The sequence below is a fragment of the Pezoporus flaviventris genome, unplaced genomic scaffold (assembly GCF_033815535.1).
Source record: "Pezoporus flaviventris isolate CSIRO_AGI_PZ_B2104156 unplaced genomic scaffold, CSIRO_AGI_Pfla_v1 ptg000116l, whole genome shotgun sequence".
In the NCBI taxonomy this organism is placed as follows: domain Eukaryota; kingdom Metazoa; phylum Chordata; class Aves; order Psittaciformes; family Psittacidae; genus Pezoporus; species Pezoporus flaviventris.
Window position 1 is genome coordinate 2879242 of NW_026892664.1, and position 71778 is coordinate 2951019.

Genomic DNA, 71778 nt, shown 5'->3' on the forward strand with positions numbered 1-71778 from the left:
GTTTGGGAATGGCCAAAACGGCTTAAAAAGAGTCAGTATTGCGCAAAAAAAGGGTTAGATATAGCTCAAGCCAGTTTAGAAATAGCTAAGAAAAGCTTAAACAAGGCTAGAAACTTCCATAAATAGTTCAGAAATTGCCATAAAATGGCTTAAAACTGGCAAGAAATGGGCAAAACTAAGATAAGAATGACCAGCAATTGTTTAGAAATAGCCAAAAAAGACTTAAAATGAGTTAGAAAGGGCTAAAAATGGTTTAAACCAAGTCAGGAAAGGGCAAAAGCTGTGTTAGGAACAGAAAAAAAAAATGGTAAGAACTGGACTTAAAGGGTTTGGGAATGGCCAAAATGACTTAAAAAGAGTCAGTATTGCGCAAAAAAGGGTTAGAAATAGCTCAAGCCAGTTTAGAAATAGCTAATAAAAGATTAAACCAGGCTAGAAACTTCCACAAATAGTTCAGAAATTGCCAAAAATGGCTTCAAATGGGCAGGAAATGGGCAAAAATAAGGTAAGAACGACCAGCAATTGTTTAGAAATAGCCAAAAAAACATAAAAGGGTCAGAAAGAGACAAAAATGGTTTAAACCAACTGAGGAAAGGGCAAAAATGGTTTAGAAACAGAAAGAAATTGGTAAGAACAGTTGAAAAATGGTTTGAAAATGGCCAAAATGGCTTAAAAAGAGTCAGTATTGCGCAAAAAAGTGTTAGAAATAGATCAAGCCAGTTTAGAAATAGCTAAGAAAAGCTTAAACCAGGCTAGAACCTTTCATAAATAGTTCAGAAATTGCCATAAAATGGCTTAAAACTGGCAAGAAATTGGCAAAAATAAGGTAAGAATGACCAGCAATTGTTTAGGAATAGCCAAAAAAAAACACTGAAAAGGGTCAGAAAGAGCCAAAAATGGTTTAAACCGAGTTAGGAAAGGGCAAAAATGGTTTCGAAACAGAAAGAAATTGGTAAGAACAGGACATACGTGGTTTGGAAATGGCCAAAATGACTAAAATAGAGATAGAACTGGGGAAAGAAAAGCTTAAACCAGGCTAGAAACTTCCATAAGTAGTTCAGAAATTGCCAAAAATGGAATAAAACCTGCAAGAAATTGGCAAAAATAAGACAAGAATGACCAGCAATTGTTTAGAAATAGCCAAAAAAGACTTAAAGCAGGCTAGAAACTTCCATAAATAGTTCAGATTTAGCCAAAAATGGAATGAAACCTGCAAGAAATGGCCAAAAATAAGGTAAGAACGACCAGCAGTTGCTTAGAAATAGCCAAAAAAAAATTTAAAATGGTTTAGAAAAAGCCAAAAATTCTTTAAACCAAGTCAGGAAAGGGCAAAAATTGGTTAGAAATGACAGGAAATTAGTAGGAAATGGACAAAAATGGTTTGGAAAAGGCCAAAACGACTTAAGAAGAGATAGAAGTGGGAAAAAAAGGGTTAGAACTAGTCTAAACCAGTTTAGAAATAGCTAGGAAAAGCTTAAACCAAACTAGAAATGGCAAGAAACTGTTCAGACTTAGTCAAAAATGGCATAAAACTGGTAAGAAATTGGCAAAAATAGCTAAGAATGACCAGCAATTGTTTAGAAATAGCCAAAAAAGACATAAAATGAGTTAGACAGGGCCAAAAATGGTTTAAACCATTTGAGGAAAGGGTAAAACCAGGTTAGAAATAGAAAGAAATTGGTAAGAACTGGACAGAAAGGGTTTGGGAATGGCCAAAATGGCTTAAAAAGAGTCAGTTTTGCGCAAAAAAAAAAGGGTTAGATGTAGCTCAAGCCAGTTTAGAAATAGCTAAGAAAAGCTTAAACCAGGCTAGAAACTTCCATAAATAGTTCACATTTAGCCAAAAATGAAATAAAACCTGCAAGAAATGAGCAAAAATAAGAATGACCAGCAATTGCTTAGAAATAGCCAAAAAAAAGATTTAAAATAGGTTATAAAGAAGGAAAAATGGTTTAAACCAAGTCAGGAAAGGGCCAAAACGGGTTAGAAATAGAAAGAAATTTATAAGAAGAAATGGAGAAAATTGGTATGAAAATGGCCAAAATGGCTTAAAAAGAGTCAGTATTGCGCAAAAAAGGGTTAGAAATAGCTCAAGCCAGTTTAGAAATAGGTAAGAAAAGCTTAAAGCAGACTAGAAACTTCCACAAATAGTTCAGAAATTGCCAAAAATGGCTTCAAATGGGCAGGAAATGGGCAAAAATAAGGTAAGAATGACCAGCAATTGTTTAGAAATAGCCAAAAAAACCATAAAAGGGTCAGAAAGAGACAAAAATGGTTTAAACCAAGTGAGGAAAGGGCAAAAATGGTTTAGAAACAGAAATCCATTGGTAAGAACAGTTGAAAAATGGTTTGGAAATGGCCAAAATGGCTTAAAAAGAGTCAGTATTGCACAAAAAAAGGGTTAGAAATAGCTCAAGCTAGTTTAGAAATAGCTAGGAAAAGGTTAAACCAAACTAGAAATGTCAAGAAACTGTTCAGACTTAGTCAACAATGCATAAAATTACTAAGAAATAGGCAAAAATAGATAAGAATGACCAGCAATTGTTTAGAAATAGCCAAAAAAGACTTAAAATGAGTTAGAAAGGGCCAAAAATGGTTTAAACCAAGTCAGGAAATGGCAAAACCACTTTAGAAATAGAAAGAAATTGGTAAGAGCTGGACAGAAAGGGTTTGGGAATGGCCAAAATGACATAAAAAGAGTCAGTATTGCGCAAAAAAGGGTTAGAAATAGCTCAAGCCAGTTTAGAAATAGCTAGGAAAAGGTTAAACCAAACTAGAAATGTCAAGAAACTGTTCAGACTTAGTCAACAATGCATAAAATTACTAAGAAATAGGCAAAAATAGATAAGAATGACCAGCAATTGTTTAGAAATAGCCGAAAAAGACGTAAAATGAGTTAGAAAGGGCCAAAAATGGTTTAAACCAAGTCAGGAAATGGCAAAACCACTTTAGAAATAGAAAGAAATTGGTAAGAGCTGGACAGAAAGGGTTTGGGAATGGCCAAAATGACATAAAAAGAGTCAGTATTGCGCAAAAAAGGGTTAGAAATAGCTCAAGCCAGTTTAGAAATAGCAAGGAAAAGCTTAAACCAGGCTAGAAACTTCCATAAATAGTTCAGAAATTGCCATAAAATGGCTTAAAACTGGCAAGAAATGGGCAAGAATAAGGTAAGAACAACCAGCAATTGCTTAGAAAAAGCCAAAAAAGATTTAAAATGGGTTAGAAAAAGCCAAAAATGGTTTAAACCAAGTCAGGAAAGGGCCAAAACGGGTTAGAAATAGAAAGAAATTTATAAGAAGAAATGGAGAAAATTGGTTTGAAAATGGCCAAAATGGCTTAAAAGGAGACAGTATTGCGCAAAAAAGGGTTAGAAATAGCTCAAGCCAGTTTAGAAATAGCTAAGAAAAGCTTAAAGCAGACTAGAAACTTCCATAAATAGTTCAGAAATTGCCAAAAATGGCTTCAAATGGGCAAGAAATGGGCAAAAATAAGGTAAGAATGACCAGCAATTGTTTAGAGATAGCCAAAAAAACCTTAAAAGGGTCAGAAAGAGCCAAAAATGGTTTAAACCAGGTTAGAAAAGGGCAGAAATGGTTTAGAAACAGAAAGAAATCGGTAAGAACAGGACAAAAATGGTTTGGAAATGGCCAAAATGACTTAAGAAGAGTAAGAATTGGGCAAAAAAAGTGTTAGAAATAGCTCAAGCCAGTTTAGAAAAAGCAAGGAAAAGGTTAAACCAGGGTGGAAATGGCAAGAAACAGTTCAGACTTAGTCAACAATGCATAAAATTACTAAGAAATAGGCAAAAATAAGATAAGAATGACCAGCAATTGTTTAGAAATAGCCAAAAAAGATATAGAATGGGTTAGAAAGGGCCAAAAACGGTTTAAACCAAGTGAGGAAAAGGCAAAACCAGGTTACAAATAGAAAGAAATTGGTAAGAACTGGACAGAAAGGGTTTGGGAATGGCCAAAATGACTTAAACAGAGTCAGTATTGCACAAAAAAAGGGTTAGAAATAGCTCAAGCCAGTTTAAAAATAGGTAAGAAAAGTTTCAACCAGGCTAGAAACTTCCATAAACAGTTCAGATTTAGCCAAAAATGGAATAAAACCTGCAAGAAATGGGCAAAAATAAGGTAAGAACGACCAGCAATTGTTTAGAAATAGCAAAAAAAACCTTAAAATGTGTCAGAAAAAGCCAAAAATGGTTTAAACGAAGTCAGGAAAGGGCAAAAGCTGTGTTAGGAACGGAAAAAAATTGGTAAGAACTGGACAGAAAGGGTTTGGGAATGGCCAAAATGACTTAAAAAGAGTCAGTATTGCACAAAAAAAAAGGGTTAGATATAGCTCAAGCCAGTTCAGAAATAGCTAAGAAAAGCTTAAACCAGGCTAGAAATTTCCATAAATAGTTCAGAAATTGCCAGAAATGGAATAAAACCTGCAAGAAATGGGCAAAAATAAGATAAGAATGACCAGCAATTGCTTAGAAATAGCCAAAAAAAAAACTTAAAAGGGTCAGAAAGAGCCAAAAATGGTTTAAACCAAGTTAGGAAAGGGCAAAAATGGTTTAGAAACAGAAATCAATTGGTAAGAACAGGACAAAAATGGTTTGGAAATGGCCAACATGACTAAAATAGAGATAGAACTGGGAAAAAAAGGATTAGAAATAGTCTAAAGCAGTTTAGAAATAGCTAAGAAAAGCGTAAACAAAACTAGAAATGGCAAGAAACTGTTCAGACTTAGTCAAAAATGGCATAGAACTGGTAAGAAATTGGCAAAAATAAGATAAGAATGACCAGCAATTGTTTAGAAATAGCCAAAATGGACTTAAAATGGGTTAGAAAAATCCAAAAATAGCTTAAACCAAGTCAGGAAAGGGCAAAAATGGGTTAGAAATGACAGGAAATTAGTAAGAACTGGACAAAAATGGTTTGGAAATGGCCAAAATGACTAAAATAGAGATAGAAGTGGGCAAAAAAGTGTTAGAAGTAATCTAAACCAGTTTAGAAATAGCTACGAAAAGCTTAAACCAAACTAGAAATGGCAAGAAACTGTTCAGACTTAGTCAAAAATGGCATAAAACTGGTAAGAAATTGGAAAAATAAGGTAAGAATGACCAGCAATTGTTTAGAAATAGCCGAAAAAGACTTAAAATGGGTTAGAAAGGGCCAAAAATGGTTTAAACCAAGTCATGAAAGGGCAAAACCAGGTTAGAAATAGAAAGAAATTGGTAAGAACTGGACAGAAAGGGTTTGGGAATGGCCAAAATGACATAAAAAGAGTCAGTATTGCACAAAAAAATGGTTAGATATAGCTCAAGCCAGTTTAGAAATAGCAAGGAAAAGCTTAAACCAGGCTAGAAACTTCCATAAATAGTTCACACTTAGCCAAAAATGGAATAAAACCTGCAAAAAATGGGCAAAAATAAGGTAAGAACGACCAGCAATTGTTTAGAAATAGCAAAAAAAAAAACTTAAAAGGGTCAGAAAGAGCCAAAAATGGTTTAAACCAAGTTAGGAAAGGGCAAAAATGGTTAGAAATAGAAATAAATTGGTAAGACCTGGACGGAAATGGTTTGGGAATGGCCAAAATGACATAAAAAGAGTCAGTATTGCGCAAAAAAGGGTTAGAAATAGCTCAAGCCAGTTTAGAAATAGGTAAGAAAAAGTTAAACCAGGCTGGAAATGGCAAGAAACCGTTCAGACTTAGTCAACAATGCATAAAATTACTAAGAAATAGGCAAAAATAAGATAAGAATGACCAGCAATTGTTTAGAAATAGCCGAAAAAGACTTAAAATGGTTTAGAAAGCGCCAAAAATGGTTTAAACCAAGTCAGGAAAGGGCAAAACCAGGTTAGAAATAGAAAGAGATTGGTAAGAGCTGGACAGAAAGGGTTTGGGAATGGCCAAAATGGCTTAAAAAGAGTCAGTATTGCACAAAAAAAAAGGGTTAGATATAGCTCAAGCCAGTTTAGAAATAGGTAAGAAAAGCTTAAACCAGGCTAGAAACTTCCATAAATAGTTCAGATTTAGCCAAAAAAGGAATAAAACCTGCAAGAAAAAATGGGCAAAACTAAGATAAGAATGACCAGCAATTGTTTAGAAATAGCCAAAAAAGACCTAAAATGTGTTAGAAAAAGCCAGAAATGGTTTAAACCAAGTCAGGAAAGGGCAAAAGCTGTGTTAGGAACAGAAAAAAAATTGGTAAGAACTGGACAGAAAGGGTTTGGGAATGGCCAAAATGACTTAAAAACAGTCAGTATTGCGCAAAAAAGGGTTAGATATAGCTCAAGACAGTTTAGAAATAGCTAAGAAAAGCTTAAAGCAGACTAGAAACTTCCATAAATAGTTCAGATTTAGCCAAAAAAGGAATAAAACCTGCAAAAAATGGGCAAAAATAAGGTAAGAATGACCAGCAATTGCTTAGAAATAGCCGAAAAAGACTTAAAATGAGTTAGAAAGGGCTAAAAATGGTTTAAACCAAGTCAGGAAAGGGCAAAACCAAGTTAGAAATAGAAAGAAATTGGTAAGAACTGGACGAAAGGGTTTGAGAATGGCCAAACTGGCTTAAAAAGAGTCAGTATTGCGCAAAAAAGGGTTAGAAATAGCTCAAGACAGTTTAGAAATAGGTAAGAAAAGCTTAAACCAGGCTAGAAACTTCCATAAATAGTTCAGATTTAGCCAAAAAAAGGAATAAAACCTGCAAGAAATGGGCAAAAATAAGAATGACCAGCAATTGTTTAGAAATAGCCAAAAAAGACTTAAAAGGGGTTAGAAAGGGCCAAAAATGGTTTAATCCAAGTCAGGAAAGGGCAAAAACTGAGTTAGGAACAGAAAAAAATTGGTAAGAACTGGACAGAAATGGATTGGGAATGGCCAAAATGGCTTAAAATGAGTTGGAAAAAAAGGGTTAGAAATAGCTCAAGCTGTTTAGAAATAGGTAAGAAAAGCTTAAACCAGGCTAGAAATGCGCATGAAAAAGTGAAGCATTAGCGAAAAATGGCATAAACCAGGTAAGAAATGGGCAAAATAAGGTGAGAATGACCAGCCATTGTTTAGAAACAGCCAAAAAAAACTTAAAGTGGGTCAGAAAGGGCCAAAAATGGGTTAAACCAAGTTAGGGAAGGCCAAAAAAAGGGTTAGAAAGAAATTGGTAAGTACAGGACAAGAACGGTTTGGAAATGGCCATAATGGCTTAAAAAGAGTTAGAATTGGGCAAAAAAAAAGAAGGTTAGAAATAGCTCAAGCCAGTTAAGAAATAGGTAAGAAAAGCTGAAACCAGGCTAGAAATGGCCATGAATTCTTTAGGAATTGCCAAAAATGGCTTAAAACTGGTAAGACATGGGCAAAAATAAGATAGAAATGGTCATCAATTCTTTAGAAGTGGTAAAAAATGCTTCAAACAGGGGACAAGCAGGCAAGAATGGACTAGGAATAGCCAAAAAAAAAGCTTAAAACTGGTAAGAAATGGCCAAAATTAGGATAGAAATGGCCATAATTTTTTTAGAAATAGCCAGACTTAAAATGGGTTAGAAATTGGCAACACTGGATTAGGAATGGTCAAAAATGGCTCAAACCGAGTCAGGAAAGAGCAAAAATGGGTTAGAAATGGCAAGAAATTAGTAAGAAATGGACAAAAAACGTTTGGAAAAGGTCAAAATGGTTCAAAAAGTGTTAGAATTGGGGAAAAAAGGGTTCGAAACAGCCTACACCAGTTAAGAAATAGCTAGGAAAAGCTTAAAATAGGCTAGAAACTTCCATGAATAGTTCAGATTTAGCCAAAAATGGAATAAAACCTGCAACTCAATCATGTACCAAGGAAAGAGTCAGGGCATTTTCAGCTCTGTCTTGAACACTCCCAGCCATGGGGCAGCCACAGCTTCTCTGGGCACCCTGTGCCACTGCCCCACCACCCTCACAGGGAACAACTTCTAAGATCTCATCTCAATCTCCCCTCTCTGTCACGTTAAAATCGTTCCCCCTTGGCCCATCCCCACAGGCCCTCGCTCTCCCCACAAGAAATGAGGGCAGATCCCAGGATCATCCCTCGGCAGCCGCAGCGCTCCGCTGCCGGCTCAGCCAGCCCAACTCACACACCGAGTCCAAAGCAGCCACTCTGGGGAAGTATCTTGAGGTGTTCTGGCAACTCCTACAGCACCCCAAGATCGCCATCGCCACCCACCTCCTTCCACGCTCCTGTGTCCACAGGCGGCACCGGCTCCGAGACACCAAGACGGGAACCACCAGAGGAGCTGCTCTTGCCTCCTCCACCGGTAGCTTGTGTTCCGTGGGGCAGCTGTCGTCTCCCGGTGCCTCTGCTGGAGGGTTCTGTGGGGTTCTGTGACCTCACACACCTGAACACGGGGAGTTCCAGAATCAGCCACCCCTGTGGTCTCCATGTCCCCAAGGTCATTGTGATGCAGGAGCTCTGACTGGGTCCATGGGGTGCTCTGGAGGTGCTGCAGGCATTCTCTGGGATTCTCTAGGGGTATCCCCAGGATGCCCTGGGAGTGCACAGAGACACAGGGCCGTGGAGCAAGCTGCTCTAGTGGAAGGTGTCCCTGCCCGTGCCTTTGGGGATTGGAGCTGGGTGAGCTTTAAGGTCCCTTCCAGCCCAGCCCAGCCCACTCTGGGATTCCATGATTCTCTGCTGTGCCAATGTCGGTCCCTCTCCACTCCTCGTAGGTGGCCGTGACGCCCTGTTCCATGGCCCACGTTGAGCTGTGACCCCTCGCATGCTCCACCTCCGGACCAAAGGCACTGAGGAAGAGCAGCCCGTGAGGGACCTCCCCGAGCCAGCTGGGGAGAGGCTGGTCCCCCCGCAGCCACTTCCGGAGCACCCCTGGGTGCCCAGTGGCCATGGGCACAATGCTGCCGCTATCCCAAAGCCGCAGTGATCTGTGGGGTGGTCTCTGGTGGCTGTAGCCCCTGTTTGAGGCCTCCATTTGTCCCCTGCAGAGCTTGGGTGCATTCCCATGAACCTCCAAATCCCCCTAAACCTCCAGTTCCCTTCCGAACCCCAAATCCCTTCCATTTACTGCCATGGGCCAACAGGGGTACTAAAGACTCAGGGTACTCTGGGTCAAATGTAACCCCTAGCTTTGGGACACTGGCTGTTCCCCAAATCCCTGCACCACCCCGGGGAGCTTTGGGGATCTCCCCCAATGCCAAAATCCCATCTGAACCCCCAAACTCTTCCCCTCAACACATCTCCATGCTGGGGGAATGTTGCTCACTCAAAAGCGACTGAGGGGGCCCTGGGACCCAGGTACATGGGAGATCTCCCAATATAATGTGCCCCCTACAGAACATTTTGGGGATCCCCCCCTGAACCTCAAAATGTTCCTTGAACCCTCAAATCCCTCTGAACACCCAAATTCCTCCCGCTTCTGTCAACGGGGCTCCCTAGGGCATCCAATGTGATTCGGCTGCCCTGGGATTGATGGACACCCCAGTCTCGGTAGACAGGGAGTCCCCCAAATAAATGAGCCACCCCAAAGAGTTTTGTGGACCAGCCTGAATCCCCAAATCCTCCCTGCATCCCCCCAGATCCCCCCAAACCCAAAGCCCACAGCTCCAAAGCCGCCCCGGCTCAGCACAGTGGCACAGACTTGCTAAAAAAGGGGTGTTCCGAAAAGTGGTGTTCCCCCAACACCTGCCCTGGGGATCCATCAAGATGCTCTGGAACCCCGAACACACTGGGGGGACCCCAACATTGCTTTCGGTTCAGTAGTGAATTAGGTGGGTCTAAGGGGGTGGATCCCCAAAAGGGTCACCCCAATAAAGGGGCAAACCAAAACCACACTGCACCCCAAAGGGCCCTGGAGGCACCCAAAGCAATCGTGCTGCCCCTAAATCCTAGGGTAACCCCAAATTTCCCTGAAGCAGCACAAAAGCAGGCAGGACCCCCAAGTGGGGGCCTGGGGCAGCACAAAGTCACCCACACCCTTCCATCCCCCTGGCCCCCCCCAGATGAACCCAGGGACCCAAAAACCTGGAGGAGCCCCACCAAACACCCGCCCCCAACTGGGGTACCCCAGAAAAGCTGCTCCCCCCTTCCAATGCCACCCAGCCCCAAATTGCTCCTCGTTGCCCCCAAACCACACCCCATGGGGCACCCCAGCTCCCCCGTCCCTGGTATCAGGGAGTTGGGGGCGCCAGCCCCAGAGTGGGGGTTGCCTAATTTGGGATGTCCCACCAAAAGACCAGGGAGGTGTGGTGGGGGATGGAGGGTAGGAAGCTCTGCAGAGGGATCTGGACAGGCTGGATCCATGGGCTGTGGCCAATGTGTTGAGGGTCAAGAAGGCAAAGTGCCGGGTCCTGCGCTTGGGCCATAACAACCCCCTGCAACGCTCCAGGTTTGGGGAAGAGGGGCTGAAAACTGCTCATGGGAAAAGATCTGGGGGTGCTGAGTGATGGAGCTGAACATGAGCAGCTTGTGCCCAGGCAGCCAGGAAGCCACCAGCATCCTGGCCTGGATCAGCACCAGTGCGGCAGCAGGGCCAGGGCAGTGGTGGTGCCCCTGCACTGAGCACTGCTGAGGGCGCACCTCGAATCCTGGGTTCACCTCTGGGCCCCTCACTACAAGAGAGACATTGAGGTGCTGGAGAGGGGCCAGAGAAGGGCAATGGAGCTGGTGCAGGGCCTGGAGCACAAATGTGATGGGGAAGGGCTGAGGAACCTGGGGGGGACCTGATCACTGCCTACAACTGCCTGAGAGGAGGATGGAGCCAGGAGGGGCTGGGCTCTGCTCCCAAGGAACAAGGGATGGGACAAGAGGAAATGGCCTCAAGCTGCACCAGGGCAGGTTTAGATGGAGCTGAGGAAGAATTTCTCCGGGAAGCTAGGGACCAGGTTAGGAAAGCTGAGACCCAGTTAGAATTCAGATAGGCTCGGGATGTTAAGGATAACAGGAAGGGATTCTTCAGGTATGTAGCAAATAAAAAACAGACTAGGGACAACATAGCCCCCTTCCAGAAGCTCTCGGGAGAACTGGCTACACGGGATTTGGAGAAGGCTGAGGTTCTGAATGACTTCTTTGCCTCGCTCTTCACTGCCAAAGGCTCTGACCACACCACCCAAGTCTTGGAAGGCAGATGCAGGGACTGTGAGAATGAAGACCTTGGGCCCACTGTAGGAGAGGAGCTGGCTCGAGACCATCTTAAAAACCTGAACGTGCACAAGTCCATGGGGCCTAATGAAATCCATGCATGAGTCCTGAAGGAGCGGGCGAATGAAGTTGCTAAGCCACTGGTCTTCATATTTGAAAAAACATGGAAGTCAGGTGAAGTTCCTGACGACTGGAAAAAGGGAACTATAACCCCCATTTTCAAGAAGGGGAAAATGGATGACCTGGGGAATGACAGAGCAGTCAGTCTCACCTCTGTGCCTGGCAAAAGCTTGGAGCATTCTCCTGGAAGGCATGCTAAGGCACATGAAAATCAACAAGGTGCTTGGTGACAGCCAGCATGGCTTCACTGAGGGGAAATCCTGCCTGACCAATGTGGTGGCCTTCTATGATGGGGCTACAGAACTGATGGACAGGGGCAGAGCAGTTGATGGCATCTACCTGGACTTGTGCAAAGTGTTCGACATCGTCCCACACGACATCCTTGTCTCTAAATTGGAGAGACATCAATTTGATGGATGGACCACTGGGTGGATAAAGAACTGGCTGGATGGCCGCACACAAAGAGTTGTGGTCAATGGCTCAGTGTCCGGCTGGAGACCGGTAACGAGTGGGGTCCCTCAGGGATCGGGGTTGGGACCGGTCTTGTTCAACAGCCTGTGGCCGTTACAGGGGGCGGAGTCAGCTGAGGGGAGCAGAGGGGTTACTCTCCCACCCTGTGCTCTGATTGGCTCCGTGGCGCAGTGCGCGGGGCCAGGGGCTGATTGGCTGCCGTGGAAGTGGGCAGGGTGACAGGAACAGAGCGCGCGTTGGCTGGGGGGGGAAAGGAGGGAGATGGGGGGCGATGGGACCCCTATGGACCCCTATAGAACCCTATGGGGCAGGGACAGGTTCACACCCACTGCTGGCTCCATGGCTTTATATGGGGGCAATGGCGGTAATGGGGCAATAGGAGCAATTTGGGGTAACGGGGGGCAATGGGGGTAAAAGGGGGGTCTCGGGGTCTCGAGCTCTGCCCCCTGCATCCTGGTACTGGAGCTGCTGCTGCTTCCCCGTCCAAGGGACTCGTAAAGAGACACCCCCTCCATGGTCATGATGCGCGGATTGACTCCACAACTCATTAAAAGTTGTAAAGTAGGTATGCTTTTTATTCAGCGCTGAGACGCACGGGGATAATTCCTCAAAGTCATGCGTACCTCAGTGTTGTTTCCCTCTACATTTATTCTCTAAAGTTATATATATTCATAAGGTTGCACAATACGCCTATACATATTCATGTCCTATCCCTGCTTCGTATTATAATGAGCCAGAAGGTCCTCTGCGCCTGTGCAGTGCCCCCTCTGGTCATGGGCAGGGGTCTTCAAGATGAAGTAAATGAGTCTTCCTCTTCTTGCACTTTTCACCTTTTTAGTCTTATGTGTGGCCTTAGAGTTTGGTCAGTGTCCCAGCCGTAAATCCTCTACTTCTCCCCTTTATCAGTAGAGTTTGATCAGTGTCCCAGCCGTAAATCCTCTGCTTCTCCCCTTTATCAGTAGATTCAGGCGTCTGCTTATTAACAGGACCGGAGGTCTCTGTTCTGCTTAGCAGGCATTTACAATAGATAGTCCTTTTGTTTAAACAAATTCCTCTAACCCCCTTGTACAACCCCCCTGTATAACTCCCTTGTACAATGGTCAACCCTCTGTATCAGTCAGACCCTGCAGGAACCCATAGAGACCCCATAGGGAGACCCATAGAGGCCAAACAGAGAGACCCATAGAGACCATATAGATCCACAGCCCACAGAGACTCATAGAGACCCCACAGAGACTCATAGAGACCCATAGAGATCCATAGACACCGCAGAGATCCTGAAAGCGACCCAAAGTGAACCATAGAGACGCCCCATAGAGACCCCATAGAGACCCCATAGAGACCCATAGACTACAGGCACTACAACCCTGATCATGCAACGCGGCACCCATAGAGCCCCTTTACGGTGGCGCCCAGCCGGGACTACTACTCCCATCATGCAGCGCGGCACCCATTGAGCCCTGTTATGGCGGCGCCCAGTTATGACTACAACTCCCATCATACCCCGCGGCTCCCATAGAACACCATTATACAGCCGCCAGGCGGTACTACGACTCCCATCATGCCGCGCGGCAAGCATAGAGCACCACGAGGGCGTCGCCCAGCCTGGACTACAACTCCCATGATGCAGTGCGACACCCCTGCAGCACCACTAAGGCACTGCCCGGCTTGGACTACAACTCCCGTCGTGCCGCGCGGCGCTCCCAGCGTTTCAATTTCGCCCATCATGGCGGAGCTGGAGCTCCCCTCCGATCCCGACCTGCGCAGGTTGGAGCCCGCGGGACCCCCCAGTGGGGGCTTTTGGGGTCCTGGGGGGGTTGGGGTGCTCCTGACCCCCTCTCTTTGTCTCCCCCCCACCTCCAGGCTGTGCACGGGGCCCTGTGCCCCCATCCGGGAGTACATCATGGGCCACGTGCGGCACCCGCGGTGAGGGGGGCACCCCAACATCTGGGGGGGAGGAACCGCAACATCTGGAGGGACCCCAAACCTCGGATCGGTCACTAAAATACATGGGGGGGGGGGTGTGTTCCTATAGGAATGTGAAGAAGATCAAAGGGAACCTGCTGTGGTATCCACTGCACCCAAAAAAGGGGTGGGGACCCAAAGCTGCCCCCTCTGGGGACCCCCAAGCTCCTTGGAGAGCCTCCAAAATCCCTCCAAAATTGCATTGGGATCCCAAGACCCACCCCAGCACCCCCCAATTCCCCCTGTGACCCCCCCCAACCTCTTTTCTCCTCCCAAATCCATGCACAGGAGCCCCAAATTCCTTTAGGACAACTCTAAATCCCATTGGGATCCCCAGGAACCCCCAATTCCCTCCCATGACACCCCCACCGACCCCCCCCAACTCCTCCTTTAACCCCCGTTTCCTCCTTAACTCGGGGCTCAGGTACCAGCACCTCGAGGAGATTCAGGTTTGGGGGGGGGAGGGTTTTTGGGGGGCTGTATGGGGTTTTGGGGGGTCCCAGAGGGACGGGGGGGGGCAAGATTTGGGCGGGGTGCAAATTTCAGGGGTGGTGGAGGGAGAAAAATGGGACTTAAGGATAGGGGGGGTGGTGTCCTCAGGTGACCTTTGGTGTCTCTCCCCAGCGAGGGGCGGGGTCAAGCACGCCTTATATGGAAGTGCATGAGGCCTTGGAGCAGGTAAGGGCGGAGCTTAAAGTGATGGGCGGGGCCGTGGGCGAGGCCGGGGCAGCGGTGCTGGAGCTGGGTGAGTTGACTGGGGGGTGGGATGGGGGGTAAAGGGGCGGGGCTACCGGTCACCTGACCTGAGGCTCTGCCCCCTTAGTTTCCTTGTAGAAGAGGCACTGGGGGCGGAGCGTCGCCGAGGGGCGGAGCTTCGCGCCCTGGGGGCGGAGTCGGCGCAGGAGGGGCTGTGGCTGCGGAGGAAGCGGGCCCAGATAAGCTCCGCCCACTCGTAAGCGAGGAGTGGGCGGGGCTTCCCCATGGGTATCCCAATGGGGGCGGGGGGCAGCATTCCCATGATGCTCTGCGCTTGCAGGGAGCCGGGGCCAAAGGTGGGACTAACGTCGAAATTGGCGGTAAGAAGGGGCGGGGCTTATTGGGAAGGAGGAGGGGCTTATGGACGGGGGAGGGGTCTGAGCTTGGCCACGCCCCCATTGCCCCGCTTGCCCTCCCCCCCAGGCCGTGTGCAAGCTGCGGGAGGAGGCCCTGGAGGAGCTTATGAGGGGTGGGGCTTAGGGGGAGGAGCTTAGGAGAAGGGAGGGACTTAAGAAATGGGGCTTTGGGAGGGGGTGGAGCTTAGAGAAGGGGCAGAGCCAGTGGGCTGCTGGGGGTGCGGCTTAAAGGGGGCAGGACTTCCCTTATAAGGTTCTGAGGGTGTGGCCCCAGGGCACTAGGGAAGGGGCGGGGCTACCGGTGGGTGGAGCCAACAGAGGGGCGGGGTTGCGTCCTCCCTCCATTCCCCGTTGTTCCATTGCAGGAAGGGGTATCCCAAAATCAGCCCTGACCTTGACCCCAACCCTGACCCTGATGCTCAGCCCCCTATGAAGACCCTCATCCAGGTAAATGGGGAGACTTGAGGGGCACATTTGGGGGTGCTTTAGGGCTCGGAGCTCCCCATTGATGTGGGATCCCCCCTTTGCACCTCCCAGGACTGCTGGGTGGATGTGGGGGGACTCTGGGACTCTCCACTCCTTGGCTTCCCGCCTGTCCCCGTTGAAGCTCCGGCTCCTCCAGCTGCCGGTGGAGATCCCGCAGCGCCTGGAGGGGGACCCCAAAGCCCAGCAGGCTGCCAGGTAAAACCCTGCACCCCAAAATACCTCCCTGAACCCCAAAACCACCCCTCTGCACCCCAAAACACCCACTTGCACTCCAAAACCATTCCCCCTGCACCCCAAAGCACACCCCCTGCATCTGAAAACACCCCCTCTGCACCCCAAAACCATCCCCCCTGCACCCCAAAACAATCCACTACATTTCAAACCACCTCCCCTGCACCCCAAAACCTTATCCCCTGCACCTCAGAACACACCCCCTGCACCCTAAAACCACCCCCATGCACCCCAGAACCCACACGGCACCGCAAAACAACCCCCCTGCACCCCAAAACCTCCCTATGGAGTCCCTCATGCACCCAAAACCCTCTCAAGGACCCCCTGAATGCGTCCTGCAGCCCGGTTTCCCCCCCTGCACCCCAAAACTGCCCCTGGGTCCTCCCCCATAACTTTTTCCTCCCCACTCCTGAACCTCAGAACCCTTTAGGGACTCTCTCTGTACTTTAAACCCCACTGGGTTTCCTTCTGAAGCGGGTGCTGGGCTCATAGGGGTCCTTAAAGCCCCCCAGATTCTCCCTAAACCCAGTGCTGGGACCTTTTGGGGTGCCCCCAATCCCTCCATGGTCCCTGCAGTCCTTTTATGGTCCCGTCCCCCCCCCCCAAAAAGGGTTCTTGAACCCCTTTGGGCCTCCCAAACTCCCCTCAACGTTTGGCTTTGGGGCCTCATTGCCCCCCAGGTCGATGCTGGAGGCCGCAGGGCTCTCAGGGGCTCGGGACGCCCTGATCAAGCAGGTCCTGGAGCTACGGGGCAGCCCCATGGACTCCCCAGAAGCTGCCCTGGGGCCACTGAGGAGGCAGCTGCAGGAGGGGAAGCAGCGGCTGGTGGGTGCCAACGGGGGAATATGGGGATTTGGGGGGGGTCCTGATGGGCTTGGGGGGGTCTGGGAAGTGGAATTTGATGGTTATGGGGAGGGGTTGGGGTCCCTAAAGGGTCCCAGCTCCACTTTTTGGGAGGGATGAGGGATATCTGGGGGTCCTGGAGGGGGATTTTGGGTCTATAGGGGATGATCTGGGGGAGTTTGGGGCTTTAGAGGGGATTTGGGGGATTCAGCATTGCTGGGAGGGGTATCTGGGGTTCTGGATTGGTTTGGGGTGAAGGGAGAGGTTTTGGGGAGAAATATGGGGCGATATTTAAGGTGTTTGGGGGTCTTGGGGGGTATTTGGGTCCCTCCCATGGCTTTGGGGTCCCTCATTTCCTTGTGTCCCCCCTCCCCACCCCTTCCAGTCCTGCCGCTGGATCCAGCTCCGGGCGCAGCTGTGCCCCCTGCAGGCCCAGGTGAGGAACGAGGGGGAGGGAAGTGGGGCGGGGCTTAATGGTGAGTGGGCGAGGCCTCAGAGCTTTGGCCACGCCCCTTTCAGGCCCGAGGAGCTGTGCGGCTCCCCCCAGGGCTGCAGGGGGAAGGGCAGCGGCTGCAGGTAGCGCTGAGCATGCTGGGAAAGGAGAGAGTGCCCCTCCCCCCGAGGTGAGTGAATTGGGGGGGGGAGGGTGGTGGGGAGGAGGGGGAAGGGCTGTGCTGACCCCTCCATTCTCCCTTTAGCCCCGCCCACTACCCACTGCAGCCAATCAGACCTGCCCTAGGAATGGCAGAGAGTGAGGTGGTGGAGGGGCCATAGACGGGGAGGGGAATTGGAAGGATGTGCCATAGAGGGGGCAGGGGTCATAAAGAGGGGGAAGGCCATAAAGGGGGAAGGGCAATGCGAGAAGGGGACATAAAGGGGGGCGGGGCAATGGAAGGAGGGGACATAGAGGGGGGAGGGGCAATGGGGCCGTTGCTCAGGGGTGTTTGTGCCTCAGCCCCCACAGGGGGCGCTGTTGCGGGCGGCAGAGCTGCAGGGGGAGCTGGAACAGCTGCAGGAGGTGAGGTCAGCACAAGGGGCGTGGTCAGCGCAAGGGGCGGGACCCGGGAAGCCCCGCCCACCCCGCGGTGAGTGAGGGGGACGAGCTGGGGGGTGAGGGTGTGGCCTGCGCTGACCCTGTCCCTTTGCAGCACCCGCGGAGGGCGTGGCCATCGCCGAGCTCCTCCCCCAGCTGCAGGCGCTGTCCATTCGGGTCCAGCAGTACCTCGAGGGCTGGCCCCACCTCCAGGACGTCATCAGCCAATGGTGAGACGGCGAGGGTGGGTCTGTGAGAGGCCACGCCCACCATGTGTGATGTCACATTCCCCCTTCCCCCCTCCTTCGTCTCCCTTAGGTGGGAGCAGCCGGCTCAGTGGATACCGGCCACCCCCCCCAGCAACATCCCCTTCTCCCATTGGCTGAAGCGCTGGTCCCAGGCCACCCGTACCCTAAACTTGCACCGCCCCCTCCCCTTAGCGCCGCCCACCAGCGACAAGGAAGGGCGTGACCAGAGCAAGCCCCACCCCTGAGCCTCGGTTTCATCAGATGCTCCTATTGGATGGGGTGCAGGAGGCAGGGCTTGGAGGGGGGTGTGGCCACAAGGCTGCGGTCCTGGAAGCGGAATAGAGTAGGTCCTATAGAAATAGAGCAGTAAATAAAGCAGGTCCTCTGTTAATTACATGTAAATGAGGTTGCACCCATGTTAATGAGATGCAAAGCAGGTCTTGTGTTAATAAACTCGTCCCGCCTGCAGTAACAGCATGTCAACAGAGCAGAGCCTCCAATAACAATGCACAGATAACATGTGGCCTACAGTAACACATAAGCAGGTCCTACAGTAACGAAAGTGTAAACAAAGCAGGTCCTGACATACTAAATTCCCTTATAAAGCACAACCTACAATAACAGCCTGGGAATAAAGTAGGACGTACAGGAATATGTAAATTAGACAGGCTCTATGTTAATGACAGGTACATAAAAGTAGATCCTACATTAAGAACTTGTAAATAAGTTACTCAGTAAAGCGGGTCCTGACATCACAACCACCCCCAATACAGTAGGTCCTACAGGAATGAAACTGTAAATACAACATGTAAATAAAGTAGGCCCTACATTAATAACTCCCTCAAAAAAATGGGTCCTACAATAATACCTCCTCGATAAAGTAGGACCTACAATAAGGGCCCATAAATGAAGTAGGTCCTGCCCCAATACCCTGTCAATAGAGCAGATCCGACAGCAACTGTACATAAAATAGGTCCTACATTAGTAAGTGAGTAAATACAGGAGGTCCTGGCACAGCACCATGTAAAAACAGGAGGTCCTACAGTAAGAACATGCAAATATGAGTGGCTCCATGTTAATGACATGTAAATAAAGCAGGTCCTCCACTAAAAGGATGCAAATTAAGTAGGCCCTTCATTAATAACATGTAAATAAGGAAGGGTCTGTGTTAGTAACATGTAAATAAGTTCAACCCTACATGAACTGTGTGTGAGTAAAGCAGGTCCTACGCTAATTGCATGTAAATAAGGGGGGGGGGTAACGATGGTGGGATGAGAACTGGGGAGGGATGGAGGGAGAGGGGGAGAAATGGCAGGAATGTGGGGAATGGGGGTGGGAAAAAGGGGAGGGGGAATGGGGGGCATAAGGGGGGGAGGAGAAGGGGGGACAAATGGGGGGCAGGGGCAAGGAAAAGCCCCATATTCAGGGCCATGGGGGGGGCAGCCGGGACGGGGTTAAATGGGGACACGAGTTGGGGAGCTCAGTGCTGATTGGCTGTTGCCTGGGCAACGGTCGCCAGAACGAGGCAGGGGGGCGGGGGCAAGGTTGCCTGGCAACGCGCAGCGCGGTGGAAGCTCACTGGCCGTCACCTGGCAACGCAGGGGAAGCGGTACGCGGAGACCCCGTTGCCTAGCAACCAACCCGGAAGTGCGGCGAGCGTCACCGAACGGGGATGGGGAAAGGCCAAAATTTGGGAGCTAGGGGGGAAAAGAGGCCTCGATTTCCTGTGAAATCTTTATTTATTGGTTAATTTTCCTTTTTATACAGTCTTAAGGTGACGCCTCCCGCCTTCCCTCCCCTTCCCCCCCTCCCCCCCCCCGCTATTTACATTGGTGTCAACAAGGCTTCGGATCGCCCCCCCCCCCCATCCCCCCTTTATCCTCCCCTCTCCCATCCCGGGTATAAAGAGGGGGGGAGGTCCCCACCCCCGACACCCCCGGGTGGGGGATGGGAGGTTGTGTCCATTGGGGACCCTCCCCCCCCCCCCCCCCCCCCCCCCGTTTTGGAAGCTGAGGGCACCCAGGGGTGCTCCGGGAGTCGCTGCGGGGGGACCAGCCTCTGCCCAGCCGGCTCGGGGAGGTCCCTCATGGGCTGCTCTTCCTCAGTGCCTTTGGTCCAGAGGTGGAGCATGCGAGGGGTCACAGCTCAACGTGGCAGGGAAACCTTCCACTAGAGCAGCTTGCTCCACGGCCCTGTGTCTCTGTGCACTCCCAGGGCATCCTGGGGATACCCCTAGAGAATCCCAGAGAATGCCTGCAGCACCTCCAGAGCACCCCATGGACCCAGTCAGAGCTCCTGCATCACAATGACCTTGGGGACATGGAGACCACAGGGGTGGCTGATTCTGGAACTCCCCGTGTTCAGGTGTTTGAGGTCACAGAACCCCATGGAACCCTTCAGAGGAGGCACCGGGAGACGACAGCTGCCCCACGGAACACAAGCTACTGGTGGAGGAGGCAAGAGCAGCTCCTCTGGTGGTTCCCGTCTTGGTGTCTCGGAGCCGGTGATGCCTGTGGACAGAGGAGCGTGGAACGAGGTGGGTGGCGATGGCGATCTTGGGGTGCTGTAGGAGTTGCCAGAACACCTCAAGAGACTTCCCCAGAGTGGCTGCTTTGGACTCGGTGTGTGAGTTGGGCTGGCTGAGCCGGCAGCGGAGCGCTGCGGCTGTTGAGAGATGATCCTGGGATCTGCCCTCATTTCTTGTGGGGAGAACAAGGGCCTGTGGGGATGGGACAAGGGGGATGGCTTTAATGTGACATGGAGGGGAGATTGAGATGAGATCTTAGAAGCTGTTCCCTGTGAGGGTGGTGGGGCAGTGGCACAGGGTGCCCAGAGAAGCTGTGGCTGCCCCATGGCTGGCAGTGCTCAAGGCCTGGTTGAATGGAGCTTGGAGCAAGCTGCTCCAGTGGAAGTTGTCTCTGCCAGTGGCAGGGGTTGGAGCTGGAGGAGCTTTAAGGTCCCTCCCAGTCCAAACCATTGTGTGCTTCTGTGATATCCTCAAGTCCCCTGGGGGGAAGTGAGTGAACAAGCTGTCTGTCTGCGTTTAAACCAGGACAGCAAGGCAAGGCAAGGCAAGACCAGGCAAGACAGGTGAGACCAGGCCAGGAGAGGCAAGGCAAGACAAGGCAAGGGAAGGCAAGGCCCATGAAGGGAAGGCCAGGCCAGGTCAGGCAAGGAAAAGCAAGGCCAGTTAAGGCAAGGTAAGTCTAGGCAAGGCAAGGCTAGTCCAGGTCTAGACAGGCCATGCAAGGCCAGGCAAGGCCAGGTAAGGAAAGGCCAGGTAAGGCCAAGCAGGTCAGGGAAAGGCCAGGCCAGGCCAGGCTAATAAAGGCAATGCAAGGCCAGGAAATCACAGGGAAGGCAAAGCCAGGCCAGGCCAGAAAAGGCCAGGCCACACAAGGCCAGGCCAGGCAAAACCAGGGACGGACAGGCCAGGCCAGGCCATGCCATGCCAGCCGAGGCAAGGCAAGGCAAGGCCACTCCAGGACAGGCAATGCTAGGCCAGGTAAGGCAGGGTAAAGCAATGCAAGGCACGGCCAGTCAAGGGCAGGCAACTCAAGGCCAGGTTAGGCCAGGTAAGTCAAGACAAGGAAAGGCCAGGCAAGGCAAGGCAAGACAAGGCAAGGCAAAGGAAGGCAAGACCAGGCCAGGGCAGGCAAGGCAAGGCAAGAGAAGACAAGACAAGGCAAGGCCAGGCCAGGCCAAGCCATGCAAGACAAGACCAGACCAGGCCAGGCAAGGCAAGGCCAAGCAAGGCAAGGCTAGTCCAGGACTGGCCAGTCCATGCAAGGCCCGGTGAAGGCCAGGTAAGGCAAGGTAAGGCAAGGCAAGGCCCATACAGTAGTAGCAGTGCAGGACAGGGAAGGGCAGGTAAGGCAAGGCCAGGACAGGTAAGGCCAGGCAAGGGCAGGTAAGGTCAGGCCAATCAAGGCCAGCCAGGGCAAGGCCAGGCCAGGTTAGGCCATGCAAGCCAGGGCTAGGCAAGGAAAAGCAAGGCCAGGCCATGACAGTCTGGGTCATGCTATACCAAGCATGGCCAGGCAAGGCCAGGCCAGGCAAGGCCAAGCAGGTCAAGGCCAGGCCAGGCCAGGCCAGGTGAGGCCAGGCCAGGAGAGGCCAGGATAGGCCAACCATGGCAATGCAAGGCCAGAAAAGGACAGGGAAGGCAAGGCCAGGCAAGGCCAGGGAATTCAAGGCCAGGCCAGGCCATGACAGGCCAGGCCAGGCAAGGGAATTCAAAGCAAGGCAAGGCTAGGTAAGGCAAGACAATGCAAGGCGTAGCAAGTCCACGACAGGCAATGCAAGGCCAGCTAAGGCCAGGCTATGCCAGGCCAGGCCAGGCCAGTCAAGGCCAGGCAAGACAAGGCAATAAAAGGCAAGGCAAGGCAAGGCAATGAAAGGCAAGGCAAGGCAAGGCCAGGGAAGGCCAGGCCAGGCAAGGTCAGACCAGGTTAGTCAAGGCCTGGGAAGGCAAGGCCAGGCCAGGTCATGACAGGCCAGGCCAAGCAAGGCAATTCAAGTCAAGGCAAGTCAAGGCAAGGCAAGGCAAGGCAATGAAAGGCAAGGCAAGGCAAGGCCAGGGAAGGCCAGGCCAGGCAAGGTCAGACCAGGTTAGTCAAGGCCTGGGAAGGCAAGGCCAGGCCAGGTCATGACAGGCCAGGCCAAGCAAGGCAATTCAAGTCAAGGCAAGTCAAGACAAGTCAAGGCAAGGCTAGGAAAGGAACAGGAAAGCAAGGCAAGTCCAGGATAGGCAATGCAAGGCCAGTTAAGGCCAGGCAAGGAAATACAAGGGAAGGCAAGGCAAGGTAAGGCAAGGCCAGGCAAAGCAATGTCAGGCATGGCCAGGCCAGGCCAGGCCAGGCAAGTCATGGCAAGGCTAGGCCAGGCAAGGCAAGACAAGACAAGGCAATGCAAGGCAAGAAAAGGCAAGGCAAGGCCAGGCAAGGGAAGGTAAGTCAAGACAAGTCAAGGCAAGGCTAGGCAAGGAACGGGAAAGCAAGGCAAGTCCAGGATAGGCAATGCAAGGCCAGTTAAGGCCAGGCAAGGAAATACAAGGGAAGGCAAGGCAAGGTAAGGCAAGGCAAGTCATGGCAATGTCAGGCATGGCCAGGCCAGGCCAGGCCAGGCAAGTCATGGCAAGGCTAGGCCAGGCAAGGCAAGACAAGACAAGGCAATGCAAGGCAAGAAAAGGCAAGGCAAGGCCAGGCAAGGGAAGGTAAGTGTAGGCAAGGCAAGGCAAGTCCGGGACTAGGCAGTCCATGCAAGGCCAGGTAAGCCTAGTCAAGGCCAGGTAAGGCCAGGTTAGGCAAATCCAGGGAAGGCCAGCAGGGCAAGGCAAGGCAAAGCAAGGCAAGGCAGTGCAAGGCCAGGCAACGCAAGGTAAGGCTAGGCAAGGCAAGGCCAGTCCAGAACTGGCCAGTCCCTGCAAGGCCAGGTAAAGGCCAGGTAAGGCAAAGTAAGGCAAGGTAAGGCAAAGTAAGACAAGGCATGGCCCATACAGTAGTAGAAATGCAGGACAGGTAAGGCCAGGTAAGAAAGGCTGGGCGAGTCCCAGCCAGGCAAGGGCAGGCAAGATCAGGCCAATCAAGGCCAGCCAGGGCAAGGCCAGGCCAGGCAAGGCAAGGAAAGGCAAGGTAAGGTAAGGCTAGGCAAGGCATGGTAAGGTAAGGCTAGGCAAGGCAAGGCAAGGCTAGGCAAGGCAAGGCAAACTTAGGCCAGGCCAGGCCAGGCAACGCAATGCCAGGTAATATAAGGCCAGGACAGGCAAGGAAGGCTTGGTAAGGCCAGGCCAGGCAAGGCCAGGCAAGGCCATTAAAGACAAGACAAGGCCAGGCCAGGAGATGCAAGGACAGGCAAGGCAAGGCAAGGCAAAGCAATGCAAGGCCAGGCCAGGCAATGCAATGCCAGGTAATATAAGGCCTGGACAGGCAAGGGAAGGCTTGGTAAGGCCAGGCTAGGCAAGGCCAGTCAAGGCCATTAAAGAAAAGGCAAAGCAAGGCCAAGCAAGGCCAGGCTATGCCAGGCCAGGCTAGGCCAGAGAAAGCAAGCAAAGGCAGGGCAAGTCAGTGCAAGGCAAGGCAAGGCGTGGCTAGGCAAGGCAAGGCCAGATCAAGCCATGCAAGGCAAATCTAGACCAGGACAAGCAAGGCAAGACAATGGAAGGCAAGGCAAGGCCAGGCCAGGATAGGAGACGCAAGGCCAGGCAAGGCAAGGCATGGCAAGGCACAGCAAGGCCAGGCCAGGGCACGCCAGGCAAGGAAATTCAGTCCAATGCAAGTCAAGGGAAGGGAATGCAAGGCCAGGCCATGCCAAGGCATGCCAGGCAATGCAGGGCCAGGTAAGGAAAGGCCAGGCTATGGCATGCCAGGAAAAGCCAGGCCAGGCAAGGCCAGGCAAGCACAGGGAAGGCCAGGCCAGATCAGGCAATAAAAGGCCATGTAAGAAAAGGGCAGGCCAGACGAAGCCAGAGAAGGTCAGGAAAGACAAGGCCAGGCCAGGTCAGGCCATGGCAGGACAGGCAATCTCAGGGCAGGCCAGGCCAGGGCAGGCAGGGAGATGTAAGGGCAGGCCAGGGATTGACAGGCAAGGCACGGCAAGGCCAGGCCTAGGCAGGCCAGGCCAGGCAATTCAGTGCAATGGAAGTCAAGGGAAGGGAAGGCAAGGCCAGGCCAGATGAGGCCATGACAGGCAATGCAAGGCCAGGCAAGGCAAGGCCAAACCAGGCCAGGCCTGGCAGGGCCAGGTAAGGCAATGCAAGGCAAGACAAGGTAAGGCAAGTCCACAACAGGCAATGCAAGGCCTGGTAACGCAAAGCAAGGCCAGGCTAGGAAAGGCCAGGCCAGGAAAGGCCACGCCAGGGCAGGCCAGGCCAGGTCATACAAAACCAGGGCATGCCAGGCAAGGCCAGCCGAGGCGAGGCAAGGCAAGGCAAAGCAAGGCAAGTCAAGCGAAGACAAGGTAAGGCCAGGCAAGGCAAGGCAAGGCTACACAAGGCGAGGAAAGGCAAGGTAGGGCATGTCCAGGACAGGCAATGGAAGGCCTGGTAAGGCAAGACAAGGCCAGCCCAGGAAAGGCCAGGCCAAGTCATACAAAAAGAGGGCAGGCCAGGGAAGGCCAGGCCAGGCAAGGCCAGGAAAGGCAAGGCAAGAAAAGGCCAGTCCAAGGCAGGAAATGCAAGGCCATGTAAGGCCAGCTAAGCCAAATCCAGGACAGGCCATAAAGGCCAGGCAAGGCCAGGCAAGGGAAGGCTAGGCAAGGGAAGGCCTTTCCAGGACTGGCCAGGCAAGGCACGGCCAGGCCAGGCAAGGCAAGGACAGGCAAGGGAAGGCCTTTCCAGGACTGGCCAGGCAAGGCCAGGCCAGGCCAGGCCTGTAAAGTAAAGTAAACTCAAGGCCAGGCAAGGCAGGGAAATGACAGGCAAGGAAAGGCAAAGAAAGGCACGGCAAAGCAAGGCAAGGCAAGTCCAGGACAGTCAGTGCAAATCCAGGACAGGCCAGGCAAGGCAAGGCCATGCAAGGCAAGGTAATGCTAGGCACGGCAAGGCCAGTCCAGGACTGGCCAGGCAAGGCAAGGCAGGTAAGGCCATGTAAGGCGAGGTCAGGCAAGGAAAGGAAAGGCCAGCAAGGCAAGGCAAGGCAAGGCCAGTCCAGGACTGGACAGTATATGCAAGGCCAAGTAAGACCCGGTAAGGCCAGGCCAGACCAGGTAAGGCAAGGTCAGGCAAGGCCAGAGAAGGGCAGCAGGGCAAGGCAAGGCAAAGTAAGGCAATGCAAGTCAAGGCCATGCAACGCAAGGTAAGGCCAGGCAAGGCAAGGCAAGGCAAGGCAAGGCAATGCAAGGCAAGGCAAGGGTAGTCAAGTCAATACAAGGCAATGCAAGGCAGGGTAATAGAAGGCAAGTCCAGGACAGTCAATGCAAGGCCAGGTAAGGCCAGGCAAGGCCAAACCAACCAGGCCTACCCAGTTCATATACAACCAGGCCAGGACAGGCAAGGCCAGGCAAGTCAATGCAATACAAGGGAAGGCAAAGCAAGGCTTGGCCAGGCCAGGCCAGACAAGGCAAGGCATGGCCAGGAGAAGCAATGCCAGGCAAGGCAAGGCAAGTCCATGCCAGGCCTGGCCAGGCAGGCAAGGCCAGGCAAGGCAGGGCAAGGCAAGGCAAAACAAGACAAGGCAATACAGGGGAAGGCAAGGCCAGGCAAGGCAAGGCAAGCCCAGGCTAGGCGAGGCCATGAAGGCAAGGCCAGGCCAGGCTGGGCCAGGCAAGGCTAGGCAAGGCAATGGCAGGCAAGGCAAGGTAAGGCTAGGGAAGGACAGGCCAGGCAACCAAGGCAAGGCAAGGTGAGGCAAGGCAAGGCAAGGCTAGACAAGGCAAGGCAAGACAAGGTAAATCAAGTCCAAGACAAGCAATGGAAGGCCTGGTAAGGCCAGGCCGGGCCAGGTCATACAAAATCAGGGCAATGCAAGGCAAGGCCAGGCCAGGCAAGGCAAGGCAAGGCCATGCATGGCAAGGTAAGGATAGCAAGGCAAGGCCTGTGCAGGACTGGCCAGGCAAGGCTAGGACAGGCAAGGCAAGGCCAGGCCAGGCAAGCTAGGACAGTCCAGTTAAGGGCAGGCCAGGCCAGGCCAGGGAAGGCCAGGTGAGTCTAGGCAAATCAAAGCAAGGCCAGGCAAGGCATGGCTATGCAAGGCAGTGCAAGGCCACTCCAGGACATGCCAGGACAGGCATTGCAATGCCAGATAAGACCAGGTAAGGCCAGGTAAGGATAGGTAATATCAGGACAGACAAGGCCAGCCAACGCCAGGCCAGGCCAGGCCAGGCCAGTAAAGGAAATTCAAGGCAAGGCAAGGCAAGGCAAGCCAAGGAAATGAGGGGCAAGGCAAGGCAAGGCAAGGCAGGACAAGGCAGGGCAAGGCAAGGCAGAGCAGGGCAGGGCAAGACAAGGCAAGGCAGGGCAAGGCAGGGCAGGGCAAGGCAGGGCAGGGCAAGGCAAGGAAGGGCAGGGCAGGGCAGGGCAAGGCAAGGCAAGGGAAGGCAAGGCAAGGCCAGAAAAAGCAAGGCATGAAAATGAAAGGCCAGGCAAGCCAGCACTGCCAGGCCACACCAGGCAATGCAAGGCCAGGCGAGGCAAGGTAAGGGAAGGAAAGGGCAGGCTAAGCAATGTAAGTCTAGACAAGTGTCGTGGTTTAAACCCAGTCAGGTAACTTGTTCACTCACTCCCAGTGAGTGGTGCCGAGCTGACAACAATCGAGGTCCGTGTCCGTCTCCCCCGCCCCGCACCGGGGCTCTCCCCTTCCCCGCTCCCGGAGGAACGGGGAGGAGGATCGAGAGAGTGCAACTCCTACGGGTTGAGACAAGAACAGTCCAGCAACAAATCACCACCGCTACTATCAGCTAAAACAATGATAAGGGAAAATAACAAGGGAAGAGAATACGATACCACCGGCCAAGAAAGTGAGTTCCACCCGGAAGCCCCTGTCCTTCCGGTAACTCCCAGTTACCCCCCCACCCCGGGCATGACGTGCTGTGGTATGGAATACCTCCCTGGCTAGCCCGGGTCAGGCACCCCGTCTCTGCTTCCTCACAGCTTCCCCTCCTCCCTGGCAGAGCATGAGCCTCACAGAGTCCTTGGTCAGGGTAAACATCACTTAGCAACAACCGAAAACATCGGCTTCACCAACACTGTTCTCAAGCTAGAAGTCAAAACACAGCACTGCACCAGTTAACACAAAGGAAAAACATGACTGCTACTGCTGAACCCAGGACATTATCCACCCCTTATTCCATGCCATTCACGTCGTGCTCAGATCCCACATTTTCAATACACCATCGCTCTCCCACATATATACATCCATATACATACAGACAAAGAGGAAAAAATCATTTTCTTAGTGCATGGACCAATCCCTATAATGCTGCCGAGTCCATTCGGTCCATGATGTTCCATTCTCTGTTGGGATGATGGCTGGAGGGAAGTCAGGGCCAGTCGCTGGTGACCTGGAGACATCTAGTTCATACTGTAGTTCTAGCATGTCCGGTACGGCAGCACTCAATGGTGGTGTGACTTCATTCAGGCCACGATAGTCTACTGTTAGTCTCCATTCTCCATTAGACTTTCGCACTGGCCATATGGGGCTATTAAAGGGTGAGCGGGTTCGCTGATCACCCCCTGACTCTCCAGTCTACGGATCAACTGATGGATGGGAATCAGGGAGTCTCGGTTGGTGCGATATTGCCGCCGGTGCACTGTTGTGGTCGCAATTGGCACTTGTTGTTCTTCAACTTTCAGCAACCCCACAGCAGAGGGATCTTCTGAGAGAGCAGGCAAGGTGGACAGCTGCTCAATTTCCTCAGTCTCCAAAGCAGCAATACCAAAAGCCCACCGGTACCATTTTGGGTCTTTGAAGTACCCTCTCTTGAGGTAGTCTATGCCGAGGATGCATGGAGCCTCTGGACCAGTCACAATAGGGTGCTTTTGCCATTCCCTCCCAGTCAGGCTGATTTCAACCTCCAGCACAGTCAACTCTTGGGATCCTCCTGTTACTCCAGAAATATAGATGGATTCCACCCCTTGACAGCTTGATGGCATCAGGGTACACTGTGCACCGGTATCTACTAGAGCCTTATACTTGTGTGGGACTAATGTGCCAGGCCATCTGATCCACACAGTCCAGTAAATCCGATTGTCCCCTACCTCCACCTGGCTGGAGGCAGGGCCCCTCTAATGGTCGTCACAGCGTTGGACATTTAAATCGTGGTGAAAGGGATTATTCTTCGTTATCACAGGAGCTGGAGTAAAATCAGCTCTTCCATTCCATCTGGAAACTGCTCACCAGAGACTGAAGCCGTAGCTCTCATGGGACGATCAGTCTTGGCCCTTGCTCCCCTCTTCAGTTCACTCACCCGTTCCTCCAAAGCTGAAGTAGGTTTTCCATCCCACTTTGTCATGTCTTCTCCGTGATCCAGCAGGTAAAACCATAGGGTACCCCGTGGCGTATACCTCCTGTATCTCCTCTCTTGAACAATAGGACGCCTTTTGTTAATAGCTGAGACGTGTGTTGGTACACGTGAGGAGCTGGATAAATCAGATAGATCGTCCCTCAATTGTTCGAGGTCCTGGGACAGTTTTTTCACAGCTGAGATGATGGAAGGGGTGAGGTTGTCTTCGAACTCTCGGAGTTTATGAACCATTTCATCCACTGTTAGTGGTACTATGTCATTCCAGGTTACTGTTGCCAATGAATGGGCATATGATGACGGTGCATTCCGTGTAAGTTTTCGCCACATGGGTCGTGTACATTTAACTTCATCTGGATCTATAGGTGTGTCCCCGTTATTCGGGTTGATGTGATAGAGCATCTCTACGATGGCCGATTCCCTCAGAGACTGGATGCCTTTGTCTATAGTAGTCCACTTGGCCGAACGACTCGTAACATCGTCCTTGTACGGAAACCTTTCTTTCACAGCTGCCAAGAGCCGCCTCCAAAGGCTGAGGGACTTTTTCTCTCTTGCCATTGCTTTGTCAATTCCCCCTTCTCTAGCAAGTGATCCCAGCTGCTTGGCTTCTGTACCTTCTAGTTCATGACCATCGGCCCCATTGTCCCAGCATCGGAGTAACCAGGTGATGATGTGCTCCCCTGGTTGACGGGTAAAATCTTTTCGCATGTTCCGCAACTCGGTTGAGGTCCGAGGTCGAGAAGTTACCTCTTCTTCTTCTTCTTCTTCATGTGATGATGACTCCTGATCAGATTCTGGACCGGGTGGTGAATTCATTGGTTCTTCATCTCGCTTCACCCTTTTTGCCTCCTTTTTACTTGTTCTCTTGCGTACAGGGGCAACCGATATTGATACAAAGTGGTCCTCTGGTTTGGCTGCAGTGATTATCACTGTGGTTTGAGTAGCAACTGTATTTGTTGCTGGGTGTGGTGTAGCTGCTGTGCTTGGAGCTGGGGTAACCGCGCTGTCTGTTGCAGTTGAAGTTTGAGCAGCTGCTGTACTTGCCGCTGGGGTAGCTGCGCAGTCCATTGCAGCCAAAGTTTGAGTAGCGACTGTCACTTTGCCCTCAAATCCGCCGACATTCTTTTCCTTTTGAAGGTGCTGGATAGTGTTGAACAAGGCCCTGTAAGCACAGGCCAAGCCCCAGCACGTTGCCGTGATTTGTCCATCTCTGGTATGGCCAGAATGACCACACACCTCATTTAAGTGTTTTACTAATTCTTCTGGATTTTGCAGTTGTTCGGTAGTGAAATTCCAAAGTACTGGAGGGGCCCACTGACCTAGATACTTGCCCATACTATCCCACACACCCTGCCACTCATGGCTGTCCAGCCTCAGGGAAAATCTCTCGGTCCTCCTACATCGTCGTTTGACCCCAGACAAGACCCAAACCTGAATCTGCTTAACTCTTGAAATCAGTAGTGGGCAAAACACACTCTGTATGCGTGTTAGCATGGTGATTCCCATCACCATCAGCAAACAAGTCTCAACAGCATTAAAAGGCCATTCAAAAAATTCAAAACTCTCAAATGTAAATGGTCTGGGGGGACGACTAGGAGGGTAAAAGGATGTCTCCTTCACAGGTTGAGCACCTGAGAAGGAGAAAAAAGATGTGTAATTGCTAAGCACCTCCATCATATACCTCCCAAAGTATAAAGGTGGTGACCACAGTGGGAACATAAACCAGATCAGTTTCATGATCAATGATTCTATTGTATTACAAGTCATTACCATAAAGTACAATGGGATAAAAGCCTTAGCCCAAGCCCCACACTTGAAAAACACTAATACAGCCAATACCGGATGGACGTAAGATATGGTATACTGAAACTGTGAGATCAAGAGGAAAAACCTTGAGAGCCAATAAATCAGCATTGTGACGAGTGACTATCAATCCAGTCAGATCTGTTCTTATCTCAACCCCTCGTGGCCCACGTTGGGCGCCAAAAAGAACTGTCGTGGTTTAAACCCAGTCAGGTAACTTGTTCACTCACTCCCAGTGAGTGGTGCCGAGCTGACAACAATCAAGGTCCGTGTCCGTCTCCCCCCCCCCCCTGCACCGGGGCTCTCCCCTTCCCCGCTCCCGGAGGAACGGGGAGGAGGATCGAGAGAGTGCAACTCCTACGGGTTGAGACAAGAACAGTCCAGCAACAAATCACCACTGCTACTATCAGCTAAAACAATGATAAGGGAAAATAACAAGGGAAGAGAATACGATACCACCGGCCAAGAAAACGAGTTCCACCCGGAAGCTCCTGTCCTTCTGGGTAACTCCCAGTTACCCCCCACCCCGGGCATGACGTGCTGTGGTATGGATACCTCCCCGGCTAGCCCGGGTCAGGCGCCCCGTCTCTGCTTCCTCACAGCTTCCCCTCCTCCCTGGCAGAGCATGAGCCTCACAGAGTCCTTGGTCAGGGTAAACATCACTTAGCAACAACCGACAACATCGGCTTCACCAACGCTGTTCTCAAACTAGAAGTCAAAACACAGCACTGCACCAGTTAACACAAAGGAAAAAACATGACTGCTACTGCTGAACCCAGGACACTTGCATGGCTTGATCTGGCCTTGCCTTGCCTAGCCACGCCTTGCCTTGACTTGCACTGACTTACCCTGCCTTTGCTTACCTTCTCTAACCTAGCCTGGCCTGGCATGGACTGGCCTTGCTTGGCCTTGCTTGGCCTTGCTTGGCCTTGCCTTGCCTTGTCTTTAATGGTCTTGACTGGCCTCGCCTGGCCTGGCCTTACCAAGCCTTCCCTTGCCTGTCCTGGCCTTATATTACTTGGCATTGCATTGCCTGGCCTGGCCTGGCCTAAGTTTGCCTTGCCTTGCCTTGCCTTGCCTGGATTTGCCTTACCTTGCCTTGCCTTGCCTTGCCTTGCCTGGCCTTGCATGGCCTGGCCTGGCCTGGCCTGGCCCTGCCTACATGGCCTGGCCTGGCCTTGGCTTACCTTTCCTTGCCTTGCCTGGCCTTGCATGGCCTTGCATAGCCTGGCCTTTCCTTGCCTGGCCATGCCTCGCCTGGCCTGGTCTTGCCTTGCCTGGCCTTTTCTTGACTTGACTTGCCTTGTATTACTTTGCCTTGCCTGAATTTGCCTGGCCTGCCCTGGTTTTGTATGACCTGGACTGGCCTGGCCTGGACTTTCCAAGCCTACCCTTGCTGGTCCTGGACTTGCCTAAACTTGCCTTGCCTTGCCTTGTGTAGTCTTGCCTTGTCTATCCTTGCCTTGCCTTGCCTTGCCTGGCCTGGCCTGCCCTTGCCTTGCCTTGCATTGCCTTGCTTCGCCTTGTCTTGCCTTGATTGGCCTGTCCTTCCCTTCCCTTCCCTTGCCTTGCCTTGCCTAGCCTAGCCTTACCTTGCTATGCCTTGCCTTGGCTGGCCCTGCATTCATGGCCTGGCCTGGCCTTGGCTTACCTGGCCTTACCAGGCCTTGCATTTCCTGTCCTGGACAGGCCTTGCCTTGCCTAGCCTTACCTTGCCTTGCCTGCCCTTGCCTGCCCTTGTCTTACCTGGCCTTCCGTTGCTTGTCCTGGACTGGCCTTGCCTTGCCTTGCAGTGCATTACCTGGCCTAGCATTGCCTGTCCTGGAGAGGCCTTGCATTGCCTTGCCTTGCCTTGCATTGCCCTGCCTTGGCTGGCCTTGCCTTGCCTTACTTACCAGGCCTTACCTGGCCTTGCATTACCTGTCCTTGCCTTGCCTTGCAATGTCTGGCCTTGCCTTGTCTTGCATAGCCTTACCTTGCCTTACCTGGCCTAGCATTGCCTGTCCTGGACTGCCCTTGAATTGCCTTGCCTTGCCTTACTTACCAGGCCTTACCTGGCCTTGCATTACCTGTCCTGGACTGCCCTTTAATTGCCTTGCCTTCCTTTGCTTGGCCTTGCCTTGCCTTACTTACCAGGCCTTACCTGTCCTTGCATTACCTGTCCTAGACTATCCTTGCCTTGCCTTCCTTTGCCTGGCCTTGCCTTGCCTTGCATAGCCTTACCTCACCTTACCTGGCCTAGCATTTCCTGTCCTGAACTGCCCTTGAATTGCCTTGCCTTCCTTTGCCTGGCCCTGCCTTGCCTTGCCTTGCTTTGCCTGGCCTTGCCTTCCCTTGCCTTGCCTTGCCTGGCCTTGACTTGCCTCTCCTTGTCTTGCCTGGCCTGGCCTTGCCTTGCCTTGCCTGGCATTGCTTCTCGTGGCCTTGCCTTGCCTGGCCTTGCTTTGCTTGCCTTGCCTTATCTTGCCTTGTATTGCCTTGCCTTGCCTGGCCTTGTCTGGCCTGTCCTGGACTTGCACTGCCTGGCCTGGCCTTGCCTTGCCTTGCCTCGCCTTGCCATGCCTTACCTTGATTTGCGTTGACTTGAAATACCTTGCCTGGCCTGGCCTGTCATGACCTGGGGTGGCCTTACGTTCCCTGGCCTTGAGTCGCCTGGCCTTGCCTGGCTTGGCCTTGCCTCCCCTGGCCTTCCCTGGCTTAACCTGGCCTTGCATTGCCTGTCCTGGACTGGCCTTGCCTTGCCTTGCCTAGCCTTGCCTTCCCTTCCCTAGCCTTGCCTTCCCTTCCCTTCCTTTCCCTTTCCTTCCCTTCCCTTGACTTGCCTGCCTTGCCTTGCCTTGCCTTTCCTGGCCTGGCTTTTCCATGGCTTGCCTTACCTGGCCTTACCTAGCCTTGCATGTACTGGACAGCCCTGGACGGGCCTTGCTTGTCTAGCCTCACCTGGCCTTACCTGCCCTTGCCTGGCTTGGGCTGGCCTTGTCTTGCCTTACCTGGCCTGCATTGCCTGTCCTGAACGAGCCTTGCCTTGTCTTGTCTTGCCTTGCCTTGCCTGGCCTGCCAAGGGTTTGCCTATACTGGCCTGTCCTTGCATTCCCTGGCATGGCCTGGCCTGGCCTTTCATGGGCTGTCCTGGCCTTGCCTTCCCTTGCCTGACCTGGCCATTCTTTGCCTTACCTGGACTTGCACTGCCTGTCCTGGCCTGTCCTCAACTGAACTTGCCATATCTGGCCTTGCATTGGCAGTCCTGGTCTTGACTGGCCTTACCTGGCCTGCCCTTGCCTTGCCCTTGCCTGGCTTGGGCTGGCCTGGCCTTGCCTTACCTGGCCTTACCTGGCCTGCATTGACTGTCCGGGATGAGCCTTGCCTTGCTTTGCCTTGCCTTGCCTAGACTTGCCTCTCCTGGCCTGCCCTGGCCTTGCCTTGCCTTGCCTTGCCTTGCATTGCATTGCCTTGCCTTGCCTGGTGTGGTCTGGACTTTCCTTGCATGGCTTGGCCTGGCCTGGCTTGGCCTGTCCTTGCCTTGCCTCACCTTGCCTTGCCTTGTCTCCCCTTGCCTTTCCTTGCCAGTCCTTGCTTGGCCTTACCTTGCCTGGCCTTTCTTTTCCTTGCCTCCCCTTGATTTGCCCTTCCTTGCCTTGCTTGGCCTTGTCTTGCCTTCCCTTGCCTGTCCTTGCCTGGACTTGCCTGGCCTGCCCTTGCCTTCCCTTGCCTTGCTTTCCTTGCCTTGACTTGCCTGGCCTGTTTTTGTATGACCTGGCCGAGCCTGGCCTGGCCTAGCCTTGCATGGCCTTACCTGGCCTTGCATTGCCCGTCCTGCAATTTCCTTGCATTGCCTTGCCTTGCTTAGTTCACCTTGCCTTGCCTTTCCTTGCCTTGACTTGCCTTTCTTTGTCTTGCCTTGCCTTGCCTTGCCATGCCTTGCCTGGCCTGGCCATGCATGGACTTCCCTGGCCTTGCCTGACCTGGCTTTAACTGGACTTACCTGGCCTTTCCTGGCCTTACCTGGCCTTGCATGGACTGGGCAGTCGTGGACTGGCCTTGCCTTGCCTAGCCTTACCTGGCCATGCCAGGCCTTGCCTGGCCTGGCCTGGTTTTGTATGACTTGGCCTATCCTGGCCTGGCCAGGCCTGGGCTGGCATTGCCTGGCCTTACCTGGCCTTGCATTGCCTGGCCTTGCATTGCCTCTCCTGGACTTGCCTAGCCTTGTCTTGCCTTGCCTTGCATTGCCTGTCCTGGACTTGCCTAGCCTTACCTTGCCTTGCCTTGCTTAGCCTTGCCTTGCCTTGCCTGTCCTAGCCTTGCCTTGCCTGGTCTGGCCTGGCCTTTCCATGGCTTGCCTTACCTGGCCTTACCTGGCCTTGCATGTACTGGCCAGTCCTGGACTGGCCTTGTTTGCCTAGCCTCACCTGGCCTTACCTGCCCTTGCCTGGCTTGGGCTGGCCTTGTTTTGCCTTACCTGGCCTGCATTGCTTGTCCTGAACGAGCCTTGCCTTGTCTTGCCTTGCCTTGCCTTGCCTGGCCTGCCAAGGGTTTGCCTATACTGGCCTGCCCTTGCATTTCCTGGCATGGCCTGGCCTGGCCTTTCATGGGCTGTCCTGGCCTTGCCTTCCCTTGCCTGACCTGGCCATTCCTTGCCTTACCTGGACTTACACTGCCTGTCCTGGCCTGTCCTCAACTGAACTTGCCATATCTGGCTTTGCATTGGCAGTCCTGGTCTTGACTGGCCTTGCCTGGCCTGGCCTTGCCTGGCCTGGCCTTGCCTTATCTGGCCTTACCTGGCCTGCATTGCCTGTCCGGGACGAGCCTTGCCTTGCTTTGCCTTGCCTTGCCTAGACTTGCCTCTCCTGGCCTGGCCTGGCCTGGTCTGCCTTGCCTTCCCTGGCCTTGCCTTGCCTTGCATTGCCTTGCCTTGCCTGGCGTGGTCTGGACTTTCCTTGCATGGCTTGGCCTGGCCTGGCCTGGCCTGGCCTGGCCTTGCCTTGCCTCGCCTTGCCTTGCTTTGTCTTGCCTTGCCTTTCCTTGCCAGTCTTTGCTTGGCCTTACCTTGCCTGGCCTTTCTTTTCCTTGCCTTCCCTTGATTTGCTTTTCCTTCCCTTGCCTGTCCTTGCCTTGCCTTCCCTTGCCTGTCCTTGCCTTGCCTTGCCTGGACTTGCCTGGCCTTGCCTGGCCTGCCCTTGCTTTGCCTGGCCTTGCTTGCCTTGCCTTGCCTTGCCTGGTTTTGTATGACCTGGCCGAGCCTGGCCTGGCCTGGTCTTGCATGGCCTTACCTGGCCTTGCATTGCCCGTCCTGCAATTTCCTTGCATTGCCTTGCCTTGCTTTGCTTCACCTTGCCTTGCCTTTCCTTGCCTTGCCTTGCCTTGCTTTTCCTTGCCTTGCCTTGCCTTTCTTTGTCTTGCCTTGCCTTGCCTTGCCTTGCCATGCCTTGCCTGGCCTGGCCTGGCCATGCATGGACTTCCCTGGCCTTGCCTGACCTGGCTTTACCTGGACTTACCTGGCCTTTCCTGGCCTTGCATGGACTGGGCAGTCCTGGACTGGCCTTGCCTTGCCTCGCCTTACCTTGCCTTGCCAGGCCTTGCCTGGCCTGCCCTGGTTTTGTATGACTTGGCTTAGCCTGGCCTGGCCAGACCTGGGCTGGCATTGCCTGGTCTTACCTGGCCTTGCATTGCCTGGCCTTTCCTGGCCTTGCATTGCCTGTCCTGGGCTTGCCTTGCCTTGCCTTGCTTAGCCTTGCCTTGCCTTGCCTGACCTGGCCTTCCCTTGCATGACCTGGGCTAGCATGGCCTGGGCTAGCATGGCCTTGCCTGATCTTTACCTGGCCTGGCCTGGCCTGGCTTTGTCTTGCCTGTCCTTGCCTGGCTTGGCCTTACCTTGCCTGGCATTGCCTAGCCTTGCCTTGCCTTCCTTTGCCTTGTCTTGCCTGGCCTTGACTGGCTTGGCATTTCCTGGTCTTACCTGGTCTTGCATTGCATGTCCTGGCCTCTCCTGGACTGGACTGGGCTTGCCTTGTCTTGCCTGGCCTAGTCTGGCCTTGCCTTGCATTGCCTGCCCTGTTCTGGCCTTGCTTACCTGGCCTGGCCTGGCCTGGCCTGGCCTTGCCTCGCCTGGTCTTGCCTGGCCTTACCTGGTTTTGCCTTGCCTTGCCTTGTCTGCCTGGGCTTCCTTGGTGTGGACTGGCCTTGCTGGCCTGGCCTAGTCTTGCCTGGCCTGTTCTTAATGGCCTATCCTTACCTGGCCTGGCCTTGCCTTGCCTTGCCTCGACTAGGCTGCCTTGCCTTGCCTTGCCTAGCATTTCCTGGCTTGGCCTGGATTTCCTTGCCTTGCCTTGCCTTGCCTCTCATTTCCTTGCTTTGCCTTGCCTGGCCTTGCCTTGTCTTGAATTTCCTTTACTGGCCTGGCCTGGCCTGGCGTTGGCTGGCCTTGTCTGTCCTGATATTACCTATCCTTACCTGGCCTTACCTGGTCTGACCTGGCATTGCAATGCCTGTCCTGGTATGTCCCCGAGTGGCCTTGCACTGCCTTGCATTGCTGTGCCTTGCCTGGCCTTGCTTTGATTTGCCTAGACTCACCTGGCCTTCCCTGGCCTGGCCTGGCCTGGCCTTGACTGGCTTGGCCTTTCCTGGTCTTACCTATTCTTACCTGGTCTTGCCTTGCATGTCCTGGCCTCTCCTGGACTGAACTGGGCTTGCCTTGCCTGGCCTTACCTTGCCTTGCCTTGCCTTGCCTTGCCTGGGCTTGCATGGCCTGGCATGGCCTGGCCTGGCCTTTCCTGCCTGCCCATGTCTCGCCTGGCCATGTCTTGCCTCTCCTGGGGTTGTCTTGACTTGCCTTGCCTTGTATTACCTTGCCTTGCCTGGACTTGCCTGGCCTGCCCTGGTTTTGTATGACCTGGACTGGCTTGGCTTGGCCTGGCCTTGCCTTACCAAGCTTTCCATTGCCTGTCCTGGAGCTGCGTAAACTTGCCTTTCCTTGCGTTGTGTAGCCTTGCCTTGTCTAGGCTTGCCTTGCCTTGCCTTGATTGTCTGGCCTGTGCTTCCCTTGCCTTGCCTTGCCTTGACTTGAATGGCCTTGCCTGGCCTATCCTGGCCTGGTCTGGACTGGCCTGGCCTGGTGTTGCCTTGCCGTGCCTTGCATTGCCTTGCTTTGCCTGGCCTTGCATTCATGGCCTGGCCTGGCCTGGCCTTGGCTTACCTGGCTTTACCTGGCCTTGCATTGCCTGTCTTGGACTGGCCTTGCCTTGCCTTGCCTTGCCTTGCCAGGCCTTGCCAGGCCTTGCCAGGCCTGCCCTGGTTTGGCCTGGCCTGGCCTTGCCTTCCCTGTCATTTCCTGGCCTTGCATTGCCTTGATTGGCCTGACCTGGCCTGGCCTGGCCTGACCTTGACTGGCCTTGCCTCGACTGGCCTTGCCTTGCCTAGCCTTATGTTGCCTTTCCTTGCCTTGCCTGGCCTGGCCTGGCCTGGCCTGGCCTTCATGGCATGGCCTTTCCTTGCCTTGCCTTACCTGGCCTTACCTGGCCTAGCATTGCCTGTCCTAGACTTGCCTTGCCTTGCATTGCCTTGCCTTGCCTCGCCTTGCCTTGCTTTGAATTGCCTTGCCTCGCCTAGCCTTGCCTGGCCTGGCCTTGACCTGCTTGGCCTTGCCTGGACTGGCATTGCCTGGCCTTCTGTTGCCTTGCTGTGCCTTGCCTTTCCCTGCCTAGCCTTTCCTTGCCTGGCCTAGCCTGGACTGGCCTTGCCCTCACCGGCCTTGATTGGCCTGAGCTTGCCTGCCCTTGCCTGGCCTTGGCTGGCCAGGCCTTGCCTTACTTGGCCTTACCTGTCCTGGGCTTGCCTTACCTGGCCTGAACTGCAACTACTGCATGGGCCTTGCCTTGCCTTACCTTGCCTTACATGGCCTTTACCTGGCCTTGCATGGACTGGCCAGTCCTGGACCGGCCTTGCCTTGCCTAGACTTACCTTGCCGTGACTGGCCTTGCCTTGCCTTCCTGGCCTGGCGTGGCCAGGCCTTGCCTTGCATTGACTTTTCTTGCCTTGTCTTGCCTGGCTTTTTTTTGCCTTGCCTTCCCTGGCCTTATCTGGCCTTGTGTTGCCTGTCCTGGACTGGCGTTGCCTTGCCTTGCCTTACCTGGCCCTACCTGGCTGTCCTGGAGTGGCCTTGCTTTCTCTTGCCTTGTCAATGGCTCAATGTCCAGCTGGAGACCAGTAACGAGTGGCGTCCCTCAGGGATCGGCGTTGGGACCGGTCTTGTTCAACATCTTTGTCGCTGACATGGACAGTGGGATTGAGCGCGCCCTCAGCAAGTTTGCCGATGACACCGAGCTGTGTGGTTCGGTTGGTACCCTGGAGGGAAGGAATGCCATCCAGAGGGACCTCGACACACTTGTGAGGTGGGCTGATGCCAACCTCATGGAGTTTAACCATGCCAAGTGCAAGGTCCTACACCTGGGTGGGAGCAATCCCAGGCACAGCTACAGGCTGGGCAGAGAAGAGATTCAGAGCAGCCCAAGGAGAAGGACTTGGGGGTGTTGGTCGATGAGAAAATGAACATGAGCCGGCTTCAGTGTGCACTTGCAGCCCAGAAACCAACTGTATCCTGGGCATCAAAAGGAGCGTGACCAGCAGGTCGAAGGAGGTGATCCTGCCCCTCTGCTCTGCTCTGGTGAGACCTCACCTGGAGCATTGTGTGCAGTTCTGGTGTCCTCAACATAAAAAGGACATGGAACTGTTGGAACAAGTCCAGAGGAGGCCACGAGGATGATCAGGGACTGGAGCACCTCCCGTATGAAGACGGGCTGAGGAAGTTGGGGCTGTTCAGCCTGGAGAAGAGAAGCTGCGTGGAGACCTCATAGCAGCTTCCAGTATCTGAAGGGGGCCTATAGGGATGCTGGGGAGGGACTCTTCATTAGGGACTGTAGTGATAGGACAAGGGGTGATGGGTTGAAAGTTAAACAGGGGAAGTTTAGATTGGATCTAAGGAGGAAATTCTTTCCTGCGAGGGTGGTGAGGCACTGGAATGGGTTGCCCAGGGAGGTTGTGAATGCTCCATCCCTGGCAGTGTTCAAGGCCAGGTTGGACGAGGCCTTGGGTGAGATGGTTTAGTGTGAGGTGTCCCTGCCCATGGCAGGGGGGGTTGGAACTGGATGATCTTAAGGTCCTTTCCAACCCTAACTATTCTATGATTGTATGATTCTATGAAATGTGGGTGAGGAAATGGAGTTGTGAAATTTGATCCCCCAAAGGGCCGCAGTTCGCCCTGTGGAGACCCCAGGATTCCCACTGACCAACCCCCATTGTCCCCATTGCCCCCCATGCCCCTTTTACCCCCCATTACCACCCCATTGCCCCCATTGCCCCCCATTGCCCCCATTACCCCCCCATTGCCCACATTACCTCCCATCACACCCTGTTGTCGCCATTGACCCCACTGCCCCCATTAACCCATTGCCCCATTACCCCATTGCCTCCATTACCCCCCATTACCCCCATGGCCTCCATTACCCCCACATTGGCTTCATTGCCCCCCATTATCCCCATTACACTCATTGCCTTCATTACCGGCCATAACCCCCATTGTCCCCCATAACCCCCACTGTCCCCATTACCCCCATTGCCCACATTACCTCCCATCACCCCCCATTATCTCCATTGCCCCCACTGCCCCATCGCCCCCCTTTACCCCCACATTGGCCCCATATACACCCATTACCCCCATTGCTCCCGATTACCCCCGACTGCCCCCATTACCCCCCATTACTCCCATTGCCCCCCATCGGCCCCATTGCCCCCCGCCCCCCACCTCTCCTCGCGCCTGCGGCTGTTACAGGGGGCGGAGTCAGCTGAGGGGAGTGGAGGGGTTACTCTCCCACCCTGCGCTCTGATTGGCTCCGCGGCGCAGTGCGCGGGGCCAGGCGCTGATTGGCTGTCATGGAAGTGGGCGGGGAGACAGGAACAGAGCGCGCGTTGGCTGGGGGGGAAAGGAGGGAGATGGGGGGCGATGGGACCCCTATGGACCCCTATAGAACCCTATGGGGCAGGGACAGGTTCACACCCACTGCTGGCTCCCCCCATGGCTTTATATGGGGGCAATGGTGGTAATGGGGCAATGGGAGCAATTTGGGGTAACGGGGGCAATGGGGGTAAAGGGGGGGTCTCGGGGTTTTGAGCTCTGCCACCTGCATCCTGGTACTGGAGCTGCTGCTGCTTCCCCCTCCAAGGGACTCGTAAAGAGGCCCCCCCCTCCATGGTCAGATGCTGCAGGGACCCATAGAGACCCCATAGAGAGACCCACAGCCCACAGAGACTCATAGAGGCCCTTAGAGACCCCATAGAGACTCATAGAAACCCATAGAGATCCATAGACACTGCACAGAGCCCGAAAGCAACCCAAAGTGAACCATAGAGACCCCATAGAGACTTCATAGAGACCCCATAGAGACTCCATAGAGACCCCATAGACTGCAGGGACTACAACCCTGATCATGCAACGCGGCACCCATAGAGCCCCTTTACGGTGGCGCCCAGCCGGGACTACAACTCCCATCATGCAGCGCGGCACCCATGAGCCCCGTTATGGCGGCGCCCAGTTATGACTACAACTCCCATCATGCCGCGCGGCACCCGTTGAGCCCCGTTATGGCGGCACCCAGCTTCGACTACAACTCCCATGATGCAGTGCGACACCCCTACAGCACCACTAAGGAGCCGCCCGGCTTGGACTACAACTCCCGTCGTGCCGCGCGGCACTCCCAGCGCGCCAATTTCGGCCATCATGGCGCAGCTGGGCCGCTGGCTCCGGAACCCAACGTGCTGGGTGTGGGGACCCTTCCTTATGAAGCTCAATAAAGATGGGGTTTGGGGTCATTTAGGGGTGCCAGCAGTGTTGGGAGGGGTGGAGATGCCTGTGGTTGATTGGGGTTTGGGGCACCATGCAGTTTTGGCAAGGTGTCGCAGCTCAAGGCCAGGCTAAAGCAGCTCCAAAGCGACCTCCAGAAGGTAACATTTTGGGGGGGGGTTGGGGTGATTTGGGGCTGTTTTGGGTTCTCACTGGGTGGCACCCATAGTAGAAGCAGGACTCGGTGTTTTGGGGTGGTTTTCTCTGTTTTTAAGGCTGTTTTGGGTCTCTGACCTTGTATCCCATAAAAGAAGCAGGACAAGGTGGTTTTGGGGTGGTTTTGGGTTGCTTTTGTCCTGTTTTGCATCTGTTTTGTGGTGTGACCCTGTGTCCCACAGGAGAAGCTGGACAAGGTGGTTTTGGGTTCGTTTTTGGGGAGTTTTAGGGCTGTTTTTGTCCTGTATTGGGGCTCTGACCCTGTATCCCCTAGGAGAAGCAGGACAGGGTGGTTTTGGGGTCGTTCTGGGGTGGTTGTGGGGTGTTTTAGTCCTGTGTTTGGGCTGTTTTGGGGCTGTTCTGGAGCTCTGACCTGTGTCCCGTAGGAGAATCAGGACAAGGTGATTTTGGGGTGGTTTTGGCCTGTTTGACGTTTTTTTTTGCGTGTTTTGTCCTGTTTTTGGCCTGTTTTTGGTCTGTTTTGAGGCTCTGACCCTGTATCCCCCATGAGAAGCAGGTCAATGAGGTTTTCGGGTGGTTTGGGGGTTTTGGATTTTGGCCTGTTTTGAGGCTGTTTGGGGGCTCTGACCCTGTATCCCATAGCAGAAGCAGGACAGGGTGGTTTTGGGCTGGTTTGGGGAGTGGTTTTGGGTTGTTTTTGTCCTGTTTTGAGTCTGTTTTGGGGCTCTGACCCTGTATCCCACAGAAGCAGGAGGATAACACGGTTTTGGGGTGGTTTTAGGGTGCTTTGGGGGAGATTTTTGGGTGGTTTTGGAAGTTTTGGGGTGTTTTTGTCCTGTTTTGGGTCTGGTTTTGTCCTGTTTTGGGGCTCTGACACTGTATCCCACAGGAGAAGCAAGACAAGGTAGTTTTGGGGTGTTTTGGGGTTTCTGACTGGTTTTGGCCTGTTTTGGGTCTGTTTGGGGTCTCCAACCCTGTATCCCGGAGCAGAAGCTGGAGAAGGTTGTTTTGGGCTGGTTTTGGGGGTTTTTGTGTTGTTTTTGTCCTGTTTTGGGGCCCTGACCCTGTATTTCACAGGAGAAGCAGGACAAGGTCGGTTTTGGGTAGTTTGGGGTGTTTTGGGTTGTTTTTGTCCTGTTTTGGGTCTGTTTTGGGGCTCTGACCCTGTATCCCACAGGAGAAGCAGGACAAGGTGGTTTTGGGGTGGTTTTCAGGGTGTTTTTTGTCTGTTTTGGGACTCTGACCCTGTATCGCAGAGGAGAAGCAGGAGAAGGTGGTTTTGAGGTGTTTTGGGGCTATTTTGGGGGTTTTGCACTGTTTTTTCAATTTCTCCTTATCAGAGTCAACCCATTGCATGATTAATCCTACTGGCGGGAAATCATTACTGACAGTCAAAAACTCAGTAGGAACTCCATTCATCGCACGATGTGCCTGTCTCTCACTTAATGCGGCTTCTACCATTGCTATTGCTCGTTTTGCTGCTGGTGTTAATTGTCTGGGTGCATTGAAGTCTGTGCCACCCTTCAACAATTCAAACAATGGTTCTAAAGTTTTGCTGTCAATTCCCAATAATGTTTGAATCCAATTGATATTCCCTAACAAGACTTGCACATCGTTAAGTGTATGGATATTGACCTTGATGGCTAATTTCCTGAGGTTCAATGGTATGATCTAAGATTTTCCAACCCAAATATTTCCATGGTGTGGTATCCTGAACCTTTTCAGGGGCAATTTGCAATTTATGTTGTTGCAACACTGAACACAATTCTTGTTTAACAGCTTCTAGGTTACTTTCCCAGCCACCAGTATATCATCCATATAACGATACACTAATAATTGGGGGTGTCTTTCCCGAAATGGACGCAGTTACATCAACATAACCTTGACATATTGTTGGTGAATTTTTCATGCCTTGTGGCGATACCACCCATTGATATCTCTGCATGGGTCCTTGTTTGTTTGTTACAACGTGCTTCCAACTCTTCAAATACCAAAGACGACCGAGAGAATTTCCTCAGACGTATTGACACGAACTGGAGACACTTGGCTGACTTTAAAATTCATCACTGATTGTGAATTATCTACGTAATTTTAAACTTTCCTTATTTGACAGACTTTAAAAGTAGGAAGGTATATTCTTATTTTGAGTCATAAATAAAAAACCGAGCGTGGTTTTCACTGTAGGTCAGTTTTTAATTTCATTCATTTTGACAATTCTGGCAGTAGCTGTTCAGAAACATTCCAAACCACAATAAGCAGTGCTGGAGGTCAGGACTGCGGCGCGTTTGCAGAGCTGTGTGTGAAGAGGAGCATCCTGACTGTGCTGTGCGTGGCCATGCGCACCGAACGGGCCGGCTACCGTGAGCTGCAGGACCCGGCATGCTCTCTGCTGGCACTGGGCACTTGGGTAAGTTCATTTGGGAAACTGTTAGCAGGGCATCTGCACTGTAATGCTGATGTTTCGGGATCTTACTTCCTAGCTTTGATTACCCATACCAGTACCATCTAGTTCTCTGGGTTTTCTGCAGAAGCAGAGAAGAGAAGGCTGCGTGGAGACCTCATAGCAGCCTTCCAGTATCTGAAGGGGGCCTATAGGGATGCTGGGGAGGGACTCTTCATTAGGGACTGGAGTGACAGGACAAGGGGTGATGGGTTGAAAGTTAAACAGGGGAAGTTTAGATTGGATCTAAGGAGGAAATTCTTTCCTGTGAGGGTGGTGAGGCACTGGAATGGGTTGCCCAGGGAGGTTGTGAATGCTCCATCCCTGGCAGTGTTCAAGACCAGGTTGGACGAGGCCTTGGGTGAGATGGTTTAGTGTGAGGTGTCCCTGCCCGTGGCAGGGGGTTGGAACTGGATGATCTTAAGGGCCTTTCCAACGATAATGATTCTATGATTGTATGACTATTACCTCATGGAGCCCCATTATTGCCCCCCAGAGCCCAATTATAACCACATAGAGCCCCATTACTGCCTCATAAACCCCATTGTAGCCTCATAGAGCCCCATTAATGCCTCACAGAGCCCCATTATTGCCCCCCAGACCCCAATTATAACCACATAGAGCCCCATTACTGCCTCATACACCCCATTACTGCCTCATACACCCCATTATAGCCCCATAGAGCCCCATTATTGCCTCATAGAGGCCCATTTTTACCTTATAGAGCCCAATTATTGCCTCATAGAGCCTCATTATTGCCTCATAGAGCCCCATTATTGCCTCATAGACCCCATTATAGCCTCATAGAGCCCCATTATTGTGTCATAGAGCCCCTTTATAACCACATAGAGCCCCAGTATTGCCTCATAGAGCCCCATTGTTACCTCAAAGAGCCCCATTATTGCCTAATAGAGCTCCATTATTGCCTCATAGAGCCCCATTGTTGCCTCATAGAGCCCCATTATTGCCTCATAGAGCCCCTTTATAACAACATAGAGCCCCAATATTGCCTCATAGACCCCCATTATTGCGACATAGAGCCCCATTATAGCCTCATAGAGCCCCATTATTGCCTCATAGAGCCCCATTATTACCACAGAGTCCCATTATTGCCTCATAGAGCCCCATTATTGTCTCATAGACCCCTATTATTGCCTTCTAGAGCACAATTATTGCGTCATAGAGCCCGTTTATAACCACATATTGCCCCATTATAACCTCATAGACCCCATTATAGCCTCATAGAGCCCCATTATTGCATCATACATCCCCATTATTGCCTCATAGAGCCCCATTATTGAGTCATAGAGCCCCATTATTACCTTGTAGAGCCCCATTATTGTGTCATAGTCCCCCATTATTGCCTCATAGAGCCCCATTATAGCCTTATAGAGCGCCAGTATTGCCTCATAGAGCCCCATTATTGCCTCATAGAGCCCGATTATTGCCCAATAGAGCCCCATTATTGCATCATAGAGCCCCATTATAACCACGTAGAGACCCATTGTGGAATCATAGACCCCATTATAACCTAATAGAGCCCCATTATTGCCACATAGAGCCCCATAATAGCCTCATAGACCCCATTATTGCCTCATAGAGCCCCATTATTGCATCATAGAGCCCCATTATTGCCTCATAAACCCTACTATGACCTAACAGATCCCCATTATAACCTCATAGAGGCCCATTATAGCCTCATAGACCTCATTATAGCCATCATTGAGCCCCAGTATTGTGTCATAGACCCCCGTTTTTGCCTCATAGAGCCCCATTATTACCTCCTAGAGCCCCATTATTGCGTTATAGAGCCCCATTATTGCTTCATAGTGTTCCATTATTGCATCACAGAGCCCCATTATTGCCTCATAAATCCTATTATAGCCTCACAGACTCCATTATAGCCTCATAGAGCCTCATTCTTGCCTCACAGAGCCCCATTATTGCCCCATAGACCCCATTATTGCCTCATAGAGCCCCATTTTTGCCTTATAGAGCTCCATTATTGCGCCATAGAACCCCCATTATTGCCTTATAGACCCCATTATCGCCTCATAGAGCCCCATTGTAGCCTCATAGAGCCCCATTATAGCCTCATAGAGCCCCATTATTGCCTCATAGAGCCCCATTATTGCATCATAGAGCACCATTATTACCTCATAGAGCATCATTATTGCATCATAGAGCCCCAGTATTGCCTCATAGAGCCCGATTGTTACCTCATAGAGCCCCATTATTGCATCATAGAGACCCTTTATAACCACAGAGCCCCATTATTGCCTCATAGACCTCATTATAGCCTCCTAGAGCCCCATTGTTGTGACATAGAGCCCCATTATTGCCTCATAGAGCCCCATTATTGCCTCATAGAGCCCCATTATTGCCTCATTGAACCCCCATTAGTGCGTCATAGAGCCCCATGATTGCTTCATAGAGCCCCATTATAACCTCATAGAGCCAAATTATTGCCATATAGAGCCCCATTATTGCATCATAGAGCCCCATTATTGCCTCCTAGAGCCCCATTAAAGCCTCATAGACCCCATTATTTCCTCATAGATCCCCATTATAGCCTTATAGATCCCCATTATTGCCGCATAGAGCCCCATTGTTACGACATAGAGCCCCATTCCTCGTAGAGCCCTGTTATAGCCTCATAGAGCCCCATTATAACCCCATAGACGCCATTATAGTCTCGTAGACCTCATTATAGCCTCATAGAACCCCATTATTGCCTAACAGAGCCCCGTTATTGCCTCATAGAGCCCCATTATTGCATCATAGAGCCCCATTAAAAATTCATAGAGCCCCATTATTGCATCATAGAGCCCCAGTATTGCATCATGGAGGCCCATTATAAACTCATAGAGCCTCATTATTGCATCAGAGCCCCATTATTGCCTCATAGAGCCCCATTATTGCATCATATAGCCCCATGATTGCATCATAGCGTCCCATTATTACCTCATAGAGCACCATGATTGGAACATAGAGCCCCATTATTTACTTGTAAAGTCCCATTCTTGCTATATAGATCCCCATTATTCCCTCATAGAGCTCTATTACTTCCTCACAGAGGCCAATTGTAACCCCATAGAGCCCCATTATAGCCTCATAGACTTCATTATAGCCATCATTGAGCCCCAGTATTGCGTCATAGAGCCCCTTAGTGCCCCATAGAGCCCCATTATTACCTCGTAGAGCCCCATTATTGCGTCGTAGAGCCCCATTATTGCCTCATAGAGCCCGATTATTTCCTCATAGAGCCCCATTATTGCCTAATAGAGCCCCATTATTACCTCGCAGAGCCCCAGTGTTGCGTTTCAGAGCCCCATTATTGGCTCATAGAGCCACATTATTGCATCATAGAGACCCTTTATAACCACATAGAGCCCCATTATTGCCTCGTCGACTTCATTATAGCCTCCTAGAGCCCCATTGTTGCCACATAGAGCCGCATTGTTGCGACATAGAGCCCCATTATTGCCTCATAGAGCCCCATTATTGCATCATAGCGCCCCATTATTACCTCATAGAGCCCCATTATTGCATCATAGAGCCCCATTACTGACTCACAGAGCCCCAGTATTGCCTCATAGAGCCCCATTATTGCATCATAGAGCCCCATTATTACCTCGTAGAGCCCCATTATTGCGTTTTAGAGCCCCATTATTGGCTCACAGAGCCACATTATTGCATTATAGCGACCCTTTATAAACACATAGAGTCCCATTATTGTTCAATAGACTTCATTATAGCTTCCTAGAGCCCCATTGTTGCGACATAGAGCCCCATTATTGCCTCATAGAGCCCCATTATTGCATCATAGAACCCCCATTAGTGCGTAAAAGATCCCCATGATTGCTTCATAGAGCCCCATTATAACCTCATCGAGCCAAATTATTTCCCCATAGAACCTATTATTTCCTCATAGAGCCCCATTATTGCCTCATAAACCCTATTATAGCCTAACAGAGCCCCATTATAACCTCATAGAGCCCCATTATTGCCTCTTAGAGCTCCATTATTGCGACATAGAGCTCCATTATTGCATCATAGTCCCCATTATAGCCTCATGGAGCCGCATTATTGCTTCATAAAGCCCCATTATTGCATCATAGTGCCCCATTATTGCATCATAGAGCCCCATTATTGTCTCATAAACCCTATTATAGCCTAACACATCCCCATTATAACCTCATAGAGGCCCATTATAGCCTCAAAGGCATCATTATAGCCTCATAGACCCGCATTCTTGGCTCATAGAGCTTCATTATTGCATCATAGAGCCCCAGTATTGCTCACAGAGCCTGATTATTACCTTGTAGAGCCCCGTTATAGCCTCATAGACTTCATTATAGCCTCCTAGAGCCCCATTGTAGCCTCGTAGAGCCCCATTATAGCCTCATATAGCCCCCTTAGTGCCTCATGGAACCCCATTATTGCATCATAGCGCCCCAGTATTACCTCATAGAGCTTCATTATTGCATCATAGAGCCCCAGTACTGACTCACAGAGCCCCAGTATTGCCTCATAGAGCCCCATTATTACCTCATAGAGCCCCATTATTGCATCATACAGCTCCATTATTACCTCGTAGAGCCCCAGTATTGCGTTTTAGAGCCCCATTATTGGCTCATAGAGCCACATTATTGCATCATAGAGACCCTTTATAACCACATACCTACCCATTATTGCCTCATAGAGCCCCATTATTGCCTCATAGAGCCCCATTATTGCGTCATAGAACCCCCATTAGTGCATCATAGAGCCCCATGATTGCTTCATAGAGCCCCATTATAACCTCATAGAGCCAAATTATTTCCCCATAGAGCCTATTATTGCCTCATAAAGCCCCATTATTGCGTCATAGAGCCCCATTATTGCCTCAAAAACCCTAGTATAGCCTAACAGAGCCCCATTATAACCTCATAGAGCCCCATTATAGCCTCATAGAGCCCCATTATTGGCTCATAGAGCACCATTCTTGCCTCATAGAGCCCCAGTATTGCTCACAGAGCCCCATTATTACCTCGTAGAGCCCCGTTATAGCCTCATAGAGCCCCACTATAACCCCATAGACGCCATTATAGCCTCGTAGACCTCATTATAGCCTCATAGAGCCCCATTATTGCCTAATAGAGCCCCTTTATAACGACATAGAGCTCCAATATTGTCTCATAGACCCCCATTGTTGCGACATAGAGCCCCATTAATGCCTCATAGAACCCCATTATTGCCTCATAGAGCTCCATTATTGCATCATAAACCTCATTATTGCGTCAAGGAGCTCAATTATTTTGTCATGGAACTGCCGTAATTCCCTTATAGAGCCCCATTATTGCGTCATAGGGCCCCATTGTTGTATTATTGAGCCCCGTTATTGCACATATAGCCCCAGAATAGCCTCATAGACCCCATTATAGCCTCATAGACCCCCATTATAGCCTCATAGAGCCCCATTTTAACCCCATAGAGCCCCATTACTGCCTCATATACCCCAATATATCCTCATAGAGCCCCATTATTGCCTCATAGAGCCCCATTATTTCCTGATACACCCCCATTGCTGCCGCATAGAGCCCCATTATTACATCATAGAGCCCCTTTATAACGACATAGAGCCCCAATATTGCCTCATAGACCCCCATTGTTGCGACAAAGAGCCCCATTATTGCATCATAGAGCCCCATTATTGCCTCAGAGAGCCCCGTTATAGCATCATGGAGTCCCATTATTGCCTCATAAACCCTATTATAGCTTAACACATCACCATTATAACCTCATATAGGCCCATTATAGCCTCAAAGACATCATTATTGCCTCGTAGAGCCGCATTATTGCCTCATAGAGGCCCATTATTGCATCATAGAGGCCCATTATAACCTCATAGAGCCTCATTATTGCATCAGAGCCCCATTATTGCCACATAGAGCCCCATTATTGCATCCTAGAGCCCAATTCTTACCTCATATAGCACCATGATTGCAACATAGAGCCGCATTATTTACTCGTAGAGTCCCATTATTGCTCCATAGAGCCTCAGAATAGCCTCATAGACCCCATTATAGCTCATAGAGTCCCATTGTTGCTATATAGAGCCCCATTATTCCCTCATAGAGCCCTATTACTGCCTCATGGAGGCCAATTATAACCCCATAGAGCACCATTATAGCCTCATAGACCTCATTATAGCCATCATTGAGCCCCAGTATTGCATCATAGAGCCCCGTTATTGCCTCATAGACCACCACTATTACCTCATGGAGCCCCATTATTGCGTTATAGAGCCCCATTATTGCTTCCTAGTGTTCCATTATTGCATCACAGAGCCCCATTATTGCCTCATAGAGGCCCATTATTGCATCATAGATGCCCATTATAACCTCATAGAGCCTCATTATTGCATCAGAGCCCCATTATTGCCACATAGAGCCCCATTATTGCATCCTAGAGCCCAATTCTTACCTCATAGAGCAACATGATTGCAACATAGAGCCGCATTATTTACTCGTAGAGTCCCATTATTGCTCCATAGAGCCTCAGAATAGCCTCATAGACCCCATTATAGCTCATAGAGTCCCATTGTTGCTATATAGAGCCCCATTATTCCCTCATAGAGCCCTATTACTGCCTCATGGAGGCCAATTATAACCCCATAGAGCACCATTATAGCCTCATAGACCTCATTATAGCCATCATTGAGCCCCAGTATTGCATCATAGAGCCCCGTTATTGCCTCATAGACCACCACTATTACCTCATGGAGCCCCATTATTGCGTTATAGAGCCCCATTATTGCTTCCTAGTGTTCCATTATTGCATCACAGAGCCCCATTATTGCCTCATAGAGGCCCATTATTGCATCATAGATGCCCATTATAACCTCATAGAGCCTCATTATTGCATCAGAGCCCCATTATTGCCACATAGAGCCCCATTATTGCATCCTAGAGCCCAATTCTTACCTCATAGAGCAACATGATTGCAACATAGAGCCGCATTATTTACTCGTAGAGTCCCATTATTGCTCCATAGAGCCTCAGAATAGCCTCATAGACCCCATTATAGCTCATAGAGTCCCATTGTTGCTATATAGAGCCCCATTATTCCCTCATAGAGCCCTATTACTGCCTCATGGAGGCCAATTATAACCCCATAGAGCCCCATTATAGCCTCATAGACCTCACTAAAGCCATCATTGAGGCCCAGTATTGCATCATAGAGCCCCGTTATTGCCTCATAGACCACCACTATTACCTCATGGAGCCCCATTATTGCATTATAGAGCCCCATTATTGCTTCCTAGTGTTCCATTATTGCATCACAGAGCCCCATTATTGGCTCATAGAGCCCCATTATTGCATCATAGAGACCCTTTATAACCACATAGAGCCCGATTATTGCCTCATAGACTTCATTATAGCCTCCTAGAGCTCCATTATTGCGACATAGAGCCCCATTATTGCCTCATAGAGCCCCATTATTGCATCATAGAACCCCCATTAGTGCATCATAGAGCCCCATGATTGCTTCCTAGAGCCCCATTATACCCTCATAGAGCCCCATTATTGCCTTATAGAGCCCACATTTGCCTCATAGAGCCCCAGTACTGCTCACAGAGCGCCATTACCTCGTAGAGCCCCGTTATAGCCTCATAGAGCCCCATTATAACCCCATAGACTCCATTATAACCTCATAGACCTCATTACAGCGTCATAGAGCCCCATTATTGCCTAATAGAGCCAATTTAAAACCTCATAGAGCCCTATTAAAACCACATAGAGCCCCATTATTGCCTCATTGACTTCATTATAGCCTCCTAGATCCCCATTGTTTCGACATAAAGCCCCATTATTGCCTCATAGAGCACCCTTAATTGCCTCGTAGAGCTCCATTATTGCGTCATAGAACCCCCATTAGTGCATCATAGAGCCCCATGATTGCTTCATAGAGTCCCATTATAATCTCATAGAGCCAAATTATTTCCCCATAGAGCCCATTATTGCCTCACAGACCCCATTATTGCGTCATAGAGCCCGATTATTGCCTCATAAACCCTATTATAGCCTAACAGAGCCCCATTATAACCTCGTAGAGCCCCATTATAGCCTCATGGAGCCCCATTATTGCCTCATAGAGCCCACAATTGCCTCATAGAGCCCCAGTATTGCTCACAGAGTCCCATTATTACCTCGTAGAGCCCCGTTATAGCCTCATTGAGCCCCATTATAACCCCATAGACGCCATTAAAGCCTCGTAGACCTCATTACAGCCTCATAGAGCCCCATTATTGCCTAATAGAGCCCCATTAAAACCTCATAGAGCCCCATTATTGCCTCATATACCCCATTATAGCCTCATAGAGCCCCATTATAGCCTCATAGAGCCCCATTAAAACCTCATAGAGCCCCATTATTGCATCATAGAGCCCCAGTATTGCCTCATTGAGCCCCATTATTACCTCATAGAGCCCCATTATTGCCTAATAGAACCCCATTATTGCCTCATAGACCCCCATTGTTGCCTCATAGAGCCCCATTATTGCCTCATAGGGCCCCTTCATAACGACATAGAGCCCCAATATTGCCTCATAAACCCTTATTGTTGCGACATAGAGCCCTATTATTGCCTCATAGAGCCCCATTATTGCCTCATAGAGCCCCATTATTGCGTCATGGAGCCCCTTTATAACGACATAGAGCCCCATTATTGCCTCATAGAGCTCCATTATTGCATCATAGAGACCCTTTATAACCACATAGAGCCCCATTATTTCCTCATAGAGCTCCATTATTGCATCACAGAGCTCCATTATTGCGTCATAGACCCCATTATAGCTTCATAGAGCCCCATTATTGCATCATAAACCCTATTATAGCCTAACACATCCCCATTATAACATCATAGAGGCCCATTATAGACTCAAGGACATTATTATAGCCTCATAGAGCCGCATTATTGCCTCATAAATCCTATTATAGCCTCATAGACCCCATTATAGCCTCTTAGAGCCCCATTATGGCCTCATAGAGCCCGATTATTTCTTCATAGAGCCCCATTATTGCCTAATAGAACCCCATTATTACCTCGTAGAGACCCAGTATTACATTTTAGAGCCTTATTATTGGCTCATAGAGCCACATTATTGCATCATAGAGACCCTTTATAACCACATAGAGCCCCATTATTGCCTCATAGACTTCATTATAGCCTCATAGAGCCCCATTGTTGCGACACAGAGCCCCATTATTGCCTCATAGAGCCCCATTATTGCGTCATAGGACCCCCATTAGTGTATCATAGAGCCCCATGATTGCTTCCTGGAGCCCCATTATAACCTCATAGAGCCAAATTATTTCCCCATAGAGCCTATTATTGCCTCATAGAGCCCGATTATTGCATCATAGAGCCCGATTATTGCCTCATAAACCCTATTATAGCCTAACAGAGCCCCATTATAAGCTCATAGAGCCCCATTATAGCCCCATAGAGCCTCATTATTGCCTCATAGAGCCCACTATTGCCTCATAGAGCCCCAGTATTGCTCATAGAGCCCCATTATTACCTCGTAGAGCCCCGTTATAGCCTCATAGAGCCCCATTATAAGCCCATAGACGCCATTATAGCCTCGTAGACCTCATTACAGCCTCATAGAGCCCCATTATTGCCTAATAGAGCCCCATTAAAACCTCATAGAGCCCCATTATTGCCTCATATACCCCATTATAACCTCATAGAGCCAAATTATTTTCCCATAGAGCCTGTTATTGCCTCATAGAGCCCCATTATTGTGTCATAGAGCCCCATTATTGTCTCATAAACCCTATTATAGCCTAACAGAGCCCCATTATAACCTCATAGAGCCCCATTATAACCTCATAGAGCCCCATTATTGCCTTATAGAGCCCCATTATAGCCTCATAGAGCCCCATTATTGCCTAATAGAGCCCCGTTATTGCCTCATAGAGCCCCGTTATTGCCTCATAGACGCCCATTTTTGCCTTATAGAGCCCCATTATAGCCTCATAGAGCCCCATGATTGCATCATAGAGCCCCATTAAAACCTCATAGAGCCCCATGATTGCATCATAGAGCCCCAGTATTGCCTCAAAGAGCCCGATAATTATCCCATAGAGCCCCATTATTGCCTAATAGAGGCCCATTATTGCCTCATAGAGCCCCATTTTTGCGACATAGAGCCCCATTATTGCCTTATAGAGCCCGATTATTGTGTCATAGAGCCCCTTTGTAACCACATAGAGCCCCATTATTGCCTCATAGAGCCCGATTATTACCTCATAGAGCCCCATTCTTGCCTAATAGAGCCCCATTATTGCCTTATAGACCCCCATTGTCGCCTCATAGAGCCCCATTATTGCTTCATAGAGCGCCTTTATAATGACGTAGAGCCCCAATATTGCCTCATAGACCCCCATTGTTGCGACATAGAGCCCCATTATTGCCTCATAAAGCCCCATTATTGCGTCATAGAACCCCCATTAGTGCATCATAGAGCCCCATGATTGCTTCATAGAGCCCCATTATAACGTCATAGAGCCAAATTATTTCCCCACAGAGCCCATTATTGCCTCATAGAGCCCCATTATTGCGTCATAGAGCCCCATTATTGCCTCATAAACCCTATTTTAGCCTAACAGAACGCCATTATAACCCATAGAGGCCCATTATAGCCTCAAAGACCTCATTATAGCCTCATAGAGCCGCATTATTTCCTCATGGAGCCCCATTGTTGCGACATAGAGCCCCATTATTGCCTCATAGAGCCCCATTGTTGCGACATAGAGCCCCATTATTGCCTCATAGAGCTTTATTATTGCATCATAGAGCACCATTATTGCGTCATAGACCCCATTATAGCTTCATAGAGCCCCGTTATAACATCAGAGAGCCCCATTATAGCCCCATAGAGCCCCATTGTTGCGACATAGAGACGCATTATTGCCTCATAGAGCCCCATTATTGCGTCATAGAACCCCCATTAGTGCATTATAGAGCCCCATGATTGCTTCATAGTACCCCATTATTGCCTCATAAACCCTATTATGGCCAAACAGAGCCCCATTATAACCCCATAGAGGCCCATTATAGCCTCAAAGACCTCATTATAGCCTCATAGACCCCATTATTGACTCATAGAGCCCCATTGTTGCGACATAGAGCCCCATTATTGCCTCATAGAGCTCCATTATTACCTCATAGAGCCCCATTATTGCCTCATAGAGCCCCATTACTGCCTCATAGAGCTCCTTTATAAAGATATGGAGGCCCATTATTGCCTCATTGAGCTCCTTTATAACGACATGGAGGCCCATTATTGCCTCATAGAGCCCCATTGTTGCGACATAGAGCCCCATTATTGCCTCATAGAGCCCCATTATTTCCTCATAGAGCTCCATTATTGCAACGTAGAGCACCATTATTGCGTCATAGACCCCATTATAGCTTCATAGAGCCCCATTATAACATCATAGAGCCCCATTATAGCCTCATAGAGCTTCATTATTGCCTCATAGAGCCCCATTGTTGCGACATAGAGCCCCATTATTGCCTGATAGAGCCCCATTATTGCGTCGTAGAACCCCCATTAGTGCATCATAGAGCCCCATGATTGCCTCTTAGAGCCCCATTATTACCTCATAGAGCCAAATTATTTCCCCACAGTGCCCATTATTGCCTCATAGAGCCCCATTATTGCATCATAGAGCCCCACTATTGCCTCATAAACCCTTTTATAGCCAAACAGAGCCCCATTATAAACCCATAGAGGCCCATTATAGCCTCAAAGACCTCATTATAGCCTCATAGAGCCGCATTATTGACTCATAGAGCCCCATTGTTGCGATATAGACCCCAATATTGCCTCATAGAGCCCCATTATTTCCTCCTAGAGCCCCATTATTGCCTCATAGAGCCCCATTATTGCCTCATAGAGCCCCATTGTTGCGACATAGAGCCCCATGATTGCCTCATAGAGCCCCAGTATTGCCTCATAGAGCCCCACTATTGCGTCATAGAGCCGCTTTCTAACGATGTAGAACCCCATTATTGCCTCATAGAGCCCCATTATTGCAACAGAGAGCTCCATTATTGCGTCATAGACCCCATTATAGCCTCTGGAGCCACATTATTGCTTCATAGAGCCCCGTTATTGCATCATAGAACCCCAATACTGACTCACAGAGCCCCAGTATTGCCTCATAGAGCCCCAATATTACCTCATAGAGCCCCATTATTGCCTCATAGAGCCCCATTATTACCTCGTAGAGCCCCATTATTGCGTTTTAGAGCCCCATTATTGGCTGATAGAGCTACATTATTGCGTCATAGGACCCCCATTAGTGCATCATAGAGCCCCATTATTGCCTCATAAACCCTATTATAGCCTAACACATCCCCATTATAACCTCATAAACGCCCATTATAGCCTCAAAGACCTCATTATAGCCTCATAGAGCTGCATTATTGCCTCATAGAGCCCCGTTATTGCATCATTGAGGACCATTATAACCTCATAGAGCCTCATTATTGCATCAGAGCCCCGTTATTGCCACATAGAGCCCCATTATTGCATCATAGAGGCCAATTTTTACCTCATAGAGCACCGTGATTGCAACATAGAGCCCCATTATTTACTCGTAGAGTCCCATTATTTCTCCATAGAGTCCCAGGATAGCCTCATAGACCCCATTATAGCCTCATAGAGCCCCATTGTTGCTATATAGAGCCGCATTATTCCCTCATAGAGCCCTATTACTGCCTCATAGAGGCCAATTATAACCCCATAGAGCACCATTATAGCCTCATAGACCTCATTATAGCCATCATTGAGCCCCAGTATTGCATCATAGAGCCCCGTTATTGCCTCATAGAGCCCCATTATTACCTCGTAGAGCCCCATTATTGCGTTATAAAGCCCATTATTGCTTCCTAGTGTTCCTTTATTGCATCACAGAGCCCCATTATTGCCTCATAAATCCTATTATAGCCTCATAGACCCATTTATAGCCTCATAGAGCCCCATTATTACCTCGTAGAGCCCCGGTATTGCGTTTTAGTGCCCCATTATTGCCTCATAGAGCCCCATTACTGCATCATAGAGCCCCACTATTGCCTCATAAACCCTTTTATAGCCAAACAGAGCCCCATTATAAACCCATAGAGGCCCATTATAGCCTCAAAGACCTCATTATAGCCTCATAGAGCCGCATTATTGACTCATAGAGCCCCATTGTTGCGATATAGACCCCAATATTGCCTCATAGAGCCCCATTATTTCCTCCTAGAGCCCCATTATTGCCTCATAGAGCCCCATTATTGCCTCATAGAGCCCCATTGTTGCGACATAGAGCCCCATGATTGCCTCATAGAGCCCCAGTATTGCCTCATAGAGCCCCACTATTGCGTCATAGAGCCGCTTTCTAACGATGTAGAACCCCATTATTGCCTCATAGAGCCCCATTATTGCAACAGAGAGCTCCATTATTGCGTCATAGACCCCATTATAGCCTCTGGAGCCACATTATTGCTTCATAGAGCCCCGTTATTGCATCATAGAACCCCAATACTGACTCACAGAGCCCCAGTATTGCCTCATAGAGCCCCAATATTACCTCATAGAGCCCCATTATTGCCTCATAGAGCCCCATTATTACCTCGTAGAGCCCCATTATTGCGTTTTAGAGCCCCATTATTGGCTGATAGAGCTACATTATTGCGTCATAGGACCCCCATTAGTGCATCATAGAGCCCCATTATTGCCTCATAAACCCTATTATAGCCTAACACATCCCCATTATAACCTCATAAACGCCCATTATAGCCTCAAAGACCTCATTATAGCCTCATAGAGCTGCATTATTGCCTCATAGAGCCCCGTTATTGCATCATTGAGGACCATTATAACCTCATAGAGCCTCATTATTGCATCAGAGCCCCGTTATTGCCACATAGAGCCCCATTATTGCATCATAGAGGCCAATTTTTACCTCATAGAGCACCGTGATTGCAACATAGAGCCCCATTATTTACTCGTAGAGTCCCATTATTTCTCCATAGAGTCCCAGGATAGCCTCATAGACCCCATTATAGCCTCATAGAGCCCCATTGTTGCTATATAGAGCCGCATTATTCCCTCATAGAGCCCTATTACTGCCTCATAGAGGCCAATTATAACCCCATAGAGCACCATTATAGCCTCATAGACCTCATTATAGCCATCATTGAGCCCCAGTATTGCATCATAGAGCCCCGTTATTGCCTCATAGAGCCCCATTATTACCTCGTAGAGCCCCATTATTGCGTTTTAGAGCCCCATTATTGGCTCATAGAGCCACATTATTGCATCATAGAGACCCTTTATAACCACATAGAGCCCCATTATTGCCTCATAGACTTCATTAAAGCCTGATAGAGACCCATTGTTGCGACATAGAGCCCCATTATTGCCTCATAGAGCCCCATTATTGCCTCATAGAGCCCCATAATTGCATAATAGAGCCCCGTTATTGCCTCATAGAGCCCTATTATTGCGTCATAGAGCCCCATTATTGCGTCATAGAACCCCCATTATTGCCTCATAGAGCCCCAGTATATCCTCTTAGAGCCCCATTATTACCTCATAGAGCCCATTATTGCCTCATAGAGCCCCTGTATGGCTTCATAGAGCCGCATTATTACCTCGTAGAGCCCCGTTACTGCCTCATAGAGCTCCATTATTGCCTCATATACCAAATTATAGCCGCATAGAGCCCCATTATTGCCTCATAGAGCCCCATTATTGTCTCATAGTGCCCCATTATTGCCTTGTGGAGCCCCATTATTGCCTCGTAGAGCCTCATTATTGCCTCATAGAGCCCCAATACGGCTTCATAGAGCCGCATTATTGCGTAGAGCCCCATTATTGCGTTATAGAGCACCATTATTGCATGATAGAACCCTATTATCCATGATAGAGCTCCATTATTGCGTCATAGAACTCCCAGATTTGCCTCATAGTGCCTCATTATTGCGTTATAGAGCACCATTATAACCTCATCGAGTCCCATTATTGCTTCATAGAGCCCTAATATGGCTTCATAGAGCCGCATTCTTACCTCATAGAGCCCCATTATTGCATTATAGAGCACCCTTATAACCTCGTAGAGCCCCATTATTGTCTCATAGAGCCTCATTATTGCCTATTAGAGCCCCATTATTGCCTCGTAGAGCCCCATTATTACCTCGTAGAGCCCGTTATTTCCTCATTGAGCCGCATTATGACCTCGTAGAGCCCCATTATTGTGTAATAGAGCACCATTATTGCATGATAGAGCCCTATTATTGTGTCACAGAGCTCCATTATTGTGTCATAGAACCCTCAATAATTGCCTTATAGAGCCCCATTATTGCACTATAGAGCACCATTATAACCTCGTAGAGCCCCTTTATTGTCTCATAGAGCCCTACTATTGTCTCATAGAGCCCCATTATTGCCTCACAGAGCCCCGTTATTGCTCCATAGAGCCCCTTAATAGCCTCATAGACCCCATTAATGCCTCATAGAGCCCCATTATAGCCTCATAAAGCCCCATTATTGCCTGATATAGCCCCATTATTGCCTCATAGAGCCCCATTATTGCCTCATGGAGCCCCATTGTTTGGATGTAGAGCCCCATTATTCCCTCATAGAGCCCCATTGCTGTCTCATAGAGCCTCATTGTAACCCCATAGACCCCCATTATAGCCTCATAGACCGCATTATAGCCATCATAGAGCTCCGGTTTTGCATCATAGAGCCTTATTATTACCTCGTACAGCCTCATTATTGGGTTATAGAGCCCCATTATTGCTTCATAGAGTTCCATTATTGCATCAAAGAGCCCCATTATTGCCTCGTAAACCCTATTGTAGCCTCATAGACCCCATTATAGCCTCATAGAGCCCCATTATTGCCTCACAGGGCCCCATTATTGCCCCATAGAGCCCCTTATTGCCTCATAGAGCCCTATTATAACCTCCTAGAGCCCCATTATTGCCTTATAGAGCCCCATCATTGCATCACAGAGCCCCATTATTGCCTCATAGATCCCCATTATTGCGTCATAGAGCTCCGTTATTGCGTCATAAAACCCCCATTATTGCTTCTTAGAGCCCCATTATTGCTTCTTATAGCCCCATTATAACCTCATAGATCTCATGATTGCATCACGGAGCCCCATTATTGCCTCATAGAGCCCTATTATCTCCTCAGAGAGCCCCTTTATAACCACGTAGATCCCCATTATTGCGTCATAGTCTCCCATTATTGCCTCATAGAGCCCCAGTATAGCCTCATAGAGCCCCATTATTACCTCATAGAGCCCCATTATTGCATCATAGATCCTCTTTATAACCACATAGAGCCCCATTATTGCATCACAGAGCCCCATTATTGCCCCATAGAGCCCCATTATTTCATCATAGGTACCCATTGTTGCCTCATAGATCCCCATTATTCCTTCATAGAGCCCCATTATTGCCTCATAGAGCCCATTATTTCGTCATAGAGCCGCATTATAGCCTCACAGAGCCCCATTATTGTCTCATAGAGCCCCATTATTGCCTCATAGAGCCCGATTATTGCTTCATAGTGCCCCATCATAGCCCCATAGAGTATTAGTATTTGATGAGAAAATGAACATGAGCCATCAGTGTGCGCGTGCAGGCAAGAAAGCCAACCTTATCCTGGACTGCATCAAAAGGAGCGTTACCAGCAGGTCAAAGGAGGTCATCCTGCCCCTCTACTCTTCTGTCGTGAGACCTCACCCGGAGCATTGTGTGCAGTTCTGCTGTCCTCAACATAAAAAGGACATGGAACTGTTGGAACAATTCCAGAGGAGGGAAAGAGGGTGATCAGGGTGTGAAGCACCTCCCGTATGAAGACAGGCTGAGGAAGCTGGGGCTGTTCAGTCTGGAGAAGAGAAGGCTGCGCAGAGACCTCATAGCAGCCTTGCAGTATCTGAAAGGGGGCTATGGGGATGCTGTGGAGGGACTCTTCATTAGGGACTGTAGTGGCAGTACAAGAGGTAACAGGTTAAAACTGAAACCGGGGAAGATTAGATTGGATCTAAGGAGGAAATTGTTTCCTGTTAGGGTGGTGAGGCACTGGAATGGGTTGCCCAGGGAGGTTGTGAATGCTCCATCTCTGGCAGTGTTCAAGACCAGGTTGGATGAGGCCTTGGGTGATACGGTTTAGAGTGAGGTGTCCCTGCTCATGGCAGGGGGGTTGGAACTGGATGATCTTAAGGTCCTTTCCAACCTGAACCATTCTATGATTCTATGATTTTTCCATGACTCCACTATCACTCCTTATTGACTCCTCTATGACTACTCTATGACTCCTCTGACTACTCTATGACTCCTGTATGACTTTGCTATGACACTTCTATGACTCTATGACTTTATGACTCCTCTCCAACTCCTATATGACTCCTGTATGAATTCTCTTAGACTTCTCTATGACTCCTCTAAGACTTTATGACTCCTCTATGACAGTATGACTCCTCTCTGACTCCTCTATGTATCCTCTATGACCCCTCAGTGACCCCTCTTTGAATCCTCTATGACCCGTCTATGACTTCTCTATGAGTTCTCTATGACTCCCCTAAGACTCTTTTCGGACTCCTCTCTGACACATCTCAGACTCCTCTATGACTCCTCTATGACCCCTAATTGACTGCTCTTTAATCCTGTATGACTTCTCTATGACACTATAACACCTCTATGACTCCTCTATGACTCTTCTTTGACTCCTCTATGACTACTCTATGACTCTTCTATGACTGCTCTGACTGCTGTATGACTCCTCTATGACTCCTCTATGACTCTTCTTTGACTCCTCTATGACTACTCTATGACTCTTCTATGACTGCTCTGACTGCTGTATGACTCCTCTATGACTCCTCTATGAGTTCTCTATGACTGCTGTTACTGCTCTGACTCCTCTATGACTCCGCTGTGACTCCTCTGACTCCTCTATGACTGCTCTGACTACTCTGTGACTTCACCATGACTCCTCTATGACTCTTCTATGACTCCAATATGACTCTCCTATGACTCCTCTATAACTCTATGACTCCTCTATTACTCTCTATGACTCCTCCATGACACCTCTCTGATGTTTCTATGATGCCTTTATGACAGCTCTATGCTACCTCTGTGACTCTGCTATGATTCCTATGATCCTTCTATGACCCCTCTATGGCCCCTTCTATGACTCTTCTATGACTGATACTTGACTGCTCTATGACTCCTCTAGGTCACCTCTATGACTCTATGACACTATGACTCCTCTCCAACTCCTCTATGACTCTAGGACACTATGAGTCCTCTATGAATATTCTATGACTCCTATATGAGTCCTCTAAGACTCCCCTATGACTCCTCTGTGACTCTTCTATGACACCTCTATGAGTTCTGTATGACTCTTCTTTGTCTCCACTATGACTCCTCTGACTCCTCTATGACTCCTCTTTGACTCTTCTATGACACCTCTATGATGCCTCTATGACGCCTCTATGATGCCTCTAAGACTCCCCTATGACTCCTCTGTGATTCCTCTATGACACCTCTATGAGTTCTGTATGACTCTTCTTTGTCTCCACTGTGACTCCTCTGACTCCTCTATGACTCCTCTTTGACTCTTCTATGACACCTCTATGATGCCTCTATGACACCTCTATGATGCCTCTAAGACTCCTCTATGACGCCTCTATGACCCCTATGACTCCTATGACTCCTCTAGGAGCCCTCTAGGAGCCCTCTATGACTCCTCCAATATGACACCTCTATGACGCTTCTATGATGACTCTGTGCCCTGTCTATGACTCCGGTATGAGTGCTGTACGTCCCCACTATGATTCATCTATGACACCTCTATGACCTCACTATGAACCCTCTATGACTCCTCTAAGACTTTTCTATGACTCCTCTATGATACCCCTATGACTCCTACATGACTCCTCTATGACGCCTCCATGACTCTTCTATGAATTCTCTATGACTCCTCTAGACTTTATGACACAATTGCTCCTCTATGACTCCCCTATGACTTGCCTAGGACTCCTCTATGACTCCTCTATTACTCCTCTATGACTCAGCTATGACTCTTTTATGAATCCTCCGTGACTCCTCCATGACTCCTCTATGACCGCTCTATGACCCCTCTATGACTGGTCTATGAACTCTATATGACTCCTCTATGACTTCTCTATGACTCCTCTAGGTCTCCACTATGATTCCTCTGACTCCTCTATGACACCTCAGACTCCTCTATGATTCCTCTATGACTTTTCTATGACTCCTCTATGACTATATGACACCAGAGTAACTCGATGACTTCTATATGACTCCTCCAGGACTCCACCATGACAGCTATACCACTCCTCTATGACTCCACTATGACTCCTCCATGAGTCCTCCATGAATCCTTCAGGACTCCTCCATGACTCCTGCATGACTCCTTGTCCTTGGGTTCAGCAGTAGCAGTCATTTTTCTCCTTCTTGGTAGCTGGTGCAGTGCAGTGTTTTGACTTTCGGCTTGGGAACAGAGCTGATAACAAGGATGTTTTGGTTTGGAAAAGGACTTTGTGAGCCTCATGCTCTGCCAGGGAGGAGGGGAAGCCAGGAGGAGGCAGAGACAGGACACCTGACCCAAACTGACCAAAGAGGTATTCCATACCACAGCACGTCATGCCCAGGATGTAACTGGGAGTTAGCTGGAAGGGCTGGGAGACTGCAGGGTTGGAGGAGGTATCGGTCGGTGCTTGGTCGGGCTGGGGGGGCGAGTTATCAGTTGGCTGGTGGTGAGGTGATGTATTCTCTTCCCTTGTTATTTCCTTTATCATTATTATCATTGGTGGTAGCAGTAGTGATTTGTGTTATACCTTAGTTACTAAACTGTTCATATCTCAACCTGTGCGAGTTGTATTCTTTTCGATTCTCCTCTCCGTCCCTCCGGGAGTAGGGGGAGGGAAAGAAGGGGGGGAAGTGAGTGAACGAGTTACCTGACTGGGTTTAAACCACGACACCAGTCATTGGGAACTTCCCCTGACTGCCAGGATTTCTCAAATATGACGGCCAGCCACTTCGCAACTTCATTCGCCAGCTCCTTCAGGACCCGCAGGTGGATCTCACATGGACTTGTGCACATTCAGATTTTTAAGATGGTCTCGAACCAGTCCCTCTCCTACAAGACAAAACCAGCCCAAAACCACCTTGTAATGCTTCTGCTATGGGATACAGGGTCAGAGCCTCAAAACAGCCTCTAACCACGCAAAAAACAGGCAAAAACCAGGCCAAAACACGCAAAGTAAAGCCCAAAACACGCCAAAACCACCCCAAAATCACCTTGTCCTGCTTCTGCTGTGGGATACAGGCTCAGAGCCCAAAAAGAAACACAAAACAGGCCAAAAAAACCTCCCAAAACACCCCAAACCCACCTTGTTCTGCTTCTGCTATGGGATAAAGGGTCAGAGCCCCGAAACAGCCCCAAAATAGGAGAAAAACAGAAGAAAATCACCCATAACCAAACCAAAACACCCCCAAACCAACCCAAAGCCACCTTGTTTTGCTTCTCCTATGGGATACAGGGTCAGAGCCCCCAAAATGGCCAAAACCAAACCAAAACACCCAAAAAATAGCCCAAAACCAACTTCTCCTGCTTCTGCTATGAGATACAGGGTCAGAGCCCCAAAACAGACCTAAAACAGGACAAAAAAAAAAACAAACCCCTCAAAACAGCCCCAAAACACCTCAAAACCAACTTGTCCCTCTTCTCCTATGGGATACAGGGTCAGAGACCCAAAACAGATTCAAAAGAGGCCAAAAACAACCTAAAACACCCCAAAACCAGCCCAAACCCACCTTGTCTTGCTTCTGCTATGAGATACAGGGTCAGAGCCCCTAAACAGACCCAAAACCACCTTGTCCTGCTTCTCCTGTGGGATACAGGGTCAGAGCCTCAAAATAGCCCCAAAACTGGCCAAAACCAGGTGAAAACCAGGCCTAAAACCCCCAAGTAAACCCCAAAACAGGCCAAAACAACCCCAAAATCTCGTCCTGCTTCTTCTGTGGGATACAGGGTCGGAGCCCCAGAACAGGCCAAAACCAGGCCAAAAACACTCCAAAACCCCCAAAACAGGCCCAAAACACCTCAAAACCACAATGTCCTGCTTCTCCTATGGGATACAGGGTCAGAGCCCCAAAACAGACCCAAAACCGGCCAAACACAACCCCCAAAACACCCGAAAAACCAGCCCAAAACCGCCTTCTCCTGCTTCTGCTATTGGATAGAAGGTCAGAGCCCCAGAACAGCCCCAAAACACCCAAAAAACAGGACAAAACCAGCCCAAAATCACCTTGTCCTGCTTCTCCTGTGGGATACAGGGTCAGAGCCCCAAAACAGACCCAAAACAGGCCAAAAACACACCCCAAATCACACAAAAACACCCCTAAAACGGCCCAAACCTACCCCAAAACCACCTTCTCCTGCTTCTGCTATATGATACAGGGACAGAGTTCCAAAACAGCCCCAAAACATGCCAAAAACAGTCAAAAACCCCCAAAACAGCCCCAAAACACCCCAAGCCACGTTGTCCTGCTTCTGCTATGGCATACAGGGTCAGAGCCGCAAACAGGTCCAAAACAGCCCCAAAACAGACCAAAAACAGGTGAGAAACAGGCCAAAACACCCAAAGCAAACCGGAAACTGACCAAAACCACCCCAAAATAACCTTGTACTGCTTTTCCTACTGGGACACATTTCAGAACCCCAAAACAGACCAAAACCAGGCCAGAAACAACCCAAAACCCAGCCCAAAACCACCTTGCCCTGCTTCTCCTATGGGATACAAGGTCAGAGCCGCAAAACAGATCCAAAACAGCCCCAAAACAGACCAAAACCAGGCGAAAAACAGGCCAAAACACCCAAAGCAAACCGGAAACTGACCAAAACCACCCCAAAGTAACCTTGTCATGCTTCTCCTATGGGACACAGGTCAGAGCCCCAAAACAGACCAAAACCAGAACAAAACCACCCCAAAACCACCTTGTCCTGCTTCTCCTATGGGATACAGGGTCAGAGCCCCCAAACACCCCAAAACCAGCCCCAAAACACCCCAAAAGCAGCCCAAAACCACCTTGTCCTGCTTCTCCTGTGGGATACAGGGTCAGACTCTGAGAACAGCACCAAAACAGGCCAAAACCAGGCCAAAACCAAATAAAACACGCACAAAACAGTCCCAAAACAACACAAACCCAGCCCAAAACCACCTTGTCCAGCTTCTCCTTTGGGAAACAGGTTCAGATCCCAAAAAAAGACGCAAAACAGGCCAAAAACAACACAGAACACCCCAAAACCCACCCCCCAAAAAAACTTGTTCTGCTTCTCCTATAGGATACAGGGTCAGAGACCCAAAGCAGACCAAAACCAGCCCCAAAACAGGCCAAAAACAGGTGAAAACCAGCCCCAAATCACCCCAACCCCCCCCAAAATGTTACCTTCTGGAGGTCACTGTGGATCTGCTTTAGCCTGGCCTCGAGCTGCGACAACTTCTGGGGTAGGTCCAAGGCTGGGAGGGAGCTGGGGGGGAGGGGGGGGGGGGGAAGGGCAATGGGAGGGGGGGGAATGGGGTGTCCTCATATTGGGGGGGGGATCCCAGACCCACATGTGGGGGTCCCAGCTCCACATACAAGGGGGACAGGGGGGATCTCCATATGTGGGTGTCTCTGTACCTGATGGGGGGGGGGGCAGCGGCCTCTCCAGGGGTGGGGGCTCAGCACCGGCTCCTTGAGGGAGAACAGGGACACGGCCCTTTGCACTGGGGGGGTGGCACGTCAGCACCCCAAAACCAGCCCAAACCAGCCTAAAATACCCCAAAACCAGCCCAAAACAACCATAATACCCCAAAACCAGCCCAAAACAACCAAAGTACCCAAAAACCAGCCCAAAACAGCCCAAAATACCCCCCAAGCCAGCCCCAAATCCCCCAAACCACCCCAAAACAGCCAAAACACCCCCAAACCAGCTCAAAATACCCCAAAACCAGCTCAAAACACCCCAAAATAGCCCCAAAATAGCCCAAGACAGCCAAAATACCCCAAAACCAGCCCAAAACACCCCCAAATACCCCAAAACCAGTCCAAATCACTCCGAAGCACCCCTACAACACCCCGAAACACCTCCAAACCAGCCCAACATACCTGCAAACAGCCCAAAACATCTCAAAGCACCCACAAAGCAAACATCCCAAACCCAACCCAAAACCACCCCAAAACACCCCCGAAACATCTCAAAACACCCCAAAACCAGCCCAACCCCCCTCCACAACAGGTTAACTCCCCCAAAACACCCTGAAACAACCCCAAACTCCCTCAAAACACCATGAATGACCCAAAAACACCCCTAAAAGAGCCCAAACCACCCAAAGCAGCCCAAAGCACCCTGAAAACCAGGCCAAAACAGCCCCTAAACTGATGAAAGAACCTGTTTGTAATAGATTTGGGTTTGGACCCTACGAGGGTTTCAATGCCTCAGTGCTGCTCTTGACAATGGGGTTTCAGCATTACAGATGGGAAACTGATAGGAGATGGGGCTTATGGGATCTACATGCATGCTGTGAGGCTCCGGGGGGGGTGGGGGAATTGTAAACTGTAAATCAAAACCACGGTTGATTGCAAGCTGTAGATTGGGAGCTCTCTGTTGAGAGCAAGATGGAGCTGGTTCTTCAAGGCAATGCAGTGCAGTCCCTCTCCAGAATCCTTGTAACCCCCTTCAGGCACTGGAAGCTGCTCGGAGGTCTCTTGTCCAGCCCCGGTGTTCTCAGCCTGGCTCTCAGCAGCTTCCTTCAAGGGGCTTCCATCACCTGCAGCAGCTCTCCTGATGTAGCACCCTCCATGGCCACAACAGACCCATGGGGCCTGATGCCCACCCCACAGCTCTGCCACTCCCCCGGCCCCACAGCTTCCACGTCCTCGCATGAGGGTACTGCTTCACCTCAATCCCAGGCATCTCCATCACTCCCAACATTCCCACTGCTCCCAGGAGCCCTGAGACCCTCGAAGCATCCCATAACCCATCTGGTAATCAGAAGCCCACCCCACCCCAGCCGTCTCCATCCATCCCAGTAGCGCTAAGCCACCCCAAAACTACATGGTATCCCAAACCCCAACCAACCCCAGGCATCTCCATCCCTTCCAATGCCCTAAATGGTACCCCTAAACCATTCCAAAATCCACCTTGTACCCCAAATCCAAACAACGCAAGGCATCTCCAACCTAGATGGGAAACTAATAGGAGATGAGACTTATGGGATCGACTTGTATCCATTCATCCATTCATCCATCATCCATCACCCATCCATCCATCCATCCATCCATCCATCCATCCATCCATCCATCATTCATCTTCCATCATCCATCATCCTTTCATTCATCCATAATCCATCCATCCATCACCCATCTTCCATTCATCATCCATCCTTCCATCATCAATCATCCATCCATCACCAGTCTATCATCCATCCATCCATCCATCCATCCATCCATCATCCATCCATCCATCCATCCATCCATCCATCCATCCATCCATCCATCATCCATCCATCCATCCATCCATCCATCCATCCATCCATCCATCCATCATCCATCCATGCATCTTCCATCCATCTATCCATCCATCCATCCATCCCTGGTCCACCCCTGGTCCATGGCTCCCCCTGTTCCCCACACAGAAGACTCCCCCGGGTGATTTCCCCCATGAGCCATCCAATCGCACAGAGGAAAGAATCCTTTAATCTGAGACTATGGTGGGAAAGGGACCTTGCATGCAGGTAAGATTCATTCCCATTGGACGTGCAGGGGTATGGGAACAAGGCACTGGAATGTGTTGCCCATCAAGGTTGTGAATGCTCCATCCCTGTCAGTGTTGAAGGCCAGGTTGGATGGAGCCTTGGGTGACACGGTTTAGTGTGAGGTGTCCCTGCCCATGGCAGGGGGTTGGAACTGAGTGAGGGCCCCATCTTCTCTGCAGCTTCTGATAGTGGCTGACAGCGGGCCACCAAGTGCCCCGTGCTTATGGGGCTGCTCTGCTCCCCTAGCACCATGGATGCAGGTGGCTTCCTGCATGCAAGCCCATGGCTGCCCTCCCATCAGATGAAGCCTGCAAGCGAGCGCTGCAGGCACGTGCTGAGGCAAAGGGGCAGCCCCGTCGGTCAGCCCCCAAGGAGCTGAGCCTAACTCTGCTGCATCCCCATCCCTGCATGCTGCCGCTGCTCCCCCATTAACAGTGTCCATCAAAGGATGGGGCTTCCCATGGCAAAGGGGCTGGAGGCTCCTCCGCTGCCAAGGTCCACCTGGAAATGCACAGGAGCAAGCTCTGGGGCTGCTTGCAGGGATGGATCCATCAAAGCACAGGAAATGCAGGAAGATGCTCAACCTCTCCTGCTCACATTCCCGCTTTAGCTCCCAAAGCTGCCTTGCTGTGACATCACCCATCACGTATGACGTCACATATCACCGGCGCTTACGTAACGCAGCCGGGTATAAAAGCAGGCCCGTCGCTGTGTCTGGGTCAGGAGGGAAGAGCTCTGTGAGCGGTTGGGTGTCATGCCCATTTGATGTCATTTTGTGCCGTACGGTGCCGTACTGTTGCGTACCGTACCGTGCCCTACCGTGCTGCGCCATTCCGTACCCTGCCCTACCGTTTCGTACCATGCAGTACCATTCCGTGCCGTACCGTACCATGTCATTTCATTTCATTTCATTTCATTTCATTTCATTTCATTTCATGTCATTTCATGTCATTTTGTGCCATACAGTGCCGTTCTGTACCGTACTGTGCCGTACTGTGCCGCGCCATACCGTACCATGCCCTACCCTTTTGTATCGTGTCGTGCCGTTCCGTACTGTACCGTACCATATAATTTAATTATATATAATTTCCTTTCCTTTCATTTCCTTTCATTTCCATTTGATGTCATTTTGTGCTGCACAGTGCCGTACCGTTGCATACCGTACTGGGCTGTTCCGTGCCGCGTGATACCGTACCCTGCCCTACCGTTTTGTACTGTGCCGTACCGTTCCGTGCTGTACCATACCATGTCATTTCATTTCATTTCATTTCATTTCATTTCATTTCATTTCATTTCATTTCGTGCCGTACGGTGCCGTACCGTTGCGTACTGTACTGTGCCGTACCGTGCCGCGACATACCGTACCATGCCCTACCGTTTCGTACCGTGTCGTACCGTTCCGTACCGTACCATATAATTTAATTATATGTAATTTCCTTTCCTTTCATTTCATTTCATGACCATTTGATGTCATTTTGTGCCGTACGGTGCAGTACCGTTGCGTAGTGTACTGTGCCGTTCTGTGCCGCGCAATACCGTACCATGCCCTACTGTTTCGTACTGTGCCGTACCGTTCCGTGCCGTACCGCACCATGTCATGTCATGTCATTTCATTTCATTTCATTTCATTTCATGCCGTACTGTTGCGTACTGTACTGTGCCGTACCGTGCCGCACGATACTGTACCATGACCTACCGTTTCGTACCATGCTGTACCGTTCCGTACCGTACCATACCATATAATTTAATCATATGTAATTTCATTTCATTTCATTTCATTTCATTTCATTTCATTTCATTTCATTTCATGTCCATTTGATGTCATTTTGTGCCGTATTGTGCCGTACCGTTCCGTGCCGTACCATACCATGTAATTTCATTTCATTTCATTTTATTTCATTTCATTTCATTTCATTTCATTTCATTTCATTTCATTTCATTTCCATTTGATTTCTTTTTGTGCCGTACCGTGCCGTACCATTGCGTACCAGACCATGCTCTACCGCGCCGCGCGATACCGTACCATGCCCTACCATTTCGTACCGTGCCGTGCCGTTCCGTGCCGTACCGTACCATGTAATTGCATTTCATTTCATTTCATTTCATTTCATTTCATGTCCATTTGATGTCATTTTGTGCCATACAGTGCCATTCTGTACTGCAATGTGACGTACCGTGCCGTGCCATACCGTACCATGCCCTACAGTATTGTGTCGTGTTGTTCCGTTCCGTACTGTACCGTACCATATAATTTAATTATATGTAATTTCATTTCCTTTCATTTCCTTTCATTTCCATTTGATGTCATTTTGTGCCGTACGGTGCCGTACCGTTGCATACCGTACTGTGCTGTTCCGTGCCGTGCGATACCGTACCCTGCCCTACCGTTTTGTACCGTGCCGTACCGTTCCGTGCTGTACCGTACCATGTCATTTCATTTCATTTCATTTCATTTCATTCCATTTCATTTCCATTTGATGTCATTTTGTGCCGTATGGTGCAGTACCGTTGCGTAGTGTACTGTGTCGTTCCGTGCCGCGCGATACCGTACCATGCCCTACCGTTTCGTACCGTGCCGTACCGTACCATGTCATGTCATTTCATTTCATTTCATTTCATTTCATTTCATTTCATTTCATTACGTTTCATTTCATGCTGTACCGTAGCTTACTGTACTGTGCCGTACCGTGCCGCGCCATACCGTACCATGCCCTACCGTTTCCTACCATGCTGTACCGTTCCGTACCGTACCATACCATGTAATTTAATTATATGTAATTTCATTTCATTTCATTTCATGTCCATTTGATATCATTTTGTGCCGTACAGTGCCGTACCGTTGCATGCTGTATCGTGCCCTACCATGCCGCGCCTTACCGTACCATGCCCTACCGTTTCATATGGTGCCGTACCGTTCCGTGCCGTACTGTACCATGTAATTTCATTTCATTTAATTTCATTTCATTTCATTTCATGTCCATTTGATTTCTTTTTGTGCCATACCGTGCCGTACCGTTGCGTACCAGACCATGCTCTACCGTGCCGTGCGATACCGTACCATTCCC

The 71778-nt window shown here is 50.3% G+C and overlaps 1 protein-coding gene across 1 annotated transcript; it reads left to right on the forward strand.

Annotated features, from left to right (window-relative positions):
• Window positions 1-13586: 13586 nt before the first annotated feature.
• Window positions 13587-17892, forward strand: LOC133282296 (uncharacterized; the record flags this gene model as incomplete). Its single annotated transcript, XM_061478331.1, is given in 17 exon segments — window positions 13587-13627; window positions 13737-13769; window positions 14091-14115; window positions 14291-14411; window positions 14501-14618; window positions 14703-14742; window positions 14846-14896; window positions 15061-15225; window positions 15316-15347; window positions 15349-15459; window positions 16176-16314; window positions 16724-16774; window positions 16858-16961; window positions 17037-17094; window positions 17294-17423; window positions 17487-17601; window positions 17690-17892. Coding segments are annotated over 17 exon segments (1509 nt in total), but the record flags the coding sequence as incomplete, so codon positions are not given.
• Window positions 17893-71778: the final 53886 nt, after the last annotated feature.